The sequence below is a fragment of the Hippopotamus amphibius genome, chromosome 6 (assembly GCF_030028045.1).
Source record: "Hippopotamus amphibius kiboko isolate mHipAmp2 chromosome 6, mHipAmp2.hap2, whole genome shotgun sequence".
Classification (NCBI taxonomy): Eukaryota; Metazoa; Chordata; class Mammalia; order Artiodactyla; family Hippopotamidae; genus Hippopotamus; species Hippopotamus amphibius.
In genome coordinates, this window is record NC_080191.1 from 17,814,834 (window position 1) to 17,886,922 (window position 72,089).

A 72,089-nucleotide genomic window follows, 5' to 3' on the forward strand; every position below is an offset into this window, starting at 1 on the left:
CTCTTTCCTGCTCCAGCTTTAGGATGAAATGCAATGTGGATTTAAAGGGTGACTTTATACAATGTGGCTACAGAGAGCTACCTGCCCAAGAATTGTGTCACCTTAGGTAGCTTTAGCTATATGTGAAGCCACACAGCTGTGACAGAGAAGCAGGTTTTCAAAGAAGTGATGTTGCAAGTTTTTCTTAAAAAGGTTTTCTTTAATGAATATGCCTTTTTGTCTCACTAGGCTGTCAATTTCTTTCTGATTTTTCTCTCTATGTTTACCTTAAAGAATAAATTCTTTCATCTCCCCTGAATTGGCTTAGTAATTTAGAGCAAAAGCTGGCTGATAAATCATCTCTACATAGAAGAATGAAACTTCTCTTAATTTAAGGAAAATATTTTAAAGTAACTATCTGCTGGCAAGAAAAAAAAATAGGAGTGGTTATCTGAAGAGAATTCCTGATACAAATGATAGGGTATAAGATATTTCTAATCTCTAAAGAGAGGCTACCATTGAATGATTTTATGTTAGTGATGAAAACCCAAGAAAATCAAGGTTAGCATTTTATATATAGTAATATATTTGGGAAAATGTAAGTAAGGAAGAAAGAAGGTAGAGAAAGGAGAAAAAGAGGAGTTAAGTCTTCAGATAAGTAAGAATCTGGAGTCAGACCATCAGTGGACACTTTAACCTATAGCTATCATCCTTACCCCATTACCAATTCCTATTCAAAAGTGCATTCAAAGGCTTTCCCTGACCACAGTATTTAAAGTAGTATCAGCATCTTCTATCCCTTTACCATTTAAATTTTTTCTAGAAATTAACAATTGCTATTTAAAAATATTTAAATATCTTCTCATTTGTTTATTGTCACATTTCGCCATTAGAATATCAGCTATGCAATAGAGACTAGGTTTTATTTACTATTCTATCCACAGTGCTTAAAAATGGGTCCGGTATAAGGTATAGGCACTCAACACCTTTTTGATAAATGAATAACTGAATTAATGAATATACACTAATGTGTGTAAACATAAAACTGTGTATTCAAGTACTGGCATATTTTTTATCTTCTATACACTCAGCTAATAAACCTAGGTAACGTAAGTTGCACTCAAATTTGTTGCACACACTCATGTATGTACAATCATATAAAAATCACTATGCCTTTTCAATAATAATCTGAGTGTCAGATTGTTTCATGCAATGGGTTATACATTATAAGTACACAGAAGAAGGTACAGATAATATAGTAGTGTTGCTGAATATGGGGAGTATGATCTCAGTTTAGAATCAATAAAATTGGGAGCATAAGAACTGTTAAGATGGAAAGAAAAAAGGGTCTGAAGGAATTTGGCCATCTTAATGAAGATGGCTTGCTGCAGTCTTTTTAACATCAGGCTTCGTATTTGGAGGGAATGACCAAGTTATGATTACAGAGAGATGAAACTGTAGTCATTGTTTTCTCATAAAAATTTTAGTATAGACATAATCCTGTACTACATATCGTATTCTTTCTGCTGTAACTTCTATGCTCTGTGAGCCAAAAACCAAAGGATATTCTAATGTGTTTCCTGATAGAAACACAAAGGTATGTCTATTTTCAGTCCATGATAAAATTAAATATATAAATTTATTATAACTGCTGTTTGGTCTATGCTCTTTCTTTTTACTCCCAAATGCAGTAGTTACATTGATGTGAAACCTCTGATTCATAATGTTTTGGGCTCTTATTACGGTCCTTATTATGCCAGTGCAACCATGTGAATTAGTACAAGCTCTAAACTTGAGGTTTGAAGAAAACAAGACCAAGCCAAGAAGATACTGGTGCATAAGCAGAAGGATTTGAACCGAAAATGGAAACAGGGTTTCTTGTGCTGATGGTTCTTAGATGCCATTACTCATTGGCATTGGGTCTGTCATTGTGATAGGAAGCAGGAAGTGGAGAGAACAGAGCTTTGCAGATTCTCTGCTTGTTCTCACGTCCATCAGAATAAATCCTTGAAATGCACAGTCCAAATTCAGTGATTACAATTGAGCAAAGTGCCAGAGAAGATGAAAGGGATGCAGCTACTAAGTGCCTGGAGAATGACTAGCTCGGTCTTCACAGACTGCAGTGCACCGTGTTTTCCAGCACCTACTCACTGTGAAACACTTGCGTCCCACAGCAAGGGGATGTAGAGGAAAGAGACCTGGGCTGAGGCCAGCAGACCTAGAGTGCGTTGTCTGCTCACTAGAAACATCTGGACTGTAAGTTCTACTTCACGAGGAGGTGGTAAGGATTACATGGGGTAAAATGTGGAAATGCTTTGCATTGAATTTAGCAATAACTGATCTGCAAAAATGTCAGCTGTCTCTAAAGGTACCTCCAAGGTAATGGGTATATCTGAGGTGCAAACAGCAAGTAGTCAGACTGGCCTTTATGGCTTCTGGAAATAAGGTTTCTAACTGTAGTTCACACGTGTGCACAAATGTTTGCACAATTTTGGTGCCTAGGTTTCAAGAGTAAGAGAAATAGTTCCTATAATAGAGACTGTAAGTGATAACTAAAATGTAAGGGTTTTGAAGGCCAGGCCAAGATTATGGTGTATCCTTTGGTGGTACCTCTCCACACCACCTAGCAAAGTGTTAGATATTCAATGATTGTCTGCTGAACTGGATTTAATCAATGGAGGAAGAAACATGAGGAGTCCCTGGTGAACATTTCCATAAACTTTTCTGATGTACAGATGTTTTCCAGATACTTAGAATAACACTCAAAATAGGGCATATTATCTTGCAGTAATAAATAACCTCCAAAGCTTAGTAACTTACCAAAAGTTTTTCTTTCCTGTTCATGTTCCATGTCTGTTGTGGGCCAGTTGCAATTCTGTTCCTCTTTGTTCTGGAACCCAGGCTGTTGGAATGTCCCTTTCCTGGAATATTGCCAGACTTGTAGCAGAGAAACAAGAGTGTTGGGGAAATAAAGGATATTTTTCAAAACTTTGGTTTTGATGTGTCACTTGCCACGTTGTGCACATTTCATTGGTCAAAGGAAATCACATGACCACTCTCAATGTATCATCCTTTTGCTGGGAGGGGCAATGTCAGTTCCATGACTAAATCTAAACTCATGGGGAAGTAATATCTCTCCTCAGCCCCCTTGGGACAGCAAATACTTTGAACAATAATAAAGTATACTACAGTTAAAAAAATGAAACCAAAAATGCAATCTGAAAACAAAAGAAAATTAAAGTAAAAAAAAAAAAAAAGAATTCCTGAACTGTAATGTTCAAACTAAATTAATATCAAAATAGTGCACTTTATACTTTTATACTTGTGAGGATCTTTTGTGACCCCAATGCTTATTTTTATTACTTAACTCAGTGTCTACTATCATCTCATGCTATTCTTCAGCCTTTCCTCACTTTACTGAAAGTCTTGTTCTCCATAGTTGAAGTAAGAAAACCCACTTTATAAGAGGTTCAGCATGTCATCTTGATTAATGAAGAAAGAGGATGGAAAATTCTCCTGAAATATCACTCTACGGAGCAGTGCCTACCACAGATGAGGACTTGAAATCTCTCAGCTCAACCCAGAGTCTCCTTTTTGTCAGCTACACCAGAGTTGAGTAATTAGCTTAAAATCTATTGATGGTAATAAGTAAAATATTTTTGTATCACAAAAAGTAAGCAAGTTATCTTATTTCACATTAACATTTATCCTAAGAACCATGTCCTGTATCCTACTTAGGATTGTTAGCTTTCATTTTTCTATGAACCTTTAACCTTTTGCCTCTTCACTACACTCCATAAACCAGGTGATAATGATATCACTTATTTTGGTTACTCTTATTAAAATGTTTCAAAATTGGCTCACTCCTCCCCTCTGTTGTTGCTTATTCAGAACTTATAGGAATGCAACCACAGCCAAGTTCTCCAAATGAGGTGTGATTGCTTTCCTCATAAAATTACTTCACACTTTAATTATTTTTTCTGACATTTTCACCAATAAATAATCACACATTTTCAAAAAGCACAACATAGAGTTTGAACTCTGAGCCTGGAGGTTAGGAAGCCCTTCATTTATCTCTGTCCACATGATCTGAGTTATTGGTTGCTTGCTTTTCAACGAAGATCTATTACAGAAAAATTATATTCCAAGGTAGTCGTGTCTCATGAATTTTGCTTTATCTTTGCTTACATTTCATTTGCTAAATTCCACACTCATGGCATTTTTTTCTTTTTTTTTTCCATTGATAGAAGCTGCCGATTTTCCTGAAAAGCTATTGTAGTTCAATATGGCTGTCTTCCTTGACATTTACATGCATCTCAACTTTATTTATTTTTCTACATGGTACCTAGCTGCCCAGCTGGAGAAATGAAGATCGCACATTCAGCAATTTATGCAATCCCAGCCACAGACTATTTTACTGTCTGTTGAATAATTAGCAATGTGCGTGAAGATAGAATATACAGTAACTTGCCTGACTTTGGGCAAAAAAAGATTAGAATGACAAATAGTCAGACTCTAGGGTCAAATGCTTTGCCGGTAGTTGCATATGTTTATGCCAAAATACATAAAGAAATGTCGCTTCAGCACATGAGTGATGACAAACACTCCAAGTGGGGCTGCAGCTCATCAATCATTTCAGATGCGCAGATTGGGTTTACCTATATAAACAAAAGCAATAAAACTACTCAAAGCCTCACCTGAAACAACCCAAGCATGACATAAACACTGTTACTGCACAGTCAAGCCCCATTTTACTTGAGAAGCAGTCAGAAAGGACCCAACAAACTATGATTTATTAAGATTAATAAAGCACGTCTTTAATAAAAAAAAGTTCTGCTAATAGTGTGCATAAATATGGGAATCTCATTCAACATCATAGCACATCAGAAAGCATGTGCAGCAGGGAGTATGATTAATGAACCTTAAAACTGTGGATTCACAGTCATTCTCAACAAAGTTTCAGGTTCAGGGTGGGGAGCAGAGAGAAAGCTTGAAGCAAGAATCCACAACAGGTAGGTTACTCTGGGCTCAATTTTAATGATTCATTAAAAAGAAGGTGACTTAATAAAACTATTACATGTTTCCAAGTCATTCTTTCCTCCCCAGGATTCTTTCGAAACATGGATCTTTTAAACTCCTGTTAACGTTTTAGGAGGATGAATACTATATTTTTATCCCTCCTTGGTCAAGAGAAGGCCAAAAACTCCAAGGTCATAGATCACAGAGCAGAACTGAAGTCAGAAGTTCATTCACGGTTACATACCATTTGGTTTTTAGAGAAGGTGCATTGTCAGTGTGAGAAATTACAATTTGCTCATTTACCTACGTTGTTTTCCTCTCCCACCTGACAGCAGTGTCAATTCAATGACTGGCTCCTTAGAAGATATGAGGCAGATGTGTAAAGCCAGCAATGCCACTGTTCTGTAATTAAAGAAAATTCTGCTCAGAGGAAGCAACACAGTCTACTAATAATGAAGGCTCTTCTAGGTCTGCACATAGAGAAGTTAAATGTTTCAATTCCTGAAATGAGGGACTCCGTTTAGTTGAACTATACACTCTCTCAAATTTTAACTCACATTTAACAAAAAGTGAATAGGGTTCTACCTTAATATCATTGAACTTTTAGAATGTAATTGAATGACATGGGGAAAAGTTCCCTGTTCAGGGTATAATTGAAAGATCAGAATGCTTTTGACATTTTTTTCTTTTCCTTTGGACAGTTTTGTAGGTTCTGAGGGGTTTAAAGAATTCAGAGAAGATTTACCTCATATGTGAAGTAAACCAGATTCCTTACAGGAAGTCATTTTGCTGTCTTGCTTCCTAAGAGGCAGAAACAAACACCAGTGGGCTTTGAGATACTTCTCTGAAGGTATGAGAAACACGACTGACCTGATGATAACATTCAAACAGAAAAGTTGATTAAAATAAACTTTTAAAATACCCCAAAATGATAGGAAAAAAAAATAAGAAATACATCCTTAGGAATGACAAATGAATGACACTTTAATGGCTAATTGGACATTAGTATGGTAAATATCCTAGGCTCTCCTCATTCCTTGGAAATAACAGTGACTGGGGGGTGGATGGGAGGTCCAAGAAGGAAGAGTATATGTTTGCATATAGTTGATTCACTTTGTTGTACAGCAGAAACTAACACAACATTGTAAAGCAACTATACCCCAATTAAAAAAAAGAAAAAGAAAAAGAAACAAGGGACTGGGGCATAACCTTGGTTCCACCACAAATTCAATAACCAATTGAACAATTGCTGAGCAGACAAACTGAAAGCTCTGAGAAATTCAAAGGTGAAACAGGATCCTGTCTCCAAAGAACTCACAGTCTAGTGTAGGAAAAAGATAACTATTCCCCTCAAAAGTTAAAGTTTGGAGTTGCCATTTAGAAAAAGAAGAGCCTTGATTCATGGAAAGTTTTGTGTAAACTTTGGCTTCATCACTGTCCAGACCCAATTACGATAAAACTCATTCAAGTTGAACTTAAATTGCTGATGTTCAGCCTCTTTTTTTCCCAAACATCATCAGATTTTAATTTCTTTCTCTAAAACCTTTTTTCATCAGATTAAAGGGGCAGGAGGACTTGTTCTTGACAAATCTAAGACGGCAATATGAGCTGATAGCTGATATGCACTCACATACGATGTAAGTGTGTATAATATATTTATTTTTTAATTAAAACTGCTTTATAGTAGATATTGGTAATGTAGATAGCATCCAGGAACCTCTGTCTTGGTCTGGATTTCCCGAAAATGAGGAACCTTTCATTTGGAACCAGATGATTCTCTTGTAGGGGCTGTTGCATATATTGTAGGATGTTTAGCAGCTCCCTGACCTCTACCCACCACATGCCAATAGCCTCTACTCCTGAGCTGTGACAGCCAAAACTGTCTCTCGACATTGCCAAATATCCTCAAGAATGTGGAGGGGAGCAAAATCACCCACGGCTGAGAACTACTGGCATAATGTGACACTCAGAAGGAGGAAATGTGAGTCCATGGGTATGTTATTAAGCTAGTCACACTGAGGCATCTGGGACCCTCTGAAGTGCAGAAGATGTAACTCTGATTTGTTCACCGCAAGGATGGAAGAAGTCTGGTATTTATCCATTTTGTCACATCTGTTGTTGGTCAAGAATCATCTTATGGGGAATTGACTCCTTGTACTGCTTTGTGCTTGTGTCAAAATGGCTTGATTGGTTCACACAGGCATCTCATAAGTCATCACAGAAGTCGTGGGTCAAAAATAAGGAGATCCTGAGACCAGGTGTTTCTGATTACACCTGTGTGATGTTGATTGCTACAGCCACGGGGGAATGTGAAGTGGGGTCCAAAGAGTGTCAAATGTAGCCCAAAGATGCATCATGCTGCTATTCAAGACTTTGGAACTCTTGGAGGTGTACAGTTATGGAAACCACAGGAAAACAAAATATTTTGGACTGCAATTCAATGCTCTGGTGGTTATTTTTCCTCTCCATATGCATTTAGAGACTATTAGGGTACATATGTGGGTGAGACTTTTTCTCTGGAGAAAGCAAAAGCAACAATTAGATGGGCCAAGGAGACACGGAAAGTAGCCACAGGGTAGAATGTGCCAAAAATAGAGACAAAGCACTAACATTAACATTCACCCTAGTCAATGACTTTGGATTTGCCCTTTAATTCATGCATTTACAATGTATTTAAACTATAATATCAGGTAAGAGAAACACATAGAATTTGTGTCAAATTCTTACAGAGTAGTAAAATGCGAGGTGCATAAAAATGAGACAAAAAGTATAAAATCCAATTAAAATTTCACAGGAAATTTGCAGCAAGAATATATTCAGTAAAAAAGCCTAATCACAACTTTTCACATAAAATTTACATTTGTATTTGAATTTTGTTTCTTTTTAAAAAAAAATATTTCACAAGGTGCACGTTTAAATGTTACATATTTACAATGCTAAAAGACAAGACTGTATGCATATATAGGTATACGCCTATGTATGCATTTGTACACATGCTCAGAATTTTCCTCCACTTTTCATTTAGCTTATTAAAAATGAATACAAACAGACTCTGAGCTCCAGGACCCTCTAAGAGCTTATAGCCTGTAGCAGCTTTCAAGATAACAGCGTCTTCAACTAGAGAAGTTCTGACTTCTCGGTCAGACTGTTTGAAGTTTCCAAGGCTTGGGGAGAGGGTGGTCTTTTCAGAAAAAGCCAGTATTTCAAAGAAAAGACATACCTTTCTTCCCCCTCTTTAGTGCCAAGATTTGAAAATGCTCTGAAGAGGGGGGAAAAAATCTTCCCTTTAAAATGTAATATTTCTCTGAAGAGACCCATTCCTCTGCTTGGCAGACTCCACACGTGCTCTTTGCCAAGTACCCTGTGCTCAGAGGCTCTGGGCCATACCCTGAACCAGCTATTTGAATCTGGTTCTTCTCATTGCAACAACTTAAAATCAATTATTGTGAAAGAGTCCTGTACCGCAGGAAGTTTATTTTCCCAACATGTGAATTATGTTGGAATGACACCCATTAATTGGCTAAAGTAGATTATTTATTCTTAAATACCCATAAACTATTTCTTCAATCTGTATTTAGCAATTCTTATTTAAAGGGAAGATGTAATTTAAGTACGGTCAAACCATATTACACTGTCATTTTATTTTTCTTTTGCAAATCCCCAAAGCAGCTATGAAGACAATTATCTTTAAGAGGAGGAAACCTGGAGTCTGAAACCTTGCCTGACCTTGGCCAAGTGACTTAACCTTTTGGAGTTGGATTTTCTCATCTGTCAGATGAAGCCATGTCACAGGAGTGTTGTGAAAATTAAATGATGTAATGTCTATAGAGTTGATAGACCTCTCTGGCACAGAGAAGTCATCAACCTGTGTTAGTATCTTTCCCCATCTTTCAGTCATGAAATATCACTCTAATACAGCATCTCAAGCCTTATTTTCTTTATTTGTGAAACAGCAAAGAGCACGTACCTTAGAATGATGTGGAAAGAGTAAATAAAGGAATTGTTGGAAGGTACTTGGCACAGCACTTGCTTGATGGTAATTGCTCCATGCACATTAGGTAAGGAGTGCTATTAGTAAGAGCAGTTACACAACAACTTTGTTATCACCATTAACAAAACTAAAGAGCAGCTAAAGCATGCATGGTATTGTGTTAGGTGCTGGGGGCAGAGTGTTAGAAAGCATTGGCTCTTAAGGAGACAGGGTATACACACATGGAAGACAAATACTATGAAAAATTAGCATATTATTAACAAATGACTAATATAGACTTTAAGTGACATAGGAGTAGTGAGGAAGAAGAAATCACTGTTAGTGGGAGTATTTGGGGGAAGGAGACATTTCAGTTAAGAAGAAATGACAAAACGGTAGTAACATACAATGTGATTTTGGGAAATAAAGGATCAACCAGTTTGTCTAGGGCAAGAGGTTGTGTAAAGGACTCACAAGCATCAAGGCTGGGAGAATTAGAAGGGATTCAATCACGAGAAGCCTTGGGGACAGGCTTAGAAGTTTTACTTCTTTTTTCAGGAAGAGGATGCCAGTGGAGGGGTTAGAATAGAAGACTGACAGAGCAAAAATTTTGGAAGACTGAGAACAATACATTTCACTTTTTTTTTTTTAATTTCTTAACCAGTTAAAAACTTATCAACAATAAATATGTGAGCTGGTAATTATTGCTTATTTATAATTCCAAGTAGAGCTCTTAAAATTTAATTTTAAATATGAGAAAATTGGCTTTCCTAAAAATATTGCAAAGCAAGCACCTGGGGAAAAATTAGCTTTTTCCCTGGCTCATGTGTGTACACAATTCTCCCTTCCCTTGTCTCTTTCTTTCTCTTTACTTTTGTCTTTGTCTCAGAGAGAGACAGAGGCATTTATTCAAAAAGGGTCCCCTTGTGAGTCCTGAATAAGAATAACTAATAAATTTCTGTAAAAGATTACAGAGTTTTTGACAAAATTAACACAGCACTCTAGGAGAAAAAGAAGGAGGAGGAGATGGACAAGGAGGATAAAGGAAAAGAAACAGAGCCAAGTGGTAGGTACCACACCAATTTGGAAGAACAAAACCAAGGAGAACACATTTACAGTATAAAAATCAAACTAGCTCCATTTGTGCAAGATTAAAGCTAGAAAATTTTGAGACAAAATTAAATCAGGTGGAGTTTAAAGTTCTTCGTTTCCTAATGCTGACCAGTGTAGCTTGGACCTAGGCAACAAGCACAATCACCAATGGTGTGCTCAGCCAGTGAACACATATTATCAAGGACCCTTTTCATACTCCATTCCATAGGCAATGGTAGAACTGCATATCTTATAAAAGATTTGAGCTCAGCATTCAGTCACAGACAAAAAAAAAAAAAAAAGGAGGAAAGATAGATGTCTTAGCTTGCTTGGGCTGCCATAACAAAACACTGTAGACTTGGTGAATGAGATAAGAGAAATTTATTTTCTCACAGTTTTGGAGGCTGGAAAGTCCAAGATAAAAATTTCAGTAGGGTTTGGTACCTGGTGAGGGCTCTCTTCCTGGCTTGCAGCTGGCCACCTTCTCTCCCCATTCTGATGTGGTAGAGAGAGAAAACTCTCCTGTCTCTTCCTCTTTATACAAAGCATCAGCCCTATGGGATCAGAGCCCCACCCTTATGACCTCATTTAAACTTAATGTCCTTCTTATAGGTCCCATCTCCAAGTACAATCACATTGAGGTTTAGGGCTTCAACATAGAAATCTGGGGACCTGTGGAAAATTCAGTCCATAGCAATGGACTATAGACTGAACATTTGGTCCAAATTTCAGTTTGATAAATAACTACCAGCGTGTCTTTGAGTTGATCATTTAAACTTTCCAAGCCTCATATTGCTCACCTTTAGCAAGGGGTGGGATGGACGAATATTGTTGGGCTAGAGATTTCTGAAGACCTTTTTAGGTTTAATATTTTCAGATTCCATCATTACGAATCTCGGTATAAACTGGCTTTATAGATTCATGCAATCTATCAAATAGTCAGACTACATAAATAAAGATTAATCTGACAATTTCTAAGGAATGATGAAACTTATAATAAAGCAAGAGAAAAGGAGAGAAACTTGGGTGGAGCCAATAGAAGTGTGACCACAAGTATTACAGTATTGCTACCAACAGCTGGAAAGGGGTGACAGCAGCAGCAGATGGACTGGGCTAGCAGGCTTCAAGTTGAGATGTGATTGCTCATTTAGTTAAAAAAATGTCTGGATTTTTGTTGCCAAAATTCTATCACTTTCGCAAAACAAAACAAACCCAAATATTCTAATCAGTCTTTTTAGACAGGAACAAAAGCTTAATGCCATCTTCCACAACTGGATTCTGACCCACCCTCACCATTAATCTTTGGATGCACATTTTTGTTGACAACAACTAATTCTTTGCCACTATAATTGTCAAAGTTTGGTGAAATTCAGATCACTTTCTACACTTTATAGTACTTTTTAAAATAAAAATCTACAAAACTAAAGAGAAACAGTTACAGTGAGCTTGTTAGAGAGACATTGATAAAGATAGGGATACATCATGTTTAAGATAATTTAAAACTGGTAATTAAAGGAGTAATTTCTAGTTGATGGAGAAGCTTTGAAACTTAATCACCTTGGGTCCAGTGGAAAAAATATGGCAGTGACTGTCATAGTACTTTTTTGTATTACATTGAATTATATAATATTAGAAAGCCAAGAACATATTTAGTAAAGTCACCATTATCTGTTCTATTATAGCTACCAGAATTCATGCCCAGACCAAAGAACCAAGGTCACTGGTAGCCCTCAGAAAGTAGAAGAGAATCCTAGAGACAAAGGTAAGAAACTCATCAGTGCAGAAGTAAGCGATATTGGATGGCTTTTCTCCACCCAGCATCCTAATTGGTCAGTAATAATACCTTCTGCCTCTTTAAGGTAACTATTTATTTGCTCTGGTATGGACTGAGAACATTTGCTTTAGCTTAAAGGGAAAAAAAAAAAGAATGTGTGCTCTAATGGAAGAATCAAATTATATCAGAAAAGGAAGCACTTTAAGCTTTATTGCTGTAGATCACTCTGCCTCCAGCTGTGAAACTGATTGATGTTTAAAACCCCTGAGGCACTGGCAGCTGTGGTGGCTGATTCAAATAAGAAAAAAATGTGTGTGAGTGTGCATGTGGGTGTGAGTGAATGAGTGTGTAAGCGTATGTAGGTGGGGTAAGAAACTATATAGGTAAAATTTATTTTCATAACTTTTATCTAAAGATTCTTTGTAAAATTCTTCTAAAATAGATAGATGGAAAGAAACATACTTAGAGATTAGATATTTAATAGATACTTAGACAGATAAATAGAAAAATGTGTGTGCGTATATATATTCCAATGGAGCATATACTGGCAGATATATGTGTGTGTGTACACACACACACACACACACACACACACACACACATATACAGAGAGAGAGAGAGAGAGGGAGAGAGAGATGAGGGAGGGAGATCTATATGATCAATTACATGTAAGCTTTCCTTCTATGCCACTAAAAAATGAAGGGTAGATGAGTAGTTAAGAAACTGAGTGGTAAGGTTCTCAGCCTTATTTAACGTATGCTAACCTAGTTTAGGACAGGAAAAGATTTAGTAAATAGTTGCAAGATGTAATTGAATTGAATTAGAAAGACACCAAAGCTAGAAGGAATGCTTTGCTCTTGATTTCCCAATGCTAGGCTTAGACTCAAGGAATATTTAATATATGAGGAAGGACAACGCACTGCTGGGAGGAACACTACACCCATCAAATAATTCAAATATTTGTTAAACTTCCACTTTCCACCTAGTATAATAGCTAGAAACATAAAGGCTGGGTGTGGAAGAGTTTCTGCCCCCATGGTCTAGGTGAGTGCCAAACAAGAACATTTGCATTGGTTTATATTTGCATAAAACATGTCACGACTTTATCAATCTGGAAAATGTACAGATTTCCTCCACGTGTCCACTCTTTTGTGCTCAGTTCAAGAGATTGAAGTATGATGTGACAAAGATACTTTTCTTTTTATTGAAGGTGTAATGGGAAAAACAAAAACAAGACTAGATGTTTATTGTGTGTATGTGGAAAATTCTGGAATAAACAAAATTTAAAGAGAAAGAGATATATTCTAGAACCTACAATGTAAACTTCTTTTAAAATTACTTTTAAAGATATGTTTAAAAAAAAAAAAAGAAAAGAAAATCTCTCAACCAGGTTAGACCAGCTAGTATGAACTGGTTAGAACTCTTATCTTAGGATGAGTTCTTGAAATCTCAACTATTCATAAGAGTATAATAGTGTTTTTAATTGGACCTCTTAGTACTCTTCAGTGAGCACTTTTCCCAGAGAAAAATACCCCTCCTAATCCCATTATAAACCTGCAGTTTTCCTTCCTGCTGTCTGCTGAAGGCTTTCTGAACATAGCCTTCAAAATTTTTCAGCTTGCCTCTTTTTTTTTTTTTAATAATTTCATTCTTGCATGGTGAGTTAAATAGTTTAAATTGATTTCTGAGACCTATAAGCCTGGAAATTAATTTAAAAATTTATTAAGAACATTTCAAAGGAATGTTTGTGCTTATTTTTTCTCACCCACAACTTTCAAATCATTTCAGGCTCCCCTTCCAGAGCTTGTAAACAGAGGCCTCAAAGACAGAAGGAAAAGATGCTGTTTTTATCATCAAAACAATTGTGAAATTGTATCTTGGGTGCATGGACAAATATTGCTGTTACCTTCCTAGTGGCATAACTAAAATGAAGAAGAATATGATCATTGTTCCAGATGTATCTCTAGTGATTTTGTTTTTCTGGTGAAATATTCTTTGTTCTTATACTGGATTTATTAATATAATTCTCTTGCAGTTCAGGGGACAATGCTCTGTTCCCTTTCTCCTTACTCTCCAATATGAATATTAATTTCCCGTTACTTTTTGGGGTCAGGTCACTATGTGCCATGGCACGTGTCTCCTGTCTCCTTTTGATTCGTAGCAGGGGAGAAATCAGACTGACTAAGCTTCAACAAGAGTGCCCTCTCCAGAGTTTCAATATAGGAGGGGTTAGGGGTAAAAGTCTAGTTGCAGGGAGAGCTACTTGTCTTAAGGTTGCATTTCTTTAGAAAATACACTGTTTTAAATCTGACCTTGTGTTATTTAGCATGCCTTTGGGGTGGGAGGGGCTAAAGCTGCAGCAAGACTCTGCTAATTACCCTTAGAGACACTGCCACCTATCAGGCTGCGCTTTTGAAACTGTCCTCTTCCAAATCAGTCCTCAGAAGGAATGGCAATTGAGCTTCTTGACATTCAGTGACCCACAGTGATGTATAGGAAATGTGGTGATACTTGGAAAATAAGGAACCCAAATGTACTCATTAGGGACTGTGGGACTCTATTATTGTACCGCATATTCTCATACTTTTGTATTATTTTTTTTTAAAGGTTTCTCATACATTATTTCACCAGATCATTTGTTCCTTTAACGGATATTTGACTGCCTACTCTATGGAATGCTTCCTGCTAGCAAATGGATATATACTAGTGGACATAACATCAGTATATATAATAAAGGCATGGTTCTACACAGGCATGAGATGTATATTACAGCAGGGTGGGCAAACATTGAAAACCTAACTATAAAGTGAATAACTTAATTATAATAATTTTTAATGCTTCTGAGAAGTTTGGGGGACCTGATCTTGTTTTATCTCTGTGGATCCAAAAGATTTCTCTAAGGAAAAGGTATTTAACTGAGATCTCAAAGACAAGTAGGACTTCACTGGTTGGAGAGCTGGTGATGATGATGGCAATACCTCAAGCAGAAGGAGATCATCTGCTGAGACCAAACAGAGACCAAAAGGGACCTGCTTCTTCTGAGGAAAAGGAAGATCAGTGTGGCTGAAGGCTCAGTAGTGGACAGAGGAAAAGAAGCCAATTCTCACACTCACCCTGTAAAGGATGTGAACAGGCATCCTCTATGATGTTTAAACAGATGCAGATGGCACACTTGGTTCAGTTTCCCCAGAGGCTCTATGCTTTCTCTTCCCCAGCCCCTCTCTTCCTTCTCCGCACAGCCTTTGAGTTTCAGCTACACATCAGGTAGCATTTCTGGATTGTAAGAAATGGAAATATTCACTGACACTTAAAAACAAGGATTTTATTGGAAGGGGATTGGATAACTTTCTTGACTGAAGGAATAGTTAAATAACCAGGGCTCAGATAAAGAATGAGAACAATTCCAGACAATTCGTTAGTAATAACTCATGGAGAGTCCCTTTGGGCCACATCATCAAACGGCCCAGTTTCAACAATGTTACATCCTAGGGGAGAAGAGTCTGCTTGGTCTAGTTTGGGCTAAGTCTGGGTTTAGCAGAAGGAAGGTCCCAGGACTGCCAGTTCCGGGAGAGTTACATGAGGGGTAGGAACTTTTGGGCACACTGGCCATCAAATGATTGCTTCAGAGCAGCTTGTTACTACCTTCTCTACTTCCCATTTTGCTCCCAACTAAACTCCCATTTAGTGTTTTTCTGGCTGCTACATTCCAGAGTGACTGCAGGGGGACCTTGTGTCTACATCTAAGGTGTGAATCTCTTATATAAGTTCAAAGGCTTTGTGTCTCAGGACTTCGGGCTAAACTAGTGACTGGAGCCGTCAGGAACCCGCTGTCCTCCAGAAGATATTTATGCTGAGGGACTCTTTTCTGGGGAAGTGATGCTTAGATTAGTAAGCATTACTAAGATTATTTTCCAATCACTTACACAAGAACTATTTTTAAAAAACCATTGTAGCTATTTCTCTTTTTATTTTCAAATGAATCATTCTTTTTTTTTAAATTAAACTTGTGTTTTTTAAATGGTGGATTAAGAAATGGCAGCACAGATGGCTATGAGAACAGTGACCACCTTGGAAAAGGAGCTTTGATGACAGTCATTTTTTAATACACAGTTAAAAACACTTTTAGGATTATTGTATCTATTTTAAAAATTTAAGACTATTGGAAAAAAGTATATAAGAAAATAAAAAATCATCCATTGTAAAATAAGCGCTGCTAACAAGTGGATGTACTTCTTCCTGTCTTTTTCTTTGCATATTTATGTGTGCTTTTTAAAAGTGGTTCGTATTGTATATAGTTTGTATTTTTGCTTTTCTCACTTAACATTAGACAATGACCATTTCTCTAGGTGATTAATCTTCAACAGCATGTTCTTTCAGACGCCTGCTTAGAATCCTACGTTATGGATAAATCACAATTTACTTACTCATTCCTCAACTGACGAATACTCGGTAAGGTTGTAAGTTTTATTATAAACACTGCTACAATGAGCATTCCCAGTACACGAAACTCAGTATGCATATCTGATTATTTTGATAGATTATCTTCCTAGGAGTACAATTATTATGTCAAGGAGTAAAGACGTTTTAACCAGAAAATTTTACTGATTTACTCTCTTAACAGCAATGAAACTTTGGGGCACAGAACCAGTTTACCACTCCTCACAGAATTCATCATGAAGAATTTGGAAAATGCAGAAATATATAAGAAAATAAAAAAATCCTCTGTAATGTCATCAGCCAGAGGTAACTGTGGTTAACATTTCAATTCTGATCCCTTGCAGGATTTCTTCTCTCTACCTATGGATACGCGTGAAAGTTGTACATAACCTGGAGCTTTGCTCTATCCACAGCTCTATTTCCAGCTTTATTCATTTTTCCTACTTAAGAATAAACTTTAGGAAGTTTTTCTTAATGGTTTGCAATAGTCTCCCCTGTGGATCTTATGTGTTAAACAGTTAGGTTGGTTACTTCTAATTTTTATTATAAATAATGCTCTGATGAGCATTCATATGTAAATCTTCGTGTACAGCTCTGATGAGATCCTGAGCATTAATTTCTAGAGGTATAACTATTTGAGCAAAAAGCATATGTTTTATAGAGATTTTTGATACATGCTGCCAAATTACCTTTTAGAAAGGTTTTAGCAATTTATAATTCCACTAGCAGTGGGTAAGAGCATCCATTTCACTCTAACTTCCTTAATGTTGAGGATTATTAATATTTTCCCACTTAGCTATTGAATATTCAAAAGTGGTACTTTGTTTTTCTAATTTACATGTCTTTGATAACTAGTGATTTTGATTTTTTATATTAACTGTCCATATGTATTTTCCTTTCGTGGTTTTCCAGTTTAGCATCTTTGCAATTTTTTAAATTGAGAGACTCATCTTTGTTTTGCTTTTTTTTTTTTTTACTTCTTTTTAAAATGAAGTATAGTTGATTTACAATATCGTGTTAGTTTCAGGTGTACAGCACAGTGATTCAGTTATATGTATGTATACACACACACACACACACACACACACACACACATATTCTTTTTCAGATTCTTTTCCCCTATAGGTTATTACAAAATATGGAGTATAGTTCACTGTGCTATACAGTGGGTACTTGCTGGTTAAAATCTTTTTCTAGTTGGCTTATAAGAACTATATAATAAAAACACTTTCTCCCAGGAAGAACAGAAAGCAGCTGTGCTCTCAGTGATTCCTGGTCTAGCAGTGGCAACACATGGGAACCTTGTTAGAAGTGCAAACTCTCAGGCCCCAGCCCAGCCTTCTGCAAGCTGTGTCTTATGAAACCTTACAGGTGACTCTGGGGCAAGCTGAAATTTGAGTGCCACAAAGTTAGAACCAAGATGCCTTCTAAACACAGCAGGATGTAATCACTCTCTCCTCTGAATGTCTTTAACACCTGGTTTGCATAGAATGAACCATATGAAACTGTTGATATGTGACTGTTCTTGAATGACAAAAATGGCAGTTTCAGGTGCTCCAAACTTTTTACAGATTTAATAGTCCTTTTTTACCAGAGAAGATATTCAAAATATCTAAAACCTGTGTCCTCATCCATCAGAAAGAGTGCCTTCAATGTGACAGGGTCCTTCATGGCCCCTTGCTGTGCAGGTTTTTAACTCTTCCGTTGCCAGAGGAAGAGTTGGGAAAATGAAGGTCCTCCCTGAAGAGGAGCTGGGTGGCTGGAATGGGGGTGGGCACTTGTGGGGTCTGGAGCAGCATTTATTTACCAATCTGTCTGGAGGTATACAATATTTGAACAATATATACAGCTTTGCCCGTGCCTGCATGACTGGACATCTGCTCTGTTACTAGGTTCTATTCTGTAACAGCCTTCTGTGTGTAATTGCATTGCCCTCCTTTATGACCGCAAACTCTGTGAAGTTAGAAATTGCACCCTCTGAATCTTTTTGCAAGCTGTACAGGTAAATATTATTCATTTCACATAATAAGTACTCAAAAGGTGTTTGTCGAATGAATATTGATTTCCAATTATGGCTCATTTTGAGGAGGAAGAGATGAGATTTTGAGATGATGCTGCTTAAATTCCAAAGAGAGGAATGAAGTCCTTAAGGATTTCATATTGTAACTCGCCTAGTTTATTTCTTTTCCTGGATCTATATATACATGACAGAACTTTCTGGTGCGATACTTCACTGCTGTCTCTAAAGAAACATCCTCTGTCAACAAGACTCAAAAAGAGTTTTAGTGCTTCTTGCATCAAGAGAATCAATTTCTTTAAGACCCCACCTTCGCCTACAGCACCTCTGCAGGCTTCTCTCCAAAAAGTGAGTTAAATGCTGGGCTCTTTGGTGTTCATGTCTGTCCTTCCAGCCCCACTGACTAGGCCAAGTGTACCTGTGTTCTGATCCCTGGTGGAACATAGTTGTATCTTTGAGCAAACACTGAGAACGCTGCTAGTGACAAGGACATTTGTGATTTGAAAGCGTTTTAAAAAAATATACATATTTATATATATACTTTAAAAACATATTTCTATATAGGATAGTCCACAGTGATACTATTTGATATTGAAACATGTAACCAGAGAAAAACTTTTGCAAATGTTATTGAATTCTCTTAACATTTTCTTATAAGTAAAGATCTACATCAGCGCTGTTTTCCCAAATTCAGCCAGCAAGAGTTACTGCACAATATATCATGTTGTTATGACAACTGATGATCTAGAACAAGTAAAACCTGTAGGGATGGAGTACACCATTCAGCATAATGCACTTTATTCTGTTCAAAAGAAAAGTTATTTTTTCCTCTACCAATGAGACAATATGATGGGGAAATTAAATTAAATGGTGATGTTATTCCCTGAGGGCAAAACAATTCCATTCAATAAATTAATTTTACATCAGTAACTCTTTCTTTTCTTGAAACTGCCAGTAATAACCTGACAGCTTAAAGCTCTAATAAACTTCAAGATGAAAATGACGACTCTACTTGTACCAAAGGGAAGGCGGGCGTATCACAGGTATGATAATCACTCTCTGTTCATCACAAAGAGGAGAAAATCCTCCAAATTCGATTTAACTAACTGCATTTACTTGATGAAACAGGGTATTTAAAATAGTTTTTGACAGCTTGTGGTTTGAGCATCCTAACATCCTCATTCTTTGGGAGGGTCTCTAAACCTCACTGACATATTACATTACGCTATTCTAAATAAATAATACTTGAAACCTGGAAACCTATCAGAGGAAGAATTGTATCATCCGAATGAAAACAAGAGAGAAGAAGGAGAAGAGGGAGAAAAATGTCATGGGGGTCTGTGGCTTAGGTAAAACCAGTCCATGTCAATGTTTCAACCTAGTGACATCGGGATTTGTCGGGGCCTCTAAATTTTGAGCAATTGAACCCATCTAGAAGTTACTATTTATACTGAGCAGCAGCAAGAGGGAACTTGAAGCTTTGTGCCTTCATTTCCCCATCTCAAACTCTGCTACCCTCAAATGAGCCAGCAAGAACAAATACTAACCCCCAGGCATAGAAGAAGTCATCTTTTTTACTATTCTTCTCATAAAAACTTTATGTTTCTCTGAAAGTATTTTACAACCATGACAGAAAACATTATCACTAATTCCGGTAGACTCACACTGGCCTAAACCTGGGAATTCAGCCAGAACTGAAGAACAAGTCCCCTTTGCATTCTCTCCAGGGTATGACTTCATCGCTAACACTTCTGTAACCTAGACACCAACTCTTGGGTAACACACCGGATGCGTTGTGCCAAATATCCCTGCGCTTACAATTTTTCATTTTCAGACAATACTGATGAATGATTTGTGAATGTTAAAAAAAAACATTAAGTGGAATAATAAAGAGTTGCTCAGTTTCTTTGTCTCATTGAGTGGTTCCAATTAGAGGCTGAAGGAGCCCTGCTGCTTTTTCATCATTCAAGTTTATGACATAGCGCATAGCCCAGAGGTCCCGGGGTCCTGAAGACTCAAAGAGAGATGTCACCTGTACATCCAAATAGATTACAGAGGTTTGCTAATCTGCAAAGAAACATGGGTCTCTCTAAAGCAGGAGGCATGTGCTGCCTATTTTGTAGAAAGTACAATTTAATTGCCATGGTTCTGCAATTATTCACAAATCATGTTGAACAGTGAACAATTAAACCCCAATCTTAGCTCGGCGGTCTTTACTCCAGTTAGTGAGTTATATTTTAAAATGTTTAAGGCAGTCAGCTGAGCACATTTTTCAGCTCAAGCTAACAGACTGCTCAAGGTTTTGTCATCTTTGCCATCAATCAGTCTAACCTAGAAATCCATGTTTTTTGAATGGAGTATTGAGGTGTCACATAAAAAGAGGGGAACACTTCTGCCTGAAAGAGTCCCAACTCCTCCTTCTAAAGAGAAGGGTCTTATGTGCCAATTCCTTTGTGAACGGTTCCCTGGGAAAGAAAGGGGGCATTGATTTTGGTTTTACTACTGAAAATCTCTAGTGCCACCAGAGATCAAACAAAATGCTCTCAACCTTGTCTTTTCTTTGGAAGCAATAGCTTATTCTGTTGCCTAAAAGTGCAAGGCCAGAAAGGTACTATATTTTTGGCTGAACTCAGATGACCAATACCTACTATAATCTTACATTCAAAATGGTTTCGCTCTTGTCTCTCACTTGGTGAGTAATAAGATGAAAACAGGCCTGGAAAGGGCATACAAGTGATTTCAACTGGCACCTTAAGACAATTTTAGTCCTAAATAACGGCTCTCAAGGCACTTGTTTAATGGCCCTATTATAGGTGTGATTCTGTAACGATAAAACTGACATAATAACAATACCTCCACCAGTTGCTTTACATTTCATTTAAGGTCAACACTATGCAATGACCACTGTTAGAATGAATGATATAAAGAAAAATGACTTTCTAAGTTGAAAAACAACAAAAAAGAACTTCAGTAAGACCTTCCAAAATGTCTGCTGTGCATGGATCCCGAGTCATATGGAAATCAGATTCAACTTTATTCTCCTGTGAAGTTCCTGCAAGTATAGAGCAAGCTAATTTCATTCATTCATGTTTTCATTTATTCACCAGGAAGGAGATTTTTATCAAATATCTAATATGCACTAAGCACGACTCAGTGAACTCTAGTGACAAAGAGGAGACTAAGATAAACAAAAACCCATGTTCTTCTGAAGTTTATATTCACAACAGTAGAGAAGCCTTTTTCTTCAGAGGGCTAGAAGAACAAACATTTTTGGCTTTGGGGGCCATCTGAAAGCAGCCATAGACAATACAAAAACAAATGGGGGTGGCTACGTTCCAATACTGTATTTACAAAAAGAAGCTGGGAGTTGGATTCGGCCCCTGGACTATAGTTTGCTGACCCCTTGCGTCCAGTGGGAGAGTCAGACAGAATAAGAAAAAGATAAATAAGTGAAATCTTTATTAAGAAGAAAACCAAAAGAGGAAGTGATGATAGAAGTGTTGAGTGCATACACACGTGTGTGTGTGTGTGTGCGCGCACACGTGTGTGTGCTTTTGGTGGACAGTTTGCAAAATTAGATAAGGTGGCCAGGGAAGTTTGATTGACGACCTCAGAGAAGTGAAAGAATCTGGAGTAATCGCCCTCCAGGCAGAGAGAACTGCAGGTGAAAAGGCCCTGAAGAATCCTCCATCAGATTCTCCAGCCAATGGTATCCAGTGATCAAGGAGAACAGGCAGTAGGAGAAGGTGAGGACAGAGAGGAAATGAAGAGATGGGCAGCAAATGTAGGAAGTGGGGCCAGATAGGTAATTGCAAAGACTGTTTTTTTAATCTGAGTGAGATGGGATTATAGAGAGGATTTGAGTAGAGAAGTAGAATGATCACCTTGGTTGCTGTCCTGATAAAGATATTGCAGAGAGGCAAAGATGGAAACAGGGAGACCAGGTAGGAGGCCAGAATGGTTATTCAGGCAGGAGCTAATGGTGACCTAGACTAAGGTGATAGCAGTGGATGTGATAGCATGTGATGGGCATCGAGGTTATGTTTTTAAAGTAGAGCCAGGATTTCCAGAGCATTTGTAGAGTTTAAGAGAAAATGAGTTAAAAGTGACTCCAAGGTTTTAACTTGAGCGACTGGAAGAATGAAATTGCCATTTATTAAAATGAGTACTCCTGCCGGAAGAGCAGAGTCTATCAGGGCCATGGTTTAGGAGGTAATAAGTTTCAGAATTTTTACACTGAAGTGGAGAAGTCAAATGGGCAGTTAGATATATGAGTCTTGAGTTGAAGGGAAAGTTCTAGGCTGGAGTTATAAATTTGCGAATTGTCAGCATGTAGATGGCATTTAAAGCCGTGAGATTGGATGAGATCACTAAGGACATGAATGCAGATAGGTAGGAAAATATCTGAAGACTGAGCCCCAGGCCATTCCAATGTTGAGAAGTCAGGGAGATTAGGAATAATCAGCAGAGAAGACAAGAGTCCCTTTACACTTAGGCACTTTAGATATCAGTGTGCATCTTTGAATATAGGTTTTAAAATTGAAAATTCAATTGAAAGCTGAAAATAATGACAAGTATTTTATACACATTTAAAGAAAGATTTTAAAATAACAATATTCTGTTCTTCAATGGGATTTTGTGTATGTATATTTCTTGGCCTGAAGGCTGCCAAACGCAAGCAACAGTGGAGAGATAGATCTATGTAAGTGGGCCTGAGCCTCTTCCAACTTTCTGCCCAGTGCCTAGCACATACCGAACTTTTATATCCTTTTCTGCAGTGTGATTGATTTTATGTCGGTGTTTGACTAAATTACTCATACTAATTTGAGAATTGCTATGTTTGAGAAAGTACAGCTAGGTCTATGACTCTTCCATTTCATATTCAGAATTTTATACTTTATAGTCCCCAAAAGTTTTTGCAAACTTCACTCCCACATTGCCTGCAGAACGCAACAGCTACCTGTTGAAAAGTATATCAATTGTTTGTTTGATGTCAAACAATTGGACGAATATGATATTGTAGACTGTGGCAGTGACAAGGAGGCAAATGACATATTCTAATCCTGGTTCTGCCATCAGTGTAATCTTGGCAAATCAGTCTCTCCGGATACAATTTTCTTATCTACAAACTGCATGCGCTAACATCCTTTCATAACCTTTTGGACCTTTTATGCTATTACATGGATAAATTGCTTTGACTTGGGTTAAATTTTCCAAATGATATATGCTATAATAATGAATGGTAATGTATCTTACATAATTCTTTAACTGTATTGTGAATTCAGAGTTTTTCCAAAATATTCCACTACATTTTATATTTTACACAAAATTCAAGGGGTATGTGTGGTTCTCCATTTGAACAGATGCGGTTATCTTCTAGACTGAATTTACGTTTTCTCTACACAATAGCAATGAAGCAAAACAAGGAAGACTTTCAAATAAAAGTGAAGATGTAGCTGGAGATGATGGTCACTTAATAAGAGCTGCACTGCCTGCTTCCATTTTCCTTTTTTCTCCACACTCTTTCTGTGTGCTGCCAGATTGTCTCCTAGCTGGAGGTGACAGACAGCCCCCGTCCAGATTGCATCTACAGACAACCCATCTGGGAATTGTCTCTCCAAGTTTCAAAGATGTTCCCTGTGGCAAAAACCACTTTTTAAGTCTCTTTTCAAACTTGAGGTTCTGTTTAAATGTGTTGCAGCAGTTATGGTCTGCTGTGTGATTGGAGTGGGCAGTTCTGCACAGGCGGGGTGGACACTTCCTACCATCAATTCTCAGGAGCTCTGTCCTGTGGAACTTGCCCTGGGGGTGGAAACAGGGTTGGGCTGACGGCCCTTTACTGCCGTTTTGTGTTTGACATTCCTGCTGTCCTATTATTTCTGTGAAGACGTCTTTCCTCATTTTTTCAGATTCCCTACATTAGTATACACAGGACAAGGGGAGTTTAGGGGGAAAACAATGGCTTTAAGCACTTTAAATTTTTGATTCCTCTCATCCTTACCCCTGTGGGTACAGGTCATTTAAGTGATGTCTCGTGAAACATTTAATATATATAATACAGGGCATTTTAAAGTTATGCTATGATGGGTAAGAGAGGTTGGGAGTGTTGGTTCTTTAAGTTGAGGAAGCAGGGTGAAAAAATACAAGTTTGTCTTCGTCAAATGAGATGAAAGGAACTGCTGACTTGAACACGTGGGATGACAGCAACATGCAACAAGGATCCTGGGTTGGAAGGAGAGAAGAGAAATATGTGAAAGCAGCAAGGCAGATAGGAAATTCAGCATTTCCATTCAAAGTGGCATGTCCAGATAAAAACTGAATAGAATCAGTAAAAAACTATTTTGCAGCCTCCTTTTGCCTCTCAGAGCATTTGGCTGTAAATGCAACTCTTTCTCCCTACCTTCTGACAGAAGATTAGGCCCATATCCCTTTCAGATATAGCAGGATGGGATGGCGTAGTTACATTTGTGAAGGCTAAGTTTCAAGATTACTGAATTTTGGACAGTAGCACTGTTAGCTATGTTCCTGACAAAGTACTACAGAAATGAGCTAGTAGCACAACTGTGTCACTTTCAGTGTTAGCAGAATGAGCCATGGAAGGAGAAAAGGTCCAGTGTGAGCCTTTATGGTATTAGCAATATTCTCTTCTTGGGAGAAAAATCATATGGGGACAAATGTAGTCACAGAAGAGCCGCCAAGTGAATGTAAATTTAAAAAATGGAATGATGCTTTATTATGTGAGCTTCTTCAAAATATTCCAGTTAATTTTCTACAGGAGATTGAGAAAGAAAGGTCATAAAGACTGATAAATTTCTTGGGAGATTTTTTCTTTTTTAAATAGTGGAGTTTTTGCAGACAAAGATAAAAGACCCAGGAGCAATGTGGTGGCTCAGGTGGATTAATCCCAGCCAACAAGCGATCTGGCTTTGAAGAGAGCAATAGAAAAAGTAATGCTACGTGATGCTCGAAGTATAGAAATCGGGGGACAAAATATATTAGGTGCCAAGGGGACGATGGATTGAACACACTAGGGTAACGGTATGATTAATTTTATGTGTCAACTTGACTGGCCTAAGGGGTGCCCAGATAGCTGGTAAGACATTATTTGGGGGTGTTTCTTGTTTCTGTGAGGATGTTTCTGCAAGAGATTAGCACTTGATTCAGTAGACTGAATAAGAAGATCTGCCCTCACCAGTGTGGGTAGGCATCACCCAGTCCCTTGGGAGGTCTAAATGGCACAAAATAGGCAAAAGAAGGGCGGCTTCTCTTTCTTCTTGAGCTGGGATGTCCATTTTGTCTTTCCCTCTGACATGGAGGTTCCCAGTTCTTGGGCCTTTGGATTCTGGGACCTATACCAGTGGTCCCTCAGTTCTCAGGCCTTTGAACTCTGGCTGAATTATTTTATCTGCTTTCCTGTGCTCCAGCTTGCAGGTGGCAGACTGTGGGAACTGCTTGGTCTCCATGACTGTGTAAGCCAATTCCCATAATAAATCTTTTCTATCATCTATCTATCATCCATCTATCTATCTATCTATCTATCTATCTATCTATCTATCTATCTATCTATCATCTATCTATCATCTATCTATCATCTATCTATCATCTATCTATCTATCTATCTATCTATCTATCTATCTATCTATCTATCTATCATCTATCTACCTACCTACCTATCATCTATCTATCATCTATCTATCTATATATCTATCTATCTATCTATCTATCTATCATCTATCTACCTACCTACCTATCATCTATCTATCTATCATCTATCTGTCATCTATCTATCTATCTATCTATCTATCTATCTATCTATCTATCTATCATCTATCTACCTACCTACCTATCATCTATCTATCTATCATCTATCATCTATCTATCTATCTATCTATCTATCTATCTATCTATCTATCTATCATCTATCTAACATCATCTATCTATCTATCTACTATTGCTTCTGTTTCTCTGGAGAACCCTGACAAATACAGGGCATGTTACCAGAATAGAATGCTTCAGCAACTTAACATGCAGGCAAGTATTGGAAAGCATAGACGATTCTACTTTATATGACATCTCAATACACATTTAAAAGTGTGGCCGTAGACAAGACTGGTAGTTGATTCTAGAATAGACATTCAGACATTCAGAGCAGAAATTACTGAAGAAGCATATCCCAACATGTTGATATCCAGGCAGAGAGAATATAAAAGAACTCCCAACTTTACTGTAAGAGAAATTTTGTAGTGTAGGTTGGTTGAAATTAGACAAATCAGCAAAGACCAACATAAGTTCCTGCAGGAGATCATGAAACGCCAGGCTCAGCTAGCTAGTCTCAGAAAGCTTGAGAGTCATATGTGCCCTCCAGGAATCTCCCTGTTGTCACAATAAATTCTGATTGACAGAAGAGAGAACTAAAGTTATCAATACTCAGAAAGAAACAGAATGATATCTCAATTTAGATTTCTTTCTTAATAACTAAGCTAGCAGTAACTCCACAGAGGCTAGTAATTGCTCATTGCTTATAAATGGTTGGAGCTGGGAACTTATGAGCCTTTCTTTTATGAAGATGAAGGGAGTTAGGGACATCTCCTGCCTCCTCCTTTCCCCTCCTCTATGCATGGTGCATCACACCCCATCTGCTTACCAGCGTAGAGAGGTGGTGCATGCCGGCAAATTGCCAGAGACTTGCAGGATTCCTCCCTAATGTCAGGGGAGAAAATGGGAATAGTGGAGGTGGCTTGGGAAACTGGTGTGGAGCTCAGGACCGATCAGATGGAAATGAGAAGCAAGTGGTTCAAATCCACACCCGCATCCCAAGCTCTGAACCTTCCAACCTGCACTGTAAAATTTCACTCAGGTCTTTCTCATGGAGACTGGGAGTTTCACAGATTTTAAAGATAATACCAAAATCTGCACAAGAGGCTGGCGGTTGTTATCCTTACGCAAACACATATGCCAAATTGCTGTGTGCAGCACAGGTGTGGAGGTTAAATTTCTTCTTTGTTTACAGATCCATTCCGATTAAGGGAGAGATTTGAAGAATTGTGCCTTTGGAAAGAAATCTAATTGGCAGGAATCAAAAGTTTAAAGCTATGAGGTTAAGAGAACTTTGGTAAATCTGATGGGCAGCCTTGGGCAGGGGCAGGAGAGGTAGGAGAGCCTGCGAAGATCTATCTAGACCAGACCACATGGAAAGAAACCACTGGAAACCACACAAACACAGTTTCTGTCTTGATATTTAGAAGGAAGAACTCCAGCTGCCAACTGACCTGTGCGTTACAGTTAGTGACAAAGGAACAGATTGGGAAGGCCTGACTCCAGATGCAGCTGAACCAAAGAGAAGACCTCAAGATGCTTTGTGGCTGGCAGCTCTGACAGTTCATCACAACACTGAACACTGTGATGCCTGGGTAAGGTGCCCTGAGTTTCAATCAGGGGGTGCGATCTTGTGCAAGATTTGGGAGTAAGAGATCAACAAGGATGAAGGGCTGCAGAAAGTGCTCCCTGTACATATCAGTGTGTAATGATGTGCCTTCCTGAAGAATATGCTGGAAGCCTCAGATATCACATTTGCAGGTCCTCGGCTGTCTAGGACAGGAATGTGGGTAATGTGTTACAAAGGATAAATACTAATGAATCAGGGAGTGCTCCCTAAAGGAGTTTTGGGCAAAGTCACTGATACTGTGACTATCAGAGAATTAGTGATCTCTGTCCAAGGAGATATTGGCTGGGTGTCTATGGAGCACTGACAGAATCCCAGTCCACTTATTTGGGAAAAAAATGACACTTCGCTCTGGGAGGACTCAAGTAATTTCCAGGTGGCAAGACAGATGTCTTCATCCCCTCAACCTCCCCATTCTTTCCAGTCCTCACCCACAGTGGGGAGGGTGTCCCAGCTTACTAACTGTGCAAAGTATCAGCAATGATCGTTATTAATAATAGGTGTCATGTAGTTGCTCCCCTCTGAGTAATGGGAGAGTCAGGATGAAGTGGCTGCGTGAATGGACTGTGCTGACTTTTTTGATCACAACTGTGGAAAATAAGAACTTTGGACACAGGGCACAATTGACCTGACCTCAAAGAGGGAGCAGGATGAAGCTGGGATCCTGGACAGAGGGAGGCACATGAAAAAATGAAGGAGAAAAAACAAAACAAGACAATGTGACACCACCTGGACTTCCAAGGCTGATTTTTTTTAATACAAAAAGAAAAAAAAGATCATTCAGGGATAACAAAAAAGCACTCTCACCACCCTCCCACTTCAACCATGGGTTATCTTGATGAGGTTCTATGCAGGGCTGGAATGTACCTGCATAGCCTTCAGGCATGGCTGGTCCAGAGACAGTTACCTGTTGATCACTCTTGTAAGCTTAGATTCCCCCATTTTCTTCTCTTCTAAGTAAAAGGATTATGTGGTTCCAGTGAAGTAACAAATGACATTGGTTACCTGGTTGGGTAATGAGGATGAGGAGGGCGGTCTCCATTCTACACTTAAATTCAGTTTGTACCTTCACATAGAGTGGTGGTGACCTTACATCACCCTAAAGATGGAATCTTTATGTGCTTTTGATAAACTAATTTTAATGCAGTGAAATTGTTTGTAAAATGTTCTGTTTCCTTGGCCATTCTGAAAACTCTGCCTGGTTGGAGGCCAGGCATCTTCACAAGACCCTTCTCTGGGGTTGTGTAACTGCAGGCAAACATGAGCTGGATTCTTCTAACAAAGATGTGACCCTTCCTCCCTATCCCAATGACTCCAGGCCAGGAGAAAGACACCTTAAATTATTTCCATCACAAAAGGGTTATAAAACAACATTATGATTTTGGCATGCTAATTCTCTCTTTAACCCATCAGATTATTTCTCATCTTAAAATAGGGAAATTCTGGTAATTTAAATAATCGCAGACAAATAAACAGATGTAAAACATAGAGGTATAGCAGTCATCACCAGAATCAATTCAGGTGGTCTATGAACAAAAGATATTTCATTCATTTGTTTTAACTAGTTGAAAACTACATTTTATTTTAGTAATTTAAAACTGGTGACAGGAGGAGTGCTATTTCAATTTTTAAAAATTCTTAATTCACTAATGAAATCAATCCAAAACAAAGTTCTTATCAAAAAATTATTTTGTATAAAAGTATATGGTTACTAGTTCATGAATTATATATTCATGTATAATTCATAGCTACAATATTTCAGCTTTTTGTAGACCAGAACATTTTACCCTATGATTTATTGTCAGCAGATCACCTGCAACTTTACAGATAGTTCCTATCAATTATAGCTTCATATATATATCACTGAGAATGAAGGATAACATTTAAAGGGTTCTACTTCCATCAATTCTTATTCATAGACTTTTCTAGAGATGCCAAACTTCCCTGGAAACATAATACTGTACATTTGTGTACTACTTTAGAGTTTTCAAAATGTAGTCAGACATAATGTGTCCAAAATAGTCTTCCTCATATGAAATGATATTTCATAGTCAAATGTTGAATTTTAAAATATTAAAAAAGTGTGAGGGTGATCAAAAAACACAAGAAACTTGACAAAAAGGAAATAATAATTAACAGGTAGTGCAATGATGCAAGCTCTTTCTAGCAGCCTTCGACTATTATTATGTAGTGTCCTGATTAAGTCTCTGAACTCCTCTGACTCCAAAGTTCTATAGGTAAAGTAGAAATCTACTAACTTCACCAGGGATGTTGTCAAAACACACTTAAAAATACCTGATTTTGTAGGCCAGTTGAGCAGTTTTATAATAATGTGGCAGGGAAGTTTAGGGGGGAAACATCTGAATGCATATTTTGGGCATTTCCTGCAGGCTACAGCTGTTCAAGCAGAAGCTAAAGACTTAAGTGATGCATGAGTGTGTGTGTGTGTGTGTGTGTGTGTGTGTGTGTCTGTGCAGGTACAGGTGGGCATGGGGGAATGTGCTAAGAGATTTGCTGATGGGATGAAAGGTTAATCCTTTTTGGTGACAGTATGAAGTTAATAAGGCCTAAGTTACCACCTTATCAAAGTGCTTTGGGAATATGAGAATATATGTGAGACTTGGTTCTTGACTTCAAGGAGCTTAATCTCATTAGAGGGACAAGAAATTTACAGATGAAACAATTAGAGAACAAAGCTTAATATATAAACTTTTAAATTGACTGTGTGTGGGGAGGGGTTGGGGGTAGGGGGTGGGAGGGGGAGATAGTGTATAAATAATGACTTAATGACTAACAAAAATTCCAAGAAGATAAAGATTAATGTGGGACAAAAAACATTCATGAAATACATATCAGAGAGCAAGCAGTTAAATTTTTTTAACAAAGGTTTAGATTTTGTGTGTGTGTGTGTGTGTGTGTGTGTGTGTGTTTGGGAGAAGGCAGTTTTAATGAAGGAACGTTCTTGACCAGGAAGAAACAAATGCTCAAACAAATGTTCAGAGTGCGACAAGGCAGTCATTCATCCGGCAAAGCTGGCAACAGAAAAGCCACCCGCTCTGTGCCAGGTATGGAGGACACAAAGCACATAGTTCCCTTTCTGTTATCACTTATTTATGAAACCAGGTACGTGTATTCATGTTTCAAAGTACAGCTTACAGATCCTAAGAGAAGCGCACTGGGATCCCAGTGGGCTGACAGCTTGTCAGGAACCCCACCTACTTTCCTTTCCTTAAGGACAGCAAAGAAACGAACGTACAAGCCCCGGAGCTCCAGCGCCAACATACTTTTAAAATCTGTTTTAACTTTATTTTTTCGGAAAAATAGATTAACTATTTTCTTAGGTCTTAGTGGATTCTTTTAGAAACAAAAGGCTCTGAGGGCTTGTAACAGAAACTGCTAGGAACCTGCTATGAAATGATGCATTAACTTAGTAACCTGACAAGCCCTCTCCCTGCTTCCTGCTTCCTTCACCACAGCTGAGGCACTTCCTGTGCTGGGTCTCCTTCCCCTCCCACCTCCCTTCTGAGCTCCTTGCATACCCCTGCTTCCCAGGCATCTCTCATACTCTCCTATGGTTCATCAATGGTGTATGTATTTGACTTCCCCGCTAGACTGTGCACTTTTATATTTTCAGTACGGGTGACTAACATCACACGTAGCACCCAGTGGGGTCCCATGAAACTTTGCTGCACATTGTTAAACAATTTAGAGTCCTGGTTACAAGTTGTACATTTTCCTAGAGCTATAAGCCATAGAGAACCAACTTTTACAGCCATGGGTTTTGAAGAGGCAACTTTCACAGACTCTTAGAGCTGAAGGGGTAAAAAATAAGGTTGTAAAGGTAAATATATATTTAATCCTTTCCTTTAGTAAATATATCACACAGGTGGAAAGGGGAGAAACATAGTAGGCTGTATAAACAGAGTGGAGTTTTTCAGTCTTCGAATATAAAGTAAAACTGAACTGAATGTTACTTGAAATTTTGTCTTTGGGTGGATGGGATGGGGCGCAGAGTGAAGGAGAGAGCACACCCACTACCATCTGAAGTCTAAGTGAATCCTTTTGGAAACAAAGTGTCAGGAGTGCTCAGGCTCACAGCAAGAAATAGATTCCAAGAGTAAAGATCTGGGCTTTGAACCCCGCTGTGAAAGGCGAGTCTTTCCAAATCAAAGGGTGCGGAAGGCTGTAGTTCTGCTCTTCAACTCTGGCAGTGATCAAAGCCTTTATTTGCTTCTGCTCTTTCAAACCGCAGATTAGTGCCCTAATCTTCATATTCTCAATGCATCCAATTCCAAATGTAGAAAATGAAGATTCTCTACACACACGCCCCCCACTCACCCAGGATGCAGAGCCCTCTACACCTGAATTCCTTCAATACAATAAACTTTCACTCATCTGGTTGTCAATGGTTTATAACTGACCATCAAATGAATACTTACTCGTGATGCTCATTGGACAGAGCTCTCAAAAACATCTTGTTGTTTAAGCAAAGCCTGATGTGTTTAAACAATAGCAAAATAAAAACAAATCCACAGGAAGTAGGCAAAACAAGGATCATCCTATTTCCCTGACTGACCAACATAGCCCTGGGGAAAATGACTGGGATGTGACCTGCTTTAGGCTTCTCTCTGATACTTTGAAGTAGTCCTTCAGTGCTCTCTTCCATTAGAGTTTAAAATCCTCTCCTATCCCACGCAGTCCCTCTGTGTTCTCTGCATCAGATACCCAAAGCCTCAGGCTGTTTCCATTCTCTGCGAAGGCAGGCAGGTAACACTGGAGGAACAGCAAGGTGGCTAGTGCATCTAGCCTTGGGTTGCTATGTTGCTATGTTGAGAGTAGTATAGGGAGGCAAGGACAGACCCAGGGAGGCCCCCTGGCAGCCATCCAGGTGCAGATTACAGCGGCTGCACTGTAGGTGGTGGCAGAGGAGGTCGTGAGACATGATTGAAGTCTGGGTCTATTTTGAATGTAGAGCAAATGGAATTCCCTGGTGGATTTGATTTGGGATGTGAGAGAAAGAGGCATCAAGAATACTAGAAAGACGGAGCTGTTACCAGCTGAGACAGAGAAGCCGGAGGGTATAGCACATTTGAGACATCAAGGGTCCTACCAGAAAACAGGTGAAAAAGAGAAAGCCTTTCTCCCGCAACATGAGAAGCATATGCATGGGATTCTGCTGCACCTACTGGCAATTAGAAGAGGTTTTATAGTTTATAAGCATTAGGTTGGTCACAATAAAAGGGGGATGAAAAAGAGAAATATGAGGTGAGGAGCTGGGAAGAGATAAGTCAGCTGTTCTCAGATCTCGGAGAGAGATGGCCTAAGCCAGGGGTTCTCAGGTTTTAGTGTGCAGCAAAGTTACGGGGAGGCTTTGTTAAAACACAGATTGCTGGGCCCCACCCCCAGAATCTCTTATTCGATAGATCTAGGTGATCCTAAGAACGCACGTTTCTAGTTTTCAGATGATACTGACACTATTGGTCTAGAGATTACACTTTGGGAACCACTGGCCAAAGAGCAAGCACGTCTGAGACAAGCATATTCTACAGTTCAAATCTGTCAAGAAAAGAAGCAGTGTAGACCTAAGCCTTATAATCCTTGATCATAGGAAGATCTTAACCCTTAACAGGGAGAATATCAGGAGCTTAGTTTCAGACAGGCAGTTCAATCTGTGAGTCTGGAGTTTGGGACAGAGGTCTGGGCTTGAAATATTAATGGAGAGTTCCTGTCATATACAGTTGTCCCTCTGTATCTGTGAGGAATTGTTTCCTGAAGATACCAAAATCCAAGGATGTTCAAGTCTCTTATTTAAAAATGGCTTATTATTTGCATATAACTTACACACATCTTCCCATATACTTTGAGTCATCTCTAGATTACTTGTAACACCTAATACAATGTAAATGCTATGTAAATAGTTGCTGGTGCTCAGCAAACTCAATTGTGTTTTTTTTTGGAACTTTCTGGAATTAAAAAAAGATAGTCTTGATCTGAGGTTGATTAAATCCACAGATGTGAAAGCTGAGGATATGGAGGGCTGGCTGTAGATGGAATTTAAAATCATGAAAAGGGAAAAAACAGATGTTCAAAATGCTTAATAACATAGGGACAGAAAGGTGAAATAAAGATTGGAGGCAAAGAAGGAATGGTGTTATGACAAACTTGATTGATACATGTACTTAATAGCTATTCTTTTGTTGTGGTGGATTTGTAGAGGCCAAAATCAGGAAGCTTTCTTCTCTTTACTTCTTTTTGTTCTCCTCCTCTAATGTGAGGTGTCTGAGACTCTGAGATGTTCAGTTACATGAACACTGTTACATAGCTAGTGTGGAACATTAACAACTTTATCTCACATTCCAAGTGTTATTCTGAAATGTGAACTTGACACCCTTCCCACTGAAATGTGAGGTCGTTGTTCCCATTCTTAAATATGGGCGGGTTTATAAACTTGCTTGTAAACAACAAAAGGCCATGGATGTGAAGCTGCATAACTTCCGAGGCTAGGTCAGAAAATGTGATGCAATTTCCACCCCATTTGGCGAACTACCTCTGCTAAAACCCTGAGCCTCCATGTATGAAGTCCAAATGCCATGAGGCTGCCATACTGTGAAGAAGTCCAAACTAACCCTCACAGAACGACCACATGGAGAACTCGGAGGCTACAGTGACAGAGAGAGAAAAATGACTGTCCAGCACCCAGCAGCTTGAGACCTCCCCTCCTCCAATGCCAGCCATTATAGCTTGGCAACTGCATGAGAAATCCCAAGTTTTATCCAGCCAAGGCTTTTCTGAATTTCTGACACACAGGGATTTAGAAATAATAGAGTGTTATTAAACCACTGAGTTTGGGGATGATTCATTCTAATTTGTTTAATCTTTCAAATGTGCTTGATCACCAAACCCTTTTTTTTCGGAGAAGAGGGAGGACATACACTCATTAACATGACTTGAAACTTGTGTCCAGCAAACAAATTTTGGAAAACATCCCCTGTATTCATCAAGCTAATTTTGATTAGTGATCTGGTTTCTCGAAGAGAACTTTCTCCAGGAGAGAGGATTGTACACCAGTCAACATGTCTATTTGCAACTCGGTAGAAATGTATAAATTAGGATTTCTTTATCATGCTTGAATTTGATTAGCATGAATTAGCCCTGAGAGCCTCTTCACTTGGGGCAGAAATATCAAGTACTTAATACGCAAGGCTGAGCTCCATGCCTTGGATGTATGGTAACCATTCTATGGAATGAGCAGACCTGCTACTGATATTTTCTAAAAGTAATAGACATACTTTATTTATTTACTTTTCTTTCACAGATAATTAGTTCTCTACCCTAAAAAACTGGGATCTGACATGAATTATTAGAAGATAGTCTACCATTTTATATGTATCAGAGTATTAACTAGGAATTTCAAAAATTTCAAGCTGAGTTTCCACAAGTGTCTCTGTTGGATTCTGGGTACAGTGCTGTTTGGAATCTAGGGAGCCAAAATTTAAGAAGTGGATATTCACCTTACTTCTGCCCTAAGCTCTGTGTGTCTTTTGCTCCCTTAATCGGGGGTCTCTGAAAAGAGCCCCTTTGATAATTGACTCTCTCATAATGGACTCCATCAAAACAACAATGCAGGATCTTTCTGGAGAGAACCTCAAAGACAAGGTTGTATAAGAATATCCTCTGTCCAAATAAAAGGCTACTGACCAGAAGCTAGATACAGAAGATGTTATTTCTTTTCATTACAGAGTCACTCATCGAAACACATGGCTTTTTCTTAACATCTATAAACTATTACCATATTTCTATTTGTAGTCCAGACCTCATATACAAACTATAAATGATGTATAAAATTATACAACATCTCAATTTAAATCCCTCAGAGGTATTTCAAAATCAGCATATTCAAAACTTAAAACATGGGAGAACCCTTAAAATGTCACCCTTTTCCAATGTTTCACATCTCCGTGAATAGCACTGTCAGCCATATGACTTGGCAATCTTTTCCCTCAACTCATACTTCATCCAACACTGTATACTTAACATTGTTTGATTCTGTTAAGTTCTTTCCATTTCCACTGCCACCACTGAGTAAACATTACCATTAACTCTTGCTTGAACTACACCAATGATCAGAATTCTGTATTTCAGACAACAGAAACCAACTCTGGATGACTTAATTAGAAAATTAATGTAACCTAATATTGGGTAGGTAACTGATGATTGAATGCTGGAGAAGTAGTTTTAGCATATCAACAGAAACCACGAGAAGCAAGACGACAGATATCAAAACCAAGGTCTCTTCCCTCAAAGTCACACTGTTTGGGAATATTTGATTAGCTAAGACTAGGAAATATGTCCATGTCCCGAGTATCAGGGGATGGACATATGTGACTCATTTTGACTTTAGATTCACATAATGAGACTTTCTTCCAAATTAGAAAATAGACTTTGATGGGATGACAAAAATCATGTTATTCTCTTAATTGTCAACTTCTCTATGGTAAATTAAAGATGGTTTGAAATTCTTCTCTGCTTTACCCATGGAGGGGAAGAGGGGATTGTGTTCCAAATCTCCTGGTGAATCTGGGCTGGCTTCTCTGACTGCTTTAATTCATGCTGTGCCAATTTCCAGACTCAAGCCTTTAAAAACTACCAGTTTTACTTGTTTTTGCAACATTTGCTCTTGGATCCTTGAGACTCTTATGCTATTAGAAGCCCAATCCATGGTCAGAGACACTGAAGGATAAGATGTCTTAGAGGGAGAGAGAGTTAGGGAAGAAGAAAGAAAGAGAGAGAATGAACCAAGGCAGCAGACATATGATTTTGGAGGCAGATCTTCCAGCCCTAGATCCCTACACTAACACCACATGAATCAGAGAACTACCCAGCTGAATCCTTGCTGAATTCCTGACCCACAAAATATGTGAAAAATAAAACAGGTGCATTAAATCACTGAATTTTGGAGGTAGTTTGTTAGGGAGCAATAGATAACTAGAAAAGTCTCCCTGCATTCATCCTTGAGTTTCTTCCATTCTCTATACTGTGGCCAGAGAGTTTTTGAAATGTATTTTTATTGTATTAATACCCTGCTTAACACTTTTCAATAGCTTTTCAATGATCTTAGGATGAAAATCAATTCTTCAGCATTATCTTCAAGGTTTTGAATGATGTATTCCAGCTATGTATCATCTATTTCCACTATCTGTCTCACTCTCTGAGCAACAATCACATTGGCTATTTTAAGTTCCTCCAAAATGCCACATGCCTTTCTGCCCTAGTCTTCATATTTGTTACTCCCTCTCCCAGAAGCCCTTCTTCTATCCAACCGGGTTCTTTCTCTAGTGAACTCTCACTCATTCTTAAGATCTTAGTTCAAACATCAGTTTCTCAGGAAAACCTTTCCTTATTCCCCAGATCTCTCATAGCTCTTATACTTCTCTAACAGAGGGCTCATTATATTCTAATTAAATAATTCATTGTAAAAGAGCTTTTTTTATCATGTCTTTCCTGCTAGAAATACGAGCTTTAAAAGATCTGTACATATTGTTTCCCATTTTATCCGCAGTGCCTTGAACCATTCTCAGCACATAGTAGATACACAATAAATGCTTATTGAAAAATGGATACATGAAAACCGGCCTAATATAGATGAATCAATGCTTCTCAGACTTCAAATGTGCAGAGGAATCACCTGGGGATCTTGTTAAAATGCAGATTCTGATTCCGTAGGTCCGGGGTGGGGCCTGAGAATTGAGCCTCTGTTTCTAACAAGCTCCTAGGTGATGCCGTTGCTGTTGGTTCTGTGGATCACTCTGAGTAGCAAGGCTATCGAAGAATCATAATTAAGTCCTGTGGGTAACATAGAAGCAACCAGTTGGGATTAGTTAATATTTTAAACCTGTGCTATCATTTTAATTTGATTCAATTAATTTCAACAAACAATTATTGAGCCAACTATTTCCCAGGATAGGCTAAACATGAATAAGATATGGTTAGTGCCCTCAAAAACCTCTCAGTGTAATTGGCATAACTAAAACAAGCAAACCTATGTGAAAAATATAATAAAAGTAGACTGGAAATATGGATGTGAGCACAAAATACGCAGTTGCCAACTCAGTTTGGGGAGCTCAGAAAATTTGAAACACATTGGCGATCTAGCATGAATATAAATCACTGCTTTGTTTTTTTGTTGTTTTTTTGGTTTTGCCTTTTGTTTCCTTATTCCATATATGTCCACCTGAACTGAGTTATTGGAGATTTAGTGATTTAAATAATTGGCCTGACTTCCATATTCCATTTTCAGAATGAGCTGTGTTACTCTTTAGTCCTCCTGTGTACTATGGAAAACATGTTTTCGTTTGTTTCCGATGTCTCTCTCTTTCATTTCCAAGTTAGTGTACAATCTGTCATTTCTATCTTCAACTTGGTAAATCCTTTCTAGTCTTTATAGTTAGACTTGAATTAGAAAACAAAATGTGCTAGAAAAACAATACCAGGATGACAAAATGCACAGGATCTGGGGTGGAGTCAGTATTAGTTAGTGTTCTCCAAGGAAACAGAACCAATAGGATATACGTAGATACACATAAGAGGAGATTTATAATAGGAATTGTTTCACATGATTATGGAGGTCAAGAAGTCCCACGATCTGCTGTGTGCAAGGCAGAGGCCCAGGAAAGCTAGTGATATAATTTGGTCTGAGTCCAGAGGTCTGAGAACCAAGAAGACTGATGCTGTAAATTCTCATCCAAGTCTGAAAATCCAAGAACCAGGAGCACTGGTGTCCAAAGGCAGGAGAAGGTGGGTGTCCCAGCCCAAGCTAAGAGAGCAAATTCACGCTTCCCTCGCCTTTTTGTTCTCTTTGTTCAGGCCCTCAACAGATTGAATAATGCCCACCCACATTGGTGAAGGTGATCTTCTTTACTTAGTTTACAGATTCAAATGCTGATCTCTTCTGGAAACACCCTCACAGATACACCCAGAAATAACCAGCTATCTGGGCCCCTCTTTGTCCAGTCAAGTGAACCTATAAAAGTAAACATCACAAAGTCCTTTATTCAGCAATTTGGTCTTTGAAGGAAAGATAATTCTCTTTTTTCTTGCTTAAATGTCTAAGCAATAGGATGGGCTTTTTTTTTTTCTTTTTTTTTTTAATTGGACGCAGGTCTTTCCTCATTCACAGGTTGGGATATAGAACCTCATTTCAATCTCTGTGTCCACCCTTAGATTTATTGCATTAACGATCTCTTGGCTTCGCTAAGCAATAGTCATCATTCTTTTAAGTTCTTCCCTTTCCAGCATAAAACTTTCTTTAAACACTTCTAAAACATCATTCCTCCTGAGAGGAAGCTAATTAACTATATCCTGGTTATTATTTAATCATTTTTTGGAGTACCCCAAATGTGCTAAGTATCAGCCATTTCTAGCACCAAATCATTATTCAGAGCTTAGGCATGTCTTAATTTGGGTCCTTGAAACCGCTTTCATTTTTTAATATTTATTAGGACCCACATTGGGCACTCATCTTTTTAGGAAAGCCACACTTCCTGTCCTCTGAGTTCTCCATGCCTTGCTTCCTCTTCTTTTTCCAATCAAACCAATGTGTTACTTCAAAATAGTCTCTTTGACCCAACTCTGTAAGACACACTTCCCTCCCCTATTGCATGCATCCACTAGGTTTTCACTGGCTGGGAATGAAATTTAAATTTATCTGCATCTCAAGCATTTCTTTACTTTTATTTTTTCTTGTTCTTTCTGTATCAGTCATCTTCTAAAATGCATGCCTATCTCAGAATGTCTGCTATCTCAAAGAGAGATAAACAGAGGGGAAAATACCTTCAGGCTTGGAGTTTTGTGGCTACTCATATCCCTTTAGATAGAAACCCACTTTCTTCAAGGTTGTGATGGCAGCTCTTTAACTCAGGAGTCAGTGATGAAATGTTTTTACATAATATATGCCTCTTAGGAAAACAGCATGCCTTTGTTTAGAAGAATCAGCACATTTTCACCTCCCGCTTCCCAAAATGCAGCCATAGCACGCAGCCCTGAGCTTGCTCTGTGTCAGTGTGGTGGAGGGTACAGTTTTTCCGGCTGGGGTTGTAGGTCATATTCTCAGGGGTCGCACTTTCCTATGATGTTTTTTTTCAGTTTATGTTTTCATATCTTCATTTCAATAATAATATAAATACAATTCTGGATTATCTGCTTGATCACATTGTAAGTAGGTCCTGCCTATGGGATTTCAATGACCTTTATGAACTGTACTGAGACCACACTGGTGCCCATTGCTCCACACAGTGACAGTAATTTTAAACTTCGTGGTGTTGATAATTACCACTGCTACCATGAATGTTATGTGCCTAATGATGTGCTTGTATGTTCTTAAGACTGAAAGAATTCTCAAACTTGAGGTACTTTCGTCAATGGGTAGAACATGGACTCTGAGGAAGACATTCCTATATTCTAACTCCAGTCCAATTTACTAGCTCATTGCTCTTGACAAAGTTGCTTAGCCTTTTTAAACCTCAGTTTCCCAGTTTATAAAATGAGGTTTAAAAATAAGCTACTAAGACCACAGGAATGCAGAATGAATTTAGATCACACACACACGCTTATTTGGTGCATAACAGGTATTTAGTAAGTGTTATCTGTGATTATGATTATATTTTGTGCTGTGAGTCAGTTTAAATTGAGCACCCTCCGCATTATCTCTTTCCCTAGCAAGAGGAGAAGATATTTAAACTCATAGGCATACCTTTTAAAACAGAACTGACTTCTGAAGTGTATCATAAAACCACTGGCCACATACCTTGTCAAATATAGTACATTATCTACTCTCAATATAGGTTTTTGTTAGTATCACCTAAATAGTGTAGTAACTCTTACCCGATTAAAATTCCTGGAGACTTCCAAAGGTGGCAGGAATAGAGAAACCCAATCAGAAAACTGAAAACCCAAAAAGGCAAGAGTAGTTACCTGCAGAATAAAGAATGAGCGATCCTAACACAGTTTTGTTATATTTATCTCAATATTACTTTCTGTGTGGTCCTAAACTAGTTCTCTCGTTCACACAGGCAGCTAGAAGTCTTCCACTAGGCCTAATAAAATAAAAAGAGAAAATTGCCAGGGAAAGATATATCAAGACAGTAATCTATTGGTTTAGATAGATCAAATGCCTGCCAATATTGTTTATGGGAAATAAGTGTCATCCCTCTCCCCTAAACTTTGCTATTTTCTAAAATGAATCCATTTTGAGATGTGATTTTTTTCTCCCAAGTTAGACCAGTTGGATTCCATCGATCATAATTGTGACAGATAGCAAGTGATTTGTTTCATTACATTGTTAATGGCTGTAGTGGGAACATTTGAGCTATTACATGAAAAGCTGTGGTTGTGCCACTGTGAAGCTTCCAAGGATAGAATTTTCTCCTCACTCTTTGTTTCTGTAATAGGCTCCCTTGCCCCTAACGGGGATGTACACTGAGTTTTAAATCCTTTTCTGCTTGGCTTGAGGGAGTCTGCTATTTTCCTGTGTGTCATTGAAAAGTCCGGTATATACACACTTTGCAGCCAGCCAACACAGGAAAATGGCACAAGCAATATACATGCTGGAACTGATGTAAAAAATTACCATTCCTGATAGACAAAAGTGGAAAAGAAGACATACAAAAAGGAACACATGCATCTGAAAAATGAATAAAATTCTTATGAACCTCTTTACTTGGCCAAATATCAACTCTTATCTGTGTGGATTTCTCTTATAAATCAGTAAAATGCTGAGTGGAGCTGGCCCTGTGGAAGATAAAATGCACAGGACCATGAACAGCATTTGTCTGATATATTCACAGATCAGGTAGGCCTTTCGTGAGAGGCATAATCTTAAACAAATTTCAACCTTAACTTAAAGATATTTTAATGTATCCATTTGACTCACAAACTCAAGCTCATATTGAACTTAAGAGAAAACTCCTTAAAGCTCAGTTTTTAAAATGCATCAAGTAAGATTTTATATATTTTAAAAGTACTCCAGATGTCATCAAGTTAATTCTTAATTAACCCAGTGTCTACCCTTGAATCAATGACAGTGGTGGTTACTGTTGGGAGCAAGAAAGGCAGAGACACCTCTGCGTCATTTTAAAAGGTGATTTTAATATTCTCAGCAACCTTCGTCCCTAAGGGTAAAACCCTATGCAATGCAGGCACTGAGACGCTAGCCCTTTTGAATAGAGGTCAAATGTAATCACATCCCCAGCAGTTAAAATTTAAACTAACCTACAAACATATCCAAAAGTTGCTAATAAATATTTACCCGAAATTCTAAGATGAGAATCATTAATTTGAATCACCATGAATTCAATGATGCTTCTCCTAAAATTTAAAGTTCTTTCCTATAGGTTATGTAATCTGTGGTGACTACACCATCCTTGGGAAATTGGTAGGAGAGTTGGTTTGTTAGTTCCTGTTTTTGAAATGAGGAGAGAGAAAACCAAGTTGGTGACCAACTCAAGGTTATGTAATATTAGAACAAGAGCGCACACTTTCAGCCTGTTCTCTGTGTTTATACTGCCCGCCACCCTGGTGGGTGCCTCTCCTGCCTTTGAGAACATACATATTCATGTGTTTGAAGTTAGCTATGGATACTGGTACAGATTACAATGAGTTGAAAAGAGAGGGGCAGCTAACAGAATGATTAAGATTACTGAAAGAAAATAAGAAATTTAATAATTGAAATGTTGTATTTCTTAAAAAAAGAGAGAGTAGATGAACCAGATAAGATGCAAATAAAAAAAAGAAAACAAAATACATGTAAAATGAAAAATGCAATTGGTTTTGTATCGTCAAATGCTTAACTTACAGGATGGGAGAACACACAATTTAGTTTGTTTGGGTTTGGTCCTCCTAATATATTCTACGGAGTAATTTATTTTCAGAAGAAGCCTCACTGCAGTGCTCGTATTATGATAATGGGAATTTACGCACATGAGTATTTGTGATCACATCACAGAGCAGTTTTTGGAAGAACTAAGGATGGGGGAGAAATTAACATTTTAAAAATAGGGATGAAGTCTTAAAAAAAAAAACCTCTAAATTTTCAATTTTCCCTCAGTCTATCTACACACACACACACACACACACACACACACACACACACAATTTCACCGTGAATTGTCTTCTTTGGGCTAAGTGCTTCTCTAGTGAAGAACAAAACTTGTGAGTGAAAAGCGGCATAATGCAGAGACGGCTTGCATGGATTTGTTGATGAGAAGGTGGCCGCCCCTGAGATTGGAAAACACAGCTCCAGCGGCCCCAGACCTCTCTGACTACGTTCACTTTGCTTACTCAGGAGCAGACAATGACAGGCAGGGACTTAGGGGGAGGGGATGAATCAAAGTCCCTCTTACCCTGTGTCTCGCTGCTAGAATTGCTGTCAGCCTGGTGAGCTGACATGAAGTAGGGGATCAATCCAGTAGACACAGGATGAAAATGTAAACAGGGATAAGCTCTCTGTGCGCGCACTCTCTTTCTCTCTTTCTTCCATCTCATTCTATCTTTATACACACATTCCAGGCATTTGAGAGGGTAGGTGTTTTTTGCTGTCATGAACGAGGCAACGCTCAGCACTCAAAATCACTGAACAGCAGGATCATCTTTAGGGCACAGCCTTACTGCTTTTTGTGACTCGTGTATAGCGATTTCAAGATTGTGTTATACAGTGTGCCAATATCAGTGTGCATATTAGATCACTGCAAATGATTTTCCCGTGGGGAAAATTCTGGCAAAGTCACAGCTTGGGCACATTAATGAAAATAAAGCTGATCAAAATAGGTAAACTCATAGGTCTGTGCACCAAACTTTATGGGCACAAGTCAGCTGTCACTGGGTAGGCTAAGGGAGATATAATATTCAAGTCATTTCTCTAGTGAAAGGAATATTAGCCTGTTCTCTCCCTTAATTGATATTCTGCGACTGAATCAAGCTCTGCCGATTGCTGACCAGCTCACACGTTCCCCATATGTCTCCAGATTGCTAAACTCAGAAATGTGAGACAGCATCACTGACTTATGTTGAGGACAGCCAACCTCAGTTGTAGTTGCTAGACCATTTGTTCCTATAAAGAATAGATAGATAAAATCAGGAGTCTGGAAAAATGTGTATTTTCACAATTTTCTATGAGATTCATTATCTCCTACATAAGGCATAACTCAAGGATTCAAATTAATTTCACTGGATAAACATTATTAAATAGTTTCAATTTGCCAGATTAAGTGAAATATACTGTACAAGAATTTTATTTTCTTCTTTTATATTTGTCCTTTGATATACGTTCCTGTTCTTATTTGCTTGTGAATAGTGGAAACAAAATTATGGCTATAGTTAGCACAGATTAACCTCAGAGTAGAAAGGCTTGTATATTTTAAGTATCAATCGTTTATTAAAACTTGAGTTGTTAAAAGTGAAAAGCAGAATGCAGAATTTCCTGTTGTTATCAGTCAAGAGCTAAAATTGTAACTTCTTCAACCACAGATAAATGTATGTTAATATTTTCCTTTTTGTTTTATTTTTGGAAAACCTATCAAATATAATGCCAAAGACCCCAAGATGCATGTTACTAATCTAAGATAATATCAGGGTGTATTCCCACATGCAAGGTCCTGAGCTCTTCTAAATATTTTAATCATCTCAACAACCATACAGGGCAGGGATAGTTTTCATTCTCATTTTACAGATGAAAAACCAGGGGTTTACAGTATCGTGTTCGCTGCCCACAGCCCATCTGCGGGAGAGCTGTGGTTTGAACCCAGGCAGTCTTACACTTGAGCTCAAGTCTTCTCTCTCTGCTATATGGATCTTTCAGTGTAACATTAAATAAATTCTTATAATTGAATCCGGTGATGTGTTTCATGCATTTTGAACATTGAGAGTGTCTTTAAAATAGGAGAATTGGTACCATGTTTTAAACATAAATCCTTAATAATGGTTTGTATCTGAGGTCGCTGTTATGATAGATTGAAAAGTAACATACATACAAATATGTTTAGTCAGTTTAACAAAAGAGACATATTTTTTATTAACCTACTTTTTATTATCTAAAAAAGGGAGAACATTCTAGGTTATTCACAGTAATTAGGGGTCTCATATGTGTTTACATGGTTAGCAAGTGTAAATTATGCTGACCTGCTGAGGACTTGCAAATAGCTTAGATATGATGATGGATCATGGTGTGACTTCCTTTGAGATCTAGATTCTTGCTGTGAATTCTTAAAAAGTAAGGGATGTGGCCTTCCCATAGGGATTATAACACTTCTTTGACTTAATCAGTTTGCTTTACGCTCTCAGAGAGAGAATTCTCTAGTTTCACTCATCTAGAGAAAACCATACTATTCTTGGTATTTGCAGTAGTGAAGAAAATCACTGTTTTCCTCAAGGGAAGCATTTGGTAAAAATTGCAAGTAGTTTCTCAGCAAAATCTGATTCGTTAATGTAATCTTAAAATAAAAAGGAAAACCAAACAACAGAACAAAAGAGATCTTATAAAATGTAATAACCTCAGTACATAATCGTGTAAACAAGTAACCTCCCTTTCTCATTAAAACCAAGGAGAAAGAGCTCCTAGTTTGAAGGCATTATCATAAAACACAGTAAATTGTTCTAAAATATTTTGGAGCAATCACAGTGAAATTTTTCAAGAGATACAAATCCCTTCATTTAATGTATTGGCTCGTGCTGTTCTTGAAATCATTCCATCTCTCCATGATGAGATAGGGGCCATGAGTCTTGCTCACTTGTTTTATACAGTAGCGTTTGAACAGAGCTATCACTTACTGCATGCTTGCTCTGTGTCTCAAGAAAATAAAGCCGTGAAATGAGTAATGCTTTATTACCACCAGAGTCTACTGAAAAGCAAATAATATTCTCAGGCCTAGAATGGAATCTTACTGAGTGTTGGTGAAGGAAAGGAAAAGAAAATGTAGAAAAAAAGATTTCCACAATTTTATTAGGCAGACAGCTGAAACAGTCAAAGGGAATGATTTGAAAGCATTGCTTAAAATAAAGTGTTCCTTTTCTGCTCATCAATTAAACAGTTAGTACACAATTCGCTCCTTTCTAGTAATGCTGAAGTTAGGGGTGAGAATTCTTTTTTTTTTTTAAGACTCTGGGTTTGTTTTTTTTTAAGCTCTTTATTGGAATATAATTGCTTTACACTCTTGCACCAGTTTTTGAGGTACACCAAAGTGAATCAGCTGTATTTAGACATATATCCCCATACCCCCTCCCTCCCGCGACTCCCTCCCACCCTCCCTGTCCTGGCCCTTTAAGGCTTCGTCAAGTTGATCTCCCTTTGTTATACAGCAGCTTCCCACTGGCTATCTATTTTACAGTTGGTAGTGTATATATATATCTATGCTACTCTCTCACTTTGTCCCAGCATCCCCTTCACCCCCGCTCCCCCAACCCCGTGTCCTCCAGTCCATTCTCTGCATCTGCATCCTTATTCTTGCCCTGTCACTGGGTTCATCAGTACCATTTGTTTTTTTTTTTTTTTTAGATTCCGTATATATGAGTTAGCGTCCAGTATTTGTTTTTCTTTTTCTGGCTTACTTCATTCTGTATGACAGACTCTAGATCTATCCACCTCATTACATATAGCTCCATTTCATTCCTTTTTATGGCTGAGTAATATTCCATTGTATATATGTGCCACATCTTCTTTATCCATTCATCTGTTGGTGGGCATTTTGGTTGCTTCCACGTCCTGGCTATTGAAAATAGTGCTGCAATGAACATTATGGTACCTGTTTCTTTTAGGATTATGGTTTTCTCTGGGTATATGCCCAGTAGTGGGATTACTGGATCATATGGTAGTTCTATTTTTAGTCTTTTAAGGAACCTCCAAACTGTTTTCCATAGTGGCTGTACCAACTTACATTCCCACCAACAGTGCAGGAGAGTTCCCCTTTCTCCACACCCTCTCCAACATTTGAGAATTCTTGATTTACTGTTTTCTTTCTGATAAAGGCAGCATCCAACTTACAAATGGTCTGTGTCACCAGAATGCATTTGTTAGCTGGTCATGTGGGACCCAAATGCCCTTTCCCGAAGAATCAATGTTATAAATCATTGTTTGGTTTTAAGGCTAGTCCACATAAGCCTAGTGAAAGCGTAATGCTCCTCGGCTATACTACTGTCAGTATTAGCCTGAGTTCTGAGTTCTGAGCTGGGGGTTACTCAGTTTGAACTAGAAGAGAGAGGAAGGAACTTTTTTCCCTTTTCCTGGGCATGAGGCAATTCCAGGATATCGTGACCATGTCTTCTGAATTAAAAACTGGGGCATATGACCCAACATAGGAATTTGTTTTCTATGACAAAAATAAAATTGGAAAATGAAAATGTCTTTCCAAAGACATTCTACTGGTGTGTGGAGATGACTTTTAAAATCAGTACTACCCCAGAAGATCAGTAGATTTGGATGCTCTACTAGTATAGTGTGAGGAGAGAAAGTTGGTAGGTTTTATTTTGTGTGGTTTTGTTTTGAAAGCCCATCTAGAAGCAGGAAGCCCGGGAGAATGTTGCAAATGACCAGGAGAGAGGTGATGGGGCCTGGAATAAAGCCAAGCCAGAGGGAACAGAGAAGATACCAATATGATAGATATTAAAAGGTGGAAATATCAAAACTTGGTCTTTTGGTGTGAGAGACAGGGAGGAGACATAATGCTTATGGGAGCTGAATGAGTACACAGCCTGGGGGTGGTGGTAGATCAAAATTATTGGAGGTAAAGGAAAATAAACCAATTAGCAGGGAAGGTGAGCCTGCCCGAGGTCAATTCTTTCAGCCATTCTTGCTTTACGCAGCTCCCTTTTCTTCTCTACTCTGGACTTAACAGAGTCTCTAAAAAGCACTGAGATTTTGGCATTTGATCTTCACAACTATCCTAGGAGATTATAGGTGATAACAGAGAATCAGAAAGGTTAAATAACTCACTCAAGATAATGGTTAAATGGCACTGAACTTCCACCGAAGCAATCTTTCTGACCAGTACTCTTTGCGTTACTTAATCTTGCCACCCGTGTGTACACGACTCATCCTTCAATTCAATTCAATTAATTCTTGAACTTGAAAAGTGCTTGATGAGTCCTTACAATAGAATATGCTTGCTACTGTCTCTAGGAATAGAGAGAAGAAAGATATATGTTCTGCCCTCCCGAAGTCTCACTAATGAGGTAGGCTTACAGAAATGTGAAAGAAAGGAGACCTCTCCTGAGAAAGAACCACATGAGGAAAGAGGGGATAAGCTTGACCCTGGGACTAGAAGTGAGCAATATTTCCAGCAGGATCACCCACAAACCCTTGCTGTACCACTAAGGGGCATGGAAACCTTGAAACTATTAATGAAACCTCCATAAACCCCTACAATGCAGGCAGTGCCTCTTTGGTGGTGCTTGTCTCCTGTGGCGAAAAGAATGTACACATTGAAACCTAAGGACATGGGCTTGAATTTCCGCTTAGTTAATTATTAGCAGTGAGACTTTGGGCAAGTCATTTAACCTCATGTGAAGTGGGTATAATGCTGTAAAAATTAGATGTGGTCTATGTAAATAAAAATCCAAGCTAGTGACTAATACACTGTGGATACTCAATACACTTTGACTACTGTAATTATATTTAGTATTATTAGATACTGCTCACCCACTTCTGCATGGCAATGGGACAATTTAACCACATTAAGGACCCCAGTTTATCAGACATATGAGGCTGAGCAGAAGATAAAAGACACAGCAGAAGTGATGCCTTTTAAGTGACTAATATGGGGGAGGGGGTGCTGGCAATGGCTGGGCGAGATAAGATCGTTGGTAGCTGTGGCAGAATCCAGGAGAAGCCACAGAACTCAGCAAGAGCTAATGATGATGAAGCCCAAAGGACAGAGTCAGGTAAAGGAGAGGGGAAAAGGGCAGGGGAGAAGTCCCATGGTAACTCGTTCATGACTACGTTGGCAAATTCACTCATCTCTTTCTTCAGCCCCTCAACAAATACTCATTGAATACCAACTATGTGCTAAGGACTGCTATAATCTTCATGGATGAGGTGCAAAATAAGGTAACCAAGAATCTCATCCCCACAGAGTTCACAATCTAATGGAGGTAAGAGAGATAATACGTAAGTAAACCAGAAATAGCTAAGAAAAGAGAAATCAAAGCGAAGATGTGCTAAAGCATAGAGACGCCACATTGGAATGCGTGGGAAGAAAACCCTAAAACTCTCTTTATATTCTATTTGTGTCTCTAAATTCATAATATTTAATTCATACTCTCCTGACACAGAGAGGGCTGCTGCTCCTGGAGCTGGCATGCACAGTAGGTGATGCCCTGTGTCCAGAGAGAAGGCTGGCAGTGCAGAAGTGTTCTTCTTCTCCCTCTCCCTGTCTCTTTCTCTCTCGCTTCTTCTTTCCCTCTCTCTCCCTTTCTCTCACTCCTGTACTACTTATCGGTCTTCTCTGATAGATCTGAGACTATGGCACTCTTTTCAGCCACACTGATATAAAAATGACAACCTGAACATATATAACAAGAAATTGGCCAATATGTTTTCATATTATCAGAAACGTTTGAAGCGTGTATACATAGGCACAATGAACCTCACCCTGAGTGTAAATTTTGCTTTGTTTCTATAGGCCCTATAGCCATGGCATAGATGTCATCTGTGTAATGAAATAAAATACAATGTAATAAAATGGAAGTAATAAGGTAAACAACTTAAAATCAGATTTACAGTTGCTGTATCAAAAATATTAAACAAGATTTTTCACCATGTGAGCACAACCTTCTATATAAAATCAAGAAGTAGATTCTCATCAGACACCAAGTCTGCTGGTGCCTTGATCCTGGACTTCTCAGAACTGTGAGAAATGAATGTTTGTTATATAAAAACAAATTAAACAAGGTTTTCAAAAACAATGAAGCACAGTCAATCACAGTCTTCTCCGCTAAAAATTGAAGTTAACACTTTGGAGACAGCAAAATTTTATTTACTTAATAAAATAAATATCCTTAAGATATAAGCTATTAGGGACTTCCCTGGTGGAGCAGTGGTTAAGAATCTGCCTGCCAATGTAGGAGACACAGTTTCGATCCCTGGTCTGGGAAGATCCCACATGCCAAGGAGCAACTGAGCCTGTGCGCCACAACTACTGAGCCCAAGTGCTGCAACTACTGAAGCCCGAACACGTAGAGCCCATGTTCTGCAACAAGAGAAGCCACTGCACTGAGAAGTCTGAGCACCACAACGAAGAGTAGCTCCTACTCTCCACAATTAGAGAAAGCCCACATGCAGCAAGGAAGACTCAACACAGCCAATCAATCAATCAATCAAGAAATAAATAAAAAAAACTGTTGATACTTTGCTGATATAAAAAAAGATATAAGCTATTATATCATATAACAAGTAATATATCTAAAACATGTTCCAGAAGCATAATGTCTTAATAAAAGTGTATTATTACTTTCATGAGTTAAATTTCACCTATCCTCCACTCTGGAAATGAAAGCATTCATATTTTTACTATCAGCATTTGCTCAGCTATTTGTAATCACTTAGAGACATCAACACCAGGTTTATAGACATTTTTGTTTATATCTTTACTTCATTCTTTTTTCTTTTTAAAATTACCTACCAGGTTAAGACATTACCTAAAAGAAGAAACAAAAAAGATCACCCAAACAGTGAAATAATCAAACTAGTTTGGACATAAGCCACACTTTCAGTTCTAAACTTTACTGAATTTTAAAATTTCTCCTAAGTCTCTATGCCCACCAGCATTAGGATAAAGTACATGGAGTGTTGGGGTAGAGAGGCAGAGGGGGTGAATCATGAAGCTGTGTCTCTGTGTTCTCCGGCTTCTTACTCTCACGTAACAGCCCTTGAACTTTATTGCCTGTTATAAAATGGGGTAGAAATTCTTCACCTGTCTCATGACAGGGGCTGTACGAGATGACCCATTGCGAAATCTGAGTGTTTAGGCTCTACCCTAAGTAGTCAGTAAAATCATTAGGAGGCTCTCCTAAAGTTGTTGAGTTATTCGTTTTAAAATTTTTTGGCTATGAATATGAGCCTCAACTGATCAGTTTTGGCTTGCACATATATCTTAAAGAATAAATAATATAAATTTAATTATCTTTGTCTAAATTGACCACCATTACAGCAGTCATTTTGGTTATTCTTGGATCACTCAGTAAACCATTTTTACCTTATTAGTAACATGGAAGAGTTAGAGATGAAATCCATTGGCTTTTTTTTTTTTTGAAAGTTTCCATTGGCTTTTGAATGCACAGACCACACTAATGATCCACTTTCTTTTGACATGCATTTAACCCCAGGAACAATCGATGATTTAGTGGTCAGAGGACAGGGACGGTCCCTATCTAGAGTTCCATGGCCCTAGCAGGCCTTCATTAGAACCTTGCTCCACTGGCCCACAAATGGGCAACACTTTACACTAACTGGCGAGATGGGATCACTCAAAGTGAGGGCTGGAACTCAGCCATTCTGCCAGCCCAGAAATGCCGCAGCTCATCACAGCACAAACTTCCCTGTCTGTAGATCTCTGGAGAATGAATGCCGGTCAGATTTCTAAGCTGCTGTTGTACCCTGGACCGAAGAAAAGTAAAGGCAGGCAAAGGAAAAGAAAATAGAAAACTCTCAAAGTTTTCCTAGCTGCTCAAAGTCCAGCTACCTGGCGGGGATGGGGACTGGGGGGGTAGACAGCACAGTTTGGCATGCTGCAGTCAGAAGACTGTGGGTCCTTTTAAATAAAATATCTGGGCAGCCGACAAGTCAAAGAGATCCTGAAAATTAAAGAGCCGTCTTTACATGCGGGAAGCATTATTGTATATTGGTTTCTTCCTCCACGCGTATGTTTGGAGAGCAATCATGATCAGGAATGCCATCTTCGAATATTGAGGGCAGTGGCAAGCTTTGAAGTGGTTTTGGGAGAACTTTTCTCATATGTGAGATCTGGCCTCACAGATAAACAAAAATAATGCCACTAAGTGAAATAATACATTATTAGAAATTCATCACTTTATAGTATCCATGGTTTTTATGTTAAATAATATTGTGGGGAAAAGAAGATTTCTAATGAGGTCTGCAACGCCTCTTCAGAAAATATATTTACATTTTGCTTTTAAAAAAAAGGGTAGTAGGCTTTTGGTTCAAAATGTAAAAAGTAGCATATATCAAAGAACGGATAAAGACATCGCGATTGTGGTCTCTATATAACTTCAAAGTTTTTACCTTGGCATATTTAAATGCTAGTCTTGAGGTTTGTATTTCATGTGAAATTTCTTCAGTCATCTTGAGGGGCTGTTACACACCTTCCAATCTTCCTGTAATTAAGGCAGTAGTTTTGTTGTCATCTTGTCACAACTCATGAGAAAAACTGTGAAAACTCAAGAGCATATTCGGTAGTAAGTCAGTATTAGACAGCTATATGTAATTTTACTTTGCATCTTGAGGCATTTCACTGCACTTGTGAATAGTCAGCTATTCCTTTCCCATTAACTACTTTTTCTCCCTAAAGGTTCTTTCTTTTTTCTTAAAGTTTCTAAGAGGCATCTTGTTCTACTTGCTTCTAGGATATTCCAGGAACTCGGGTGTTGGTAAATCTAGCAACAAAGTCAATTTAATTTTTCTAGGATTCACTAAAATTAAAACTTTACTCTCTAGCTTTAATGGAAGTCTAAATAATATATTATTATAAAATTAAGTCAGAGCTCATTTGGATGCATTTGTAACTATCCCATAATGTTGGCAATCACGTACTGAGAAATTCTTTTGTAATATTTAATAATTTGGGGGGGGGGGGTAAAAAACAGATCCTTTCACATGGAGAAAGATAATGTGGAATTTGAAACAAATTGCAAACCTGCATCTATTACTTGATGAGCCTTAGGCAGAGCCATATACACATTGAAAAAATATTTTCTTTGCTCATATTACTTCCAAACATTTAGAACATGTTACAAATTTCTAGAGGTTAGATAGTGACCAGTAATTCATTACTAAACCAAAAGATCCTTCAAGGAGCACACCAAAGACCTGAATTTATTTGGTTTTATTGTAACTTGGCACAGCGATCTATTATCGACACTGAACACAGCTGGAGAACAAAATTATAATTGGAGATGTTGTAGGCAGAGAGTGACATTAAATTCCCAAATATAAGAAATCTCACAATGACTTCACGAATATAAAATTAGGCATGACTAGGAAGAGCACTATTGATTAAAAACACTTGAGAACTAACCATGAGTCAGCAATGCCTGCAGGTAAGTGATTACTGGTCTTGAAAAATGTATTGATATAAATAAGGACATAACATCAAGAGCTCCACAGAGTGACTCTCCTTGTATCCAACACTGTTTCCCTACCTTTGAAGTTTGTATTTTTATCAACTGACAAGAACATAAAGGGGAAAGTGGAAATAACAAAAGTACTGAAAATGGGTAGCAAAAGGATAGTGCAAAACGACTGGGGTTACTTAGGCTGTAGAAGAGAAGGGGGATGATGATCTTGAGTACATATAGTGATATCGTGTGTGTGAGAGAGTGTAAATTATTTGTCATTAGTACCAAATCTAGAATGTGATCTAATTGCTTTGAAATAATCTATAGTATTTTTCCCCTTAGAAAAAAACTTTTTGATAAAAAAAAAAAAAGTCCTGGGATTTCTGGGTAAGTTAAGGGGAACAAAGGAGACTGATTAATTTATTGTTCATGAAATGCATGCAAAGTTAAGTTCTTCACTTAAAATGGATAGGTGAGATTCTTGGAAGAAATGGGACACCTGATCCACTTTAAATCATTCCCAGGCCTTTTATCTTTGTGACAGCTGTAGCCAAAGTCGAAATTTTACTCATTCCAATCCAACTTTTTGAGATCTATGGGCCCATGTATCTTTAACAAGTAAAAAGAAATACTATAATGCCCTGAGACGTACCTGATTCAGTTTCAGTGTAATTATCTTCCTGTTTCTCTTGCCTCTTTCTGCCATCCTATATTTCTGACTCCCACGCTGTATATAATGCACCTGTCATTTAACTTTTCTGTGTTTTCTTAGCTTCGGAACAGTTGGTGGTAATCCAACACTAATAGCAAGCATCATGCTGTAAAGAACAATGCTTTCTTCCTTTTTATCTTCTATTTTCTTTTCTTTTCCAAAAACAATTTCTAAATGAAGAAAGACAAATGCTTCCCAGTTTCTGTCACCTGTTCATTTCTTACTCTTATGTCTGCTTTCAGGTTTCTCCATGGAGTATCTTTGATGCTATTCCTCCTGGAGGCAGAAAAAATCACCTTCTGCTTAAATATTTTTTTCTGCAACATTCATTCCTGCCTGGGGATGTGACACATTCATTTTGACCTTTGGTGACAGAAGAGCTGAGACCAGCACTCACAAGACCGAGATTCTTGAGAATGTGTAGGTGAGGATCTTTGAAAGAGAATCTTAATCTTACAATGCAGGAGGCAGAAATTTTTACATTTGAGATTAGAGTTGATGAAAATGCACTTTAACTATTATTGTTACACAAACCATTGCTAATTTCAGGTATATGAACATAGCATCAAGGGCTCCACAGAGTGACTGCTGCTATTAATTTTGACTTCTTCAAAGAATTTTTGACTTTTATTTACTCTTTATATTATGGGAATATTCTTCATCTTTTGAAAAAGTTATGCTTCCTGTATGATATCTCATATATTATACTGGTCATAGACTCATTCTGATCTTTATAATTACCTGAAGATTTGGAAATTAATTCATAAGGTTAAGAGAAAATTTAAAATACCCCTGTAGATTTATTTATTTTCTCTTTTTTACCACTAAAGCTCAACATTGAAATACAGTAATAGTTTAAAATCAATTTTATTTATTGATTTTAAGTATCTTTTAAGTTTATTTTTCTCCTTTATTCAGTTTTATTTCTTATTTCTTTATTCTTATGCTTTTGGTTATCAAATACTTTTATCATTGTCTAACCCACTCAAAATGGTACCTATTTCTATTCCATATATAGTAAATATTCACTTTGTTTAAGGATAAATTATCAACTTCTAATATTTCTAAAGATGAAAAAAACTGTAAAAGGTCAAACTACTGAACCATTTTACTGCCGTCATATACTTCCCACTTCAAAGGTTTTCCTATTTAATGCTAAGGTAAAATCATCTGATTTTTTTCCCCAAATTCTTTTCTGTAGCCAATATAAGAAATAAAATTAAAAATTTTAATTTATATAATGCTAAAGAGAAACCTGTCATCAGACTTGCTTATTAGTTTGCTGTTATTTAGATTCAGCTTTTAAGACGTAAGAAACATTTTCTCTGTTCCTCCTACATGAATATTTGTGAATTGGCTTCCTCCAAGTAGCAGGTTGTATTATACTGTATCATATTCATACCTTTAAGCCTTCTTTCATCATTAAAGGAGTCACTATCTTTAATTTTTGTAAGGGGTTTTAATTATTGGTGCTTATTTCATATTTTGATTAATTTTGGTTTTTAATTTCCACTACCTGTCATGGCATGTTTTGTCATGATCTTTCAGTTGGGTGCCATTTTAATTACTATTCCAGGGATTCATTTTCTCATTTATTATTACCTCAGTCCTTTTAGCTGCTTTCAGAGGGCTAATATCAACTTTCAAGGATAAAGTGTGAAGAACAGATTGCCTTCACACATTGATAATTTTGAAGATTTACAAACAAATTTAAAAATATGATTTCCATTAGTGCAATTAATAAAATTTGCTGTGATTTAAGTAGTATAATCCTTGAAATTTGCATTAGCAAAGCCTTAAGAAACCATATGGTGTACTTCAATAGGTACTAATAGTATCTGCAACTAATTTTAATTTACAGAAAGCATTTTAGGTAAGAGTAATGTAAAAACAAAAATTACCAAAGCTCTTTTCTTGTATTATAGCATTATTTGGTCATGAAACGGTATTAACCTTTGGTCTTGGGTGGAGAAATTGTGTTTTATAGATTAAAAAAGAATTTACCAGTAATTATATATGGAAGTATTATGGCATAGGAAAAATAATTAGGATTTTAAAATTAAAAGAAGTGGACTAAATCTTTAATCTGACCATTATTACTTGGAAAGGATATATAAACTGCATGTGCTTCAGTTTACATATCTGTAAAATGGGGAAAATTAACTCTAGCAAGGTTGGGGTCCTCTTTAGGAAAAGGAATACTAGTTTAAGGTATATACAAGAGCAACTAGAAGGACAGAATGATGTAAATGTGCTGTCAGATTACTTTTATACTACATATACTGACATTAATTAACATATGTAAGAGTTTCATTACCAAAAATACTTATTTCTTCAGGCTGTTTCTTCACTGGTGGTAACTTTGCATGCCATTTCCTTTGGAACCAACAGATTTTTTTCAGAACAATATGAGTCAGGTAAGTTAAGATGTAATTCAACATGTTGGGATGCCCTAAATATGAGGTTCTCCACATAGCACTACTATAAGATTTTGCCCTAAAAATACAAGAATTTGATAAATTCCATTTTATGTTATTCCCATTAAAAAAAAAGATAAAGTAAAATCCATGTTGGATTTGTAATTATATTTGCTGTATTTTTTACCATATTCCTGATATGACATAACTTCCATTTTGACCAGAGATCAATGGGGCATGAGCCTTCCAATTATACTTTTACATTTTTGATGACTGGATGAAGTTTTCCACAGAGTAGATCCTGTGGCCTCTACATTTCCAACCTAGTTTGTTCTCTATTGTACACACACTTCTGCTTCTGGAGCCACAGGACACGGTCACATCATGACACATCAGCTGCTGTGTTTGACCATTCTGGGTGAGTTGGCACAGTGGGAATGAGGAATATTCCTGGAAGCCACCCTTAGTCCTGGATAGTAGCAATAATTTAACTCCTTACAGAAGTGATTGCTAACCACATAAATCTATCCCGTAAACCCAAAGTAATATATTCCCAATTCACGATCCCTTTAGCCAGCGCTTAAAAATGCTTATAGTCATTCCAAGTCTACTCAACTTAAAGAAAATTGCTATGGAGGAGAAGTCAGTGTGGAAAGAGACAGCAAACTGAACTGACTGTGGTCAAAATATGTTACATAACAAATTTGCAGAAATATATGACTATCAGAGCCCACTGTCAGATCCCTCCCGTGCCCTTCAAAGAGGAAGGGCCAGAAGCTTAAGCTTCATTAGGTTTATGTTACATATGTCTCTGAGCCCTACCTGCTGTGTAACAAGAGAAGCCTCAGGAAGTTAAAAAGCACTAATTGGGCCAAGGAGAAACAGGAGTTGAGAAATGTTTGGGAGGTAAATAGAAGGACTTGGCAAGGGTCTGTAAGGAAGGAAGGAAGGAAAGGAAGAAAAAGGAAAGGAAAGGAAAGGAAAATAAAAGAAAGGAAAGGAAAAGAAAAAGGAAAGGAAAGAAAGGAGGAAGAGAGGAAGGAAGAAGGGAATTTTAGAATGACCACCAGGGCTCTGAGTTAGAAACATCATAAGGAACAGTAAGGTTTTTTTGTTTGTTTGTTTATTATTATGTTTTATAAATTTATTTATTTATTGGCTACGTTGGGTCTTCGTTGCTGCACATGAGCTTTCTCTAGTTGCAGTGAGTGGGGGCTATTCTTCACTGTGGTGCGCGGGTTCCTCATTGCGGTGGCTTGTCTTGTTGCAGAGCGTGGGCTCTAGGCACGTGGGCTTCAGTAGTTGTAGCACATGGGCTCAATAGTTGTGGCTCACAGGCTCTAGAGCACAGGCTCAATAGTTGGGGTGCACGGGTTTAGTTGTCCCATGGCATGTGGGATCTTCCCAGGCCAGGGACCAAACCCGTGTCCCCTTGGTTGGCAGGCGGATTCTTAACCACTGTGCCACCTAGGAAGTCCCAGGAGCAGTAAGTTTTGACATGAATAGGGTAGATGAAGGAGGAGATGATGAGAGAAATTTTGGACCGTTTTGAAAATGTGGAAATATCTTTGGCACAGCCAAGGAGAGATTTCTCATAACATTTGCATTCAATTCTGAAATTCAGAGAAGACCCTAGGGCTAGAGATGGCAGATATAAGTATAGAAGTTGTAGTTAAAATGAAGAGCATAGATGAGCATACAGTCCCCTGGCCCTCACCCCTTACCCCCACCCCCAACACACACACACACACATCACTGTGGACAATGTGTAGAGCAATCAACCACAGCGGCAGCCCAAGAGCACTGCTTTTTAAAATGGGAGCAGAGGAAGGGATTTGGTGTCAAGAGAAAGACAAGAGGAGAAACGAATGAGCTATGCCACGCAATTCCTGCAAATAAAGAGTTTCTAAAAAGAAAGAGGGTTCAAAGTGACAATCAAAGTTAGAAAAGTTTTAGTTAAGTGGTAAGATTGAAAGCAGAGGCGGTGTAAACCACACATGGAAGAAAGCTGGCTGACTGAGCGAGTGGGAAGAGCTGCGTACTTGTTAGAGAGAAACACTGAGCTGATGAGATTTTCCTTTCTTTTAGTGAGGGGGAAACTTGAGCATGCTTACAGAAGACAGGGAAAATGTCAGTAGAGGAGAGCTTTGAAATTCAGGGGTAACAGAAACAGTTCCCCAAGCAGCTTTTCCTAGTACTCCATCTTCTTAATTCCCTCTTACCTTCTACCTGCAGCATGGATTGAGTATTCCTTCTGTGTGTACTTGTGGCTCTTTACATATATATTAGACAATTATCTATTTATTTGTCAGTATTTCCCACTAAAGAATTTGGGGACCTATTTAGTTTGTCTTTAAATCTCTTTTGCTTAGAGCCATGTTTATGGAAAGAATGCCTATGGCTAAGAAGAGACGGAAAGACACAGGACAGAGAGCAGAGAAACAGAATCTGTCAACCAAGGGGACCCTTCATAATATTTTGAAATTTGAGTGAAATGATGAAGATGGGCTTAAATCTCGAGCTGAGTTTACAGAGTTCAGACCGTGCTCTTACTTACTGTGTTTGCAGACCCAGATCGATTCCACCTCTAGGGTGTCTGACAATATCTTTTAGACTCATTCCTGCTAGCGCCCTTTTTTGTGCTCTTTTTTTTTTTTTTGAGTCACATTCCTAGCTCTACGGAACATGTAGAGAGAATATATAACAAGTAGTAAGTGGCAAATGAGACCTTCAGATAAAAACATTCTGAAACACTGAAAGCTATGAGTATCTGGACTATTTATAAACTCTCCAGGTCACTTTGTACAGGGAACAACAACAACAACAACAACAGCCAAACAACTCTGTTTCACAATCAAGGGCTACTTGTTTTGTTCTGAGCAGCTAATTCTTAAATTAAAGCTGTCAGTCACAAATTAGACAAGGTAAGAAACTGGGGATTATAGTGTACTCATCATCAATACTTTAACCCCCTAAAAGAAAGAAGAAATAAATGCACGCCCGTTGATTGCAAATCAATAGTGTTATCTTCATTTGCAAAGGACAGCACATTAGAACATGTTGATTTAGAGTTCCTTATTCTTGTTGAGTAAACACACAGGTCGCTAATCATCAGCTACTAAATATATTTTCCAAAGGTGAACAAAAGAAGTGGGTAATTTGATGCTTCTTAATTAAGCTCACAACACAGAATTTTTTTTATACTCTTAAAAGCATTTGTTTATGAAAGCTAAATGAGTATAGATTTCTGATAGAAAGATTCCCATCCCCCGCAACACACCAACAGCTGTGAGTGATTCTGGCTAGTAAATTATATGCTGTCCTCTACATTGCCTTGTAAATGACCTCAACCCTGACCTTGACACAGCAGTATTTCTAAGAGAGGATGATAATTTATTCTCTGTGTTAGATGAACTAAGCCCATGGTGGTTCTCAGCTATAATTCCGTACTGTTTACTGAAAAACTGGTCCTATATATTCAGATAAGTTATAGGTGGAGGAAGAGAGAGAGTCAGAGAGATGGAGAGATAGGAGACATATAGACAGATTTAAAAATAGAAGCATAGATGGATTGGAGGGAGGGTGGCCAGGAGGTATGGAGGGATAAATCGCTATCTTAGTAGCCATCTAGGTAGTGTGGTCATAGATGTGAATTTTTTTATACTTCATGCACATTAATTTAGTGTTACTACACCCTATATCAGACTTCAAAACCTGTTTTCCATGTATAGGGTTATAGGTATAGAAATAGACATAATAGACATAATCTCTGAGGATTTTATAAGGTCATAACAATAATTTACACTCATAGAATTTCTATACCTTAGATTAACATACCTGCCATGAAAATTCAATTGTTATACTGACCCATAAACATTTCCATATATCACAGCTCACATTAGCCCATTTTAAAGCTTTGTTTATGTGTATATAAACCCCTACATTAATGTTTTGTATTCTGAAAATTTCACCCGCACAGCACCAGTCACTTAATTGCGCTAATTATTATTCACACATTAGCGCCTATTAGTCAGCATGGGTTTCTTTCCATTTTTTAAAAATGTTTTAGCCAGCATTCAGATTGCACTTACTTGGCAGAAACGACTTGTTATAGTGGTTTTCAAAATCTGGCACTAAGCCTAAGAAGCGACCTCTTTTGCTATCTGAATTTCCTATTCCAGTCATCATTACTGATCTAAAGAGACAATCTGTTAAACTCATTGAAACTTTACGGGGAAAATGGTGAATAGGAACTTCAGAAGGTAACCAAATTCTATCATCAAAGCAATAGAAAACAATCCTGTAGCAAATTGGGGTTCAATTATATTATGTTTGATAAGCAATTACTGGTAGGAAATTCATCCTTTATAAAATGTTAGATTTTTTTTAGTCAATGTTATTTCATATAAATCTTAGAAAAACATATAAGCATACTCTGGGGTATGACCTGCCTAAACTGGATCTCATATATAATGTGTATTAAGATAGAACATTTAAGTTGTCTATAACAAAGCTTGAGATTAATTTTAGAATTTGGGAACATACAGTAATAATGATTTGAAGTCAATTTTAAATTTTATATGTAGCTTGCTGGGAATACTAACTTAAGAGCTGGCATTGATAGAGAGGCTATTGCATTAATTACTATTTCCTGAACAATAACAGAGGGTACTCTTATTTTTCTAAACTCTATTAATTAAAAATTTTTCTTTTGGTGGTTTTTAAAAAACCTCTCATTTTATGGACTGAATTCCTAGAAGGAAACAACAGATTTGTAGACAATAGAAGCAATAAAACAAACCGTCACATTCTCCCTTATGTTCAGCTGGGTTGACACTGCATCTTGCAGAATCTCAGAGTTTGAGGGACTTTAAAGAAAATGCCAGTAGAGAAGGAGAGGCTGAAGATTCATGAGTGTTTCAGTCCATTCGGGCAGCTATAACAAAGTACCATAACTTGGATGGCTTATAAACAACAGAAATTGATTGCTTACAGTTCTGGAGGCTGGAAGTCTGAGTCAGGGGCCAGCATGGTTGGGTTCTGGTCAGGTCCTTTTTCTGTGTTACAGACTTCCTTCTTCTCCATGTATACTTACATGATGAAAAGAGCACAAGAGAGCTCTTTGAGACTAATCTCATTTCCAATAGGGCTCTACCCACATGACTTAATTATCTCTCAAAGTTCCCACCTCCATCTCCATCACATTGGGGATTAGTATTTCAACAGTGAATTTTGGGGAGACACAAACTGGTCTGTTGCACCGAAGAAGAGGAAAACATTTCCTGACACTCTGTTCCCTCAGTTAGTTTCTTACACATTAGGTGAAATTCTAAGTCCATCTGTAAGTCTCTGCTTGCTGGTCAAGCTAAACTTGGGTTAAATCCTCAGCTCACAGTTCCTGGGTTTACTCCGCTTAAAATAAAGTGTTAACTTCAACTTTTCAAAATATACTATGGATTCTGGAACCCTTGTTCCAAGGCAGTCTGTGTTGTAGCACCCCAAAAGGATTAAAATGGAAATATCTAGGCTTCCCTGGAAGCTGGAGAGAACAGCATGAAGCAAAGCCTTCAGGGAATCCAGATAGTAACTGTAGCAGGGCTTTCAGTATAATGTAGCAGAAGTGCACTAGAAGAGTTAGGGGGTAAAAGCAAAATCAAAGACAAGGCCAGTTAGTACTCACAGGACAAAGGAACCAGTAAAAGAAAGAACAAACTGGGAACCACTTTGATCTGTTGGGGTTAGCTAAAAACAAGATTGCAATATACAGAGGATTAAAGTCAAGCCAGAGCTATTGCAAGGACTAAAGATCCAAGAAGCTATGAGAGCCAGGGAGCTGCTAAAAGGTTGTTTTGGTGTGATAACTTGGGGGCTATTCCTGATCTTAAAGGATTCTGTAGATGTGGAAAGGCCTGGGATGGAGTGAGAGATTACCAGGGACACCACACAAAGCTCTTTCTGTTACGTTACAGCGGGTGAGAGTTCTTCTAGCTTTGTACCTTCATGGCACTTGGCTTGTCCTCTCTTAGGACCTGTGTTCATCCACACACTTGTTACCTCCACTCTGCTCACACGTTAAGTTCTAGAGGTCCAGACTATGCATTTATTCTGCAGTTCCTAGCACACTGTCTTACAAAGTGCAAGTCTAAAATAAACTATCTATATTAACTGAGATATAAATGGACCGAATGACAAATATGTCCACATCTCTGAGGCTGTGTTTCATTTCATGCAGTGTTTGTTAGACTTGTCTATGGCTATTTAAGTCAATTGCTTGGGGTGTGATGAAAATGATGTTGAGGTCACAAGTTCAGTCCTTGTGTGAGCAGCTTGCTGAGCTCTATTTTATAGCCACTGAGTCCATCGGCCAGCTGTTTTGAAAATGCATGACACTGGCCACCAGAGAGTGAGAAAAGATATGAGGGAATCAGAGGAACCTCATCACTTCTGAGAACAATACAACTCAGAATATTTGATTCATAATAAATCGGTCTTTGCACATAGGGACCTGCTGTTTCCCTCAGGAATACTATTTAAAATATTACAATATTATCCTTTTGGAAGTCCAGGAAGGAAGGAGCCACAGAGAGAATTAGGCAGCACAATGGAAAGAGCAGAAAAATCATCGTCGAGAGACCAAGGCTTGAACCTCATCTGTGCCACTTGTGGCTAATGAGATCCCATTAGCCAAGTAGTGTTTCTGAGCCCCAATGTCACTATATGTAAAAACTTAATTTATAGGATTCTTGTGAGAATTAAAGGAAATCATATTAATGTCACAAATTAATATTACTATGACAGATAAATACTTAGTAAATGTTAGCCCTTGGTATAATATTTCCATGACGTCTTATGGAAAAACTCAAACAAATTTTTGGCTAACCCAATAACTTAGAGTTGCAAGTAGACTAAAAGCAAATGGCTGGCCACATATGAGAATAGCAGGGGTATAAGAATCAGAGTTATCATGGCTGTCAAGGATCTCAGTGAGATTTCCAATCCTGAGTTTTACAGGTAAGAAATGGAAGAATCTCAAGTTTAAGCGCCTTTGCTTGGTAGTCACAACCTGCCAGAGCTGAGACTTGAAGCTCCATCTCTATGATCAATCTCATTGTTTCTTCATGCTTAGCAGCAGGAGGCAGTGTGAATTCCAATGAGGAATTTAATATTTAGAAGACCTTAGTAAGTTCTCTACTGAACACACAACACACTCGAACTGGGTTACTTAATCTGAGCAATACTTATTGAGCTCTTATTTCATGCCCAACCTTGCCCTAGGTAGTGGGATGTTTGAGATTTGTTAAGATAAATATAAAATAGGCCCTGCCCTTGTGAGGACAAATCTGCAGAGAGATTGCCATGTAAACAAACAAATACAATTCAGTGCCGTCAAAGCCCAAGGAAGGAGCTGTACAGTAAAAGAAGTCCTGGAACTTCCTAGGGAGAGGCAATTGAACTAAGCCTCTGAGCAGCTACATTATGTGCTGCCAGGACTATCAGAGACCGCCTGTCAGTCATTCCTTCTCCTCCTACATTTGCCCATAGAAATGACTGTCAAAGTATACATTAAGAAAAATCTTGCCAGAATTTTACCCGTCATTTTAGTATGTATGGTTGCTCTATGGCCATTTAGTAGTAGGATATAAACTTGAGATTCCAACAGAAAACAGTCTTAAGTTTACTTATGTGGCTTTTTAATACCCTGAATTGCTTGGTAATAGCAGAAATTCTATTTTTTTTCTTCACTGTTTATTCTACTCTCACTCTCGAAAGGGGGGGGAGGCATTTACAACCATTCTTGCTCCCTATATGTCCCACTTGCTCTTGGGTCTTATTCTTATGTAGTCACTTGCAATAAGAAACCTTCATTCAGAAAAGAGTGCTGGAATCATTGTTCCATTCCATTTCTTGGAACGAACCAATGGTTAGATAATATTTTGCTTGGTTGAAGAACAACTCTGCTATGTTGTCTTAACGTTTAAAAATAGATTTACAAACTTGTTGAATATTTCTTCAGCATTGTCTTCTATGGTCTACTTTTTGTGATCTTAGGCTACTCTTTGATCAAAGAAATATCCCTTGATCAAAAATTAATACTAAGAAAAATGATGAATGCTCTGAGTATTCATGTTAAAATTTAAGAAGCAAGAATTTGTATTATATATCAAGATTATAGTGAGTTAATCTACTTTGAAAAAAAGGATATATTTTCAATTTAAAAAATTAATTAAATAGAGCCCCTAATGTTGAATAGAAGTAATGTGCTAAGTAAAACAAGATGATACTGCTAAAAAGACTCCTCTTTGGTTTTTTAAAAAGGGGTAAGGACTGGGGAGGAAAATAATATGTTTCTTTAGACAATCAAAAGATCTACTTTGTCAAATGTCACAAATAACTCTTACTACCAAAAAAAAAAAAAAAAGCCACCATCTTCAATTTCTTTAACCAAACTGAACAGGTATCATGGTTTTGCAGCTTTACATTGGGTTAATGTAAAGGCTGTGTTCATTTCACTTACTATATAATTAGGTTTTGAGTCCAAATCCCAGAGTGCATATGACAGGGATTTTCTTAAGGCGACTATCTGCTTTTCTCAAAATGGTCTTCTTTTTTCTTGTGTTTCTAAAATCAAAAAAGTGAGTATAAACAAACAATAGATGACCTTTGTGTGTAAAACATCTGAGCATAGAAAGATTAATCGACCTCCATCAGTCAGTCATTAAATCAAATGGGAGCTTTTCTTGTACTTTTTAAACCTCCGATTTACAGTGAGGCAAATTGTGTAAAAAGGCTGGTAATACAGTGACGCCCAATGCCACTGGGCTTTAGAAAGCTGACAGTTCCTGTAAAATAGTCATTAAACAACCTCTAGAAGAGACTCATCAGCAAATGCCCCCAGGTGAAGGAGAGAGAAAGCTGAGAGAATGAAGGAGAATCTAACATCTTAGCATGACTGAATTAAACAGAGCATATTATGCTGATTTTCAGAGTCAGCCCAGTAATTTAATTTTCAGAGCAGTTCCTTTGATTGTAGCAACCATTTTATGAAACATTAATAAAACTTTGTGTGTTTGTGTGTAATACACATCTCTTTTCCATTTCATTAAGAAAAAGGAGTCAACATAGTCAAATTTGCTGACCATTAGTTCTGTAAATGCCAAAAAAAAAAAAAAAAAAAAAAGGATCTTGTTTTTTTTGAAAAAGCAAAGGAGCAGAATAATACATCTCCCACTGTATTATTCCATAGTAAGCACAAAACAGGGAAAAGGAAATAAAGTATATAAAGTTATTACATGTTGGTCCATGGGATTTTACATGAAGACTTTGAGCTAAATTACTATTGCAATGTACAACCCAAATGTGATTTTGTAGCTCCTGTATAATGATGTCTACTGTGCATCCAAATTAATTGTTTTAGAATATGCATTGCCCTGTATACTAAGTGTTTAGCAAAGATAACTAAGACAATAGATATGTCTGCATCAAGATACCCAGGTGGAGAGTTGTTTTTAATATTTTTGTTTTACATTTTGAATAACAGAAGATCCACAGATATGAATGTTTTAAAGAAGGAAGGACCTTTAAATAATTAATGCAGATGGGCCTCACTTTACAGAATACGGATGTTCTTGAAATGTACATCATCAAACTATTTTCTTTGCAAGTTAACTTGTATTTTCTCATTTATTTCCATCATAAAACTGAAGATCCATTCTCACTGAAGTCATTTTTGGCTCAAAGACAAGGATCACATTTAAGAATGAATCAAGCCTTTTAAATCAGTGGTAAATTTTATATTCAAATCTAGTAATTATCCTTAGTCTGAGCTTTTTGGTTATAACTCCCTTTTCTTTCATGGCACAGCCCTTATTTTAACCTTGTTGTTAGATACCTTGTCTTCCCCACTCCTCTCTATTTTTTTTAAAGACATAAGAATACATAAATGATAAATCAGAATATTCTTTCAAAGTAACATATAAATACAAATAATACATTTGTTAATAGTAAAAAAAAAGCCCACACTCCTAGTCACAGCAAGGACGTGAGAAATGTCACAGACTAGGCAGCTCTGGAGGACATTAAGAGACCAGAGACCTGGGTTCGCTGCAGATCTGCGGATAACTCACCACAGACCTTGCTAGGTCACTTGGCTTCTCTGGGATTTGGTTTCCTCCTCTTTAAAATGAGGAGGCCACACTAAAGGGTGAAATATTTTTTTCCATCATTATAGCTCTGGGATCCAAATAGGGGTGTTTCTCTATGTAGGCCTGGTTAGTACTTTCTATGCTTCTTGATATGCTTATTAATAATAATGTCTTTGTTAAACTTGACTGTCATTGCTCATGGTAAGATAGATATCACTAAATAGACAATGGCCACATGCTATATCCAAGGAAGCCATTTCCCAAATAGTGTGTGTGTAATGATCATTCTTATATTTGATTCTCATTTTTTTATGCTTGTAGATTTTCCCAGCTCTTCTATTAAATTATAAATTTGTATAATTTTTCCTGTCCTGAGTTTATAATTTGGACCTTGATATTTGCTTCTATATTTAAGACTCAAAATAATATCCAGGTGGCACGGAGAGAATTCAGGTTCTCTTGGGTATTCCTATTACGTACAAAAGCCTGCAAAGGATTGTCAGAATTTGTTTCATCTCATTACACCAAACATGTTAATTAACTCTTTAAGTTCTATATTCTTATAAAATGAATAACCTGTTGGGAAAAGCATAAAGATTCACATTTAAGCCCATACCTTAGGCACTTGTTAATCACCAACTGTAAAATACCCATAAGATTAAGCACCACACATTCAGGGAAGGAAGGAAATGAAAATCAGTTGTTTAACAGACTTGCATCTGGGAGAGACTTTATTAAGCGCCTCTTTCCTATACGCCAAGATATGAATGCTTGAGCATAATTCAATTTTATACAAAAGAAAATTCCATTCAAATCTAAAGATAGAATATTTCTATTCCAAGTTACTTTCCACTGAATTACTGAAAAGAATTGAAAGATAGCAATCCCAAATCCTAAATGTATGAAACAAGTCTTCAAATAGTTGAAAAATAATATTCACACATTCTTGGAGCCATGGTTGACAGCAGAATAAGGCCGACTGTTCAGAGGGTTAAGGTTAATTCCATGGTGTATAGGAGGAATACAGTCAACTTGACTATTGGTGGCAAACCTTCTTGGTGCATGTGGCCATTTTCCTGTGATTCTTTTAAATGCAAAGCACAGTGTGAAACCCCAAATGCCAGCCCTAAGTTACACAATCCACTGGGCTACACTTCTTTCCAAAGTTTAATTTCCATTGTTAGTCCCATGAAGAACAGCCCTGCCCTCTCTATTTCCTTACAGAGCTGCTTTTGATGGAAAACTTTGTGGATGTTTGTGATATTGCTCAGAGCCCATTGGCAGATGAGCATCTCTTGCTGTGGCCTCCATCATTATTTGCCTGTCTTGTCTATTAACGAGCACTATCATCCCATCGTGGGATGACAGCTGCAACACGTACTCAGGCGCAATAAACAGCTAAATGAGGCGCACAGCAATTTCACTTGTCACCAGCGCCCTCGGCACGACTGGCTGCACAGCTTGATGCATAAATTCATGAGGCTGTTGCATATGATGGAGTATGCTTGGCTGAAAGAGGTGATGGATAGCAGGGCAGCTAAAAATGGCCATCACCTTGACTCTGTCAGGACATTTTTTAAAACTACCCCATCAGCTTTCTTGTATTCAATGCGCTATCATAGCACAGAAGACTCCAAGGTTCTGATTTGATACTTTTCTTCAATAAAGATTTTTGGGGGAGTTTTCTCAAAAAGGAGGTACCATGAACTGCGATGGGTTTCATTTATTCATCAATACCTTTGGTGCCGCTAGATTAACTTACGTTTAAGAGTAGAATTTTCTACATAAAAACCTCAGAAATAAATTTCAGTCTCAATAATGGGGTGAAAACAGCATGGAGTTTTGAAAACACTTCTGAATTGTACTGCAGTGCAGTGGATTGGTTAACATGAGATTTGAAGAATTTGAAAATAAGGCATAGGAATATTCAAACACAGATTACAGAGACAGAATTTATGTACAACTCTTCTATAACACTGAAATAAATTCTAAGACGTTATTATATCAGTGTTGGCAATGCATTTTTTAGCTGGTATAAAAAACACAAGTAAGGACTAATACTTTATAAAAGTAACTCCATCAAAGAAGCGCTACACTGGGGACTTTAAAAATAACTGATGATACAATGCATTCGTTTCTCTAAAAATATCCCTTTAACTTCTTACTTACTCAGTTGCTTGAATTTAAGCCAGAACTCCAACCCCCGTAGGCAGGGCCCTGGGTGTCCCCCTGAAATGGGCTATACATCCTCCATCTATGTTAGTGGAAGTCATCTAAGGAAGACAAATATAAAGGCAACAAAATCAATGAGGCAGTTTCCTTCAAAGCTTTATGCATTAATCTCTATCACACAGAGATATATACACACACCAGTGTAAGGGAAGGAAGTCACTTGTTCTCTAATAAAAGAGAAGCCCCTTGATAATAAGCAATTAATAAAGTTGTCATGATTAGTTATGCAACTATGAATCAACATGCACAGTAAAAATGACCACTTTCTATAGACACAAAATATCTGTGATTCAGTCATAGTGAAAACAGTCATTAATATGGGCAGTTATGAATGATTCTTACAGCTGCTTTCCTTCTCTTCCTTTTGCAGTGAAGTAGGAACTCCCGATTGAGAGTTAACCTAACAATTCAAACACATATAATCTAGGTCAGAGAACAAATTTATTAGCCATTTCCCCTTTTGTTCTTATTTTCTCATATCCAAACTCGTGTTTCTCAAATGCACATGTCCAAAATCCCCTAAACTTAGCAAAAGTATTTTTAAAAGAAAGCGAGAGAAAGGTGAAATCTGTGGGGGTAAATTTTAGTATTGGTATGAATCCGAAGTGCCATTCTAAATGATGGGGGAAAAAAAAAGTCCAAGTATGTAGGAGGAAAATACTTTTGAATTGTTTGAGAGGCAGGGGACTTTCAAAGAAGATATTGTGTTGGCCAAAAAGTTTGTTTGGGTTTTTCTATAAGATGTTACAGAAAAACCCGAACGAACTTTTTGGCCAACCCAGTAATTACATGGCATGATATTTGATGATATCCTTAAGACACTGCTTTAATAGCTACTCACTTGGCTAGTCCCAGGACTAGGTGGCTCTGGTGTGAGTAACGAGGTATAGATACTAGCCATTGGTAGGGAGGGCAGATGGAGAAAGAAACTTTGAAAGAATAGGGAAGATTAAGGAGATTCCTTATCAGTAAGGCTAGATTGGAGCTAATATCGATAGCAACATGCATTGTGTACCTACTTTAAGTCAAACATTGCAAAATCAGGACCAGAGCGAGTTAAGTGAAACACTCTACTGAAGTCAAAATTTAACAGGTTACCAAAAAAACTCAATAATCAAGATGTGATAATTTAATACAATATATTTTAAAATAGAAATTAATGCAAGATATTCATAATTGTATTAGTTCTATTGTTGCATTAAAAATCACTGCAAACTTAATGGCTTAAAACAATAGCCATTTATTGTCTCAATTTCTGTGGGTTGGAAGCCCATCACAGACATGGCTGGGTCTACTTAGGATCTTATAAGGCTGAAATCAAATTGTAGCTCATGGCTCTCTTCCAAGCTCCTTTCTATTAATAGCAGAACTCAATTCTTTGTGGTTGTGAAACTGAGGTCTCCATTTCCTTGTTGCCTGCTCCTGTTGATTACCCTCATTCCTGCTGCCCAGTCCTTGCCTGTGGCTCCCTCCTTCACGTGCAGGGCTGGCAAGTTGAACCCTTCCCACGCTTAGAATCTCCCTGACTTCTGACTTTCTTTTTCACCATCAGCCAGAGAAAGCTCTCTGCTATTAAAGGCTCATGTGATGAGATCAAGCCTACCCAGATAATTATCCTATCTTAAAGCCAACTGTTGCATATGACAACATAACATAACATAACATAACATATAACAACATAGCACAACATGTCATAACATAATCATGAGAATGAATGATAACTCATCATGTTTACAGGTTCTGGGGTTTGGGAAGGACATTTTTGGGCAGCTACTTTAGATTTTGTCTACTACAAGGATGAACAGAATATCAAAATTTTAAATAAAAACAGGATTTAAACCTGCCCTTGCATGACCCTGACTTACTTCCTCACCCAAGCCCCAACTATGTTTCTGATAAAATCTTTTTTTTTCTTTTTTCTTTTGTTTTTTTCTTTCTTTTTTTTTTTTTTCTTTTTTTTTCTTTTTCTTTTTTTCTATTTTACAAAAACAGACAGCTGGCCTATGAGTCATAATTTCCCACTTTAAATTTTTAAAATATTGAATTGAAATATTATTTATTTATTGGTGCCACTTTCTCCTTAAACTTTTGTATCCTCAATCACCTCACAGTAGTCTCAGTCCTTTGTGTTTCACCTCCACCTTCTCATTTAGTTTTCCTTGCAAACTTGTAAGGTGGGCCTGACCAGTCCTATCACAAATGGGGACACAGAGAAGCTATGTAATCTGCTCACATTTATACAGGTATTAAAAGACAGATCTGGGATCCTAACTCGGATTCACCTGACTCCAGAAACCAAGCTATTGTCAGCACATCGCGGACCTTACTAAGGAAGGGTTGATGAGCAGAGGCTATGTCAGCAACTCAGATCATGGATTCAGAATGTTTTGCCCCAGCATTCCCACACTGTTGATTTAAATTATTAAGCTGTTTAAGCCTCAGGTTGAGATAATAAGAGGCACCTTTTATAGTTTATGGAAGGAGTAAGTGACAAGACTATAAATTCTTTAAGATCAGAGACCTTTGATTTTATATATAGCTAGCATGCAATAGTTTTGTCAGTGAATTAATGTTGAAGAAATGAATGAGATCATATAATATAAAAATTCTATGACTGCTATGATCTATGAAGTACCATACAATCATGATATGCCTTCTGTAGAAACATTAGATGCTTCAGTTAGGGAAATATCCAAATTCTATAATGTTTTATGGAGTTATCTCCCATGATCAGTTTCCTTAATATAATAATTAGTTGAGTCTGAAGACCTAGATTATAGTATTAGACAAACATAGTAGTTTAAGGTTGATGTCCCATGCTCTCTAAATTGATGACACAAGACTAAGCAATGTGGTGACTAGAACTGGCTGTAAAAAATGTAAACCAAAAAAAAAAAAAAACCCTCATTGATAAATTAACATTTATTTATTTATCAGAATGCAGGTGCTGTTGGACTATGAACAGGAAGCAATCAACAACTACCTGGTTAGTTTAGCCAAGGAAAGAAAGAAAGAGGGAGGAAGGGAAGGAGGAAGGCAGGATGGGGAAGAGAGAGAGGGAAAAAGAAAAGAAGAAAAGAAAAGGAAAAGAAAGAAAGAGAGAGAGAAAGAAAAAGAAAGAAAGAAAGAAAGAAAGAAAGAAAGAAAGAAAGAAAGAAAGAAAGAAAGAAAGAAAGAAAGAAAGAAAGGAAGAAAGGAGGGAGGGAAGGAGGGAGGAAGGAAGGAAGGAAGGAAGGGAGGAAAAAGAAGAAAGAAAGAAAGAAAAGATAACTTTCCTGGATAACTCAGATAATTAGATAACATGATATTTTGAAATATGTTACCTAGAGTCATAATCAACTCTATAATTTGAACTTTAGAATCATTTGCATTTATTAAATAAATCCAGGACCTTTTTATATTGAAGTATTTCTTCTTTTTTTTTTTAAAAAAAGGTGGCAAACTAACCTGAATGAACATCAGCCAAAGCAGAGTGCAAAATGTTGGAGAGGAATCAGGAGTACATTTTATACTCAACTCTTGGC